Source organism: Pinus tabuliformis, chromosome 2_2 (genome assembly GCF_031772625.1).
Source record: "Pinus tabuliformis cultivar Carrire ecotype Pingquan chromosome 2_2, CPIR1, whole genome shotgun sequence".
NCBI lineage: Eukaryota > Viridiplantae > Streptophyta > Pinopsida > Pinales > Pinaceae > Pinus > Pinus tabuliformis.
In genome coordinates this window covers 800854876-800925983 of record NC_142300.1, presented here as the reverse complement: position 1 = coordinate 800925983, position 71108 = coordinate 800854876, and the positions used below count along the sequence as shown (strand labels likewise).

The following is a 71108-nucleotide window of genomic DNA, read 5'->3' as shown; positions in this document are numbered from 1 at the left end:
ACAAATCTACGAAAAAGTTCAACTTGGAGTCTTCTTAAGTTTTTCAGACTCTCTAAAATTGAAAAACGCCGAGTTTCTCCTATACTGGGCTCGTTAAACATTTCACAGTAAAGGACCTGTTCAATTACAAACAGGAACGAACCACTCCTTCCTAGGGTTCGAATCAAAACTAGGTTGGACTCATCCGAAGGATGAGCTTATAATCAAGCATATGTTATCCTCCTCAAGCTTGTTAAAAAATAAAGAGGTACTTGCCAGAAATGGTGGGGGAAAAGAGAGAAGAATGAGCCTATTTGTTACCTTTTATCTCAGAAGAAAATTTATTACCACTCTTGAACACGACACTTTTCATTCACCTGGGTTGGGAAATCCTTTACCTCACAGTTGATCAAACCACTTTGAAAGTCTTCAGCCGGGTTCCAGGGATTAACTTTGAGTTATTCAGCACCAATCCATCTGTCGTGTCGTTATGTGTTCAAGAGGTCTGCAAGCAAAACTTTCATCTGCAAAATACTTGTCATACATTTGACCATCCCTGAGTCAGTCTTTACAGCAACATTTCTTCAACTTGAACAATGATTTCGTGTTGCGGGCTTGCCTGCAACGGGTCGCTTTCTATCGACATCAGCACATTATCTAGAGAGATGACTTAGAAATCGTCAGTACCTTGAAGTCTGCATGCATCAATGGTAGGTTTCTCGCCTTTGACGTCAGTTTACATCATTGACTCTCGATCGAAGGATTCCGTGAAATGTTCGACATCAACTCATTCATTCACATCTCATGGATTGTACTGGGTACTTTGAGAACCATTGACATTACTGGTGGTCTCTCTCACGCTTGTTAACAGTTTACGTCATCGACTGGTAATCAAGTGGTTTCTACCATGTTCGACATCAACTCATTTATTCGCATGGCTAGAATCGTACCAATTCGAGAAGTAGAAATGAAGACCCTGGATCTAGTTTCCACCATCCAGGCTGCGAGGAGTTTTGTATTCATTATCTAAGTAGACTAATCATAAACAGATGGTTGCGCCCATACTGTGTCTACAAAAGTCTATGATTATGATGTACTGCAAGATCATTCATGTATCAGAGTAGTTAGTCTGTTAGTTAAAGTTTTAATCTGAGTATGGGAATGCCTACCTCAGTGATGATATAATCTTATACATGTATTTTGTGTTGAAAATTGCAGGTTCTGACCAGGCTCTCCACGAGATAATCCTTGAAATGATAAAGCGCTTCACCCTTCCTAGATAATACAAAACCCTAATCTATTTCAGGCTTCGCACTTTAGGGGGCAATCTGTTACACTAAAAAATGTCACCATGACTATTTACAGTTAGGATGACTCTATCAACAGGCATGCTACCCTCTTAGGCAAGTCTTATGCCTCTGCTCTCCATGTCAAACTCCAAAAAAGAGAGAAAGTCTTTCTAAATGTATTTATCTCTGGGGACGCAGGTTCTCTCAAACTTACCTGTGGGGACGCACCCAATGTTCACAAAAGCTGCGTCTTTAGACGCTCTGTATGTAAAGGTGCAGGTGTGTCCCCCTGAAAAGGTTAAAATGCGCGAGTTTCATCTTTAAAAAGTCACTTGTGGTCATTTCTAGAGCATTCTAGAAGGTTGTTCGACGTGTATTGAGCGCCTCCAGATGGTTCATGCACTCCTACCAAAGAGGAACTTATCCCATCAATAAGGGAGCTATCCCATCCAAAGAGGGGATTATCCCATTGATGGTGGACCTGATTAACTTCCTCTTGTGATAAGAATGTCTCATATATAAAAAACGGAAACTTTTAGAGTTTTTCCCCACATCCTTTCTTTATGCAAGTTAGGAAATGGCCAATCCTACAAGTTTAAAGGGTTAGAGGACCTACAAATTTAAAAAATAAATAGTCGCTCTTCGCTTGCATGCCAAAAGGTTTGCATGCCCCCAGGTATAAAATAGAGTTTCAAGGTTACCTCTTCTTCTTTCCATTAAAACATTTGTTTTACCGGGAGAGGCCTACCTCTTACAGGTCACCCAAAGATTTTTCTATTCACAGTGTGAACAAAACACTTCTTCGGCGATGTCTACCGAAATAGACAGAGGTGAGTGAAGGAGGCTACTCCACTCATGTAACTTTGACAAGAGAATCTTGTTCCAGAATAACCCCCTCTTCCAATCACGGACGAGAGTACAGACTAGTCATATTCTCTCGCGGAAACCTAACCTATACCTGAAGTTTTCTTGCCGAAGCAAACCAGGGTGCATTCCCCCTAGGTTTCAGTCATGTCCCCCGAATCACTCGCGCTCATCAGGCGAGCGGACTGGAGATTGAGACATTTCTTACGTGAAAAGACCATTCAGGGATGGTATATGACTATTTGCTATGCGTGATCCAGGGAATGAAAGTTGGCCCCACGAGCTTGACCACTCTTCCTTCGTGCGGAAAACACATTACTCTAAAGAGTGAGGAGACAATGGCTCCCATGCAATAAATATAGTCTCATCCAAGGAGTAGATTATAATCCAGGGGTCCTTGAACTACCATTACATTCATTTGAATGGTTTTCCCCCTCAATGTTATGGGCACATTGGAAAGGATCCCTAACGGTCGACTGGTTCCTTTATTAAAGCCTGTTAGATTTATCATCTCAGGCAAAAGCGATGGCGAACCAAGCGCTTTCCAAGCAGTTGAGGAAAGGATACTCACAGAAGCCCCTTCATCTATGATGGTACCAACCATAACCATTCTATATATTTGAACAATGATTCAGAATGGTATACTAGCTGGTAAATGGGGTCTGCCTAGTTGATTCCAGTCGAAGGAGACAACTAGGTTGCTTGGAGGTGGGACCGAATAGATGGCTGGGTATGACTCTGATGAACTTCCTTCCTACAGTAAAGGAACGGGTAAATTGCCCCCATGTTCATTGGAGTCTATGCTTATGAAAAGAATTTGGACAGTGTCATCCTTGTTCTCTTCGGTGACTTATCATCTGAAGATGGAACCTCTGAAGGAAAGAACGGGTCAACTGCCGCCTCGACATTTTGAATTTCGTCTGGTATGGGTTCAGATGGTTTGTCTTCAATGATAGATGCTTCAGCCGACCGCCTGAGCGGGCCAACTAGATTTTCAACTAGTGACGGACTCGGCAAGAGTTTTTAATATCCAGGAGGAAGTCGTAACGGTGAAATCGACGATCGTCCAAAACTCTTTTAGCCTCATCTAAGAAGGGACAACGGTGGACGGCATGATCGCCTTCACACAGTTTACAAGGAAATCTATATTTTCCTTTTTGTCTTGGGGCTTCACTTTCACTAGTCGACGGTGTGTTTTCAACATGATCATCAGAGGTTGACGACACTGGGTTGTGAAAACGAGGAGACTAGTCCCTTAAGATCCGAGGGATGCAAGGACAATCTCTATGATAGTGTTCTCCTTTACAAATGACACATGGCGATTTAGGCCTGGTCGGTGCAGTGTGCGGATTTTTTGCTAGACGATACTCGTTTTCCCCCATTCGCTTTTGGCTCCTTCTTCTTCTTCTCTTTCTTCTTCTTTTCCTTCTTCTTCTCAGGTACTTGAATTTTGGCTTTACCAGCCCCGTCAAGTGAAGAGGAAGGAGGAGAGGAAGAATTAGAGGAAGTAGAAGGTTGGTGGGTAACTATGGACTCGTCTAGTTGCTGATTCGATTGTTCAGGAATTGCGGTGTTCTAAACGAAAGAGGTTGAGAAGAGCCATACAGGCAAGCCGATTGTCAGTCCTGGAAGCGAAAATGTGGCCATATGGGGTGCACCAACATCTCCCCAAGAGGATAAGGGACTAGGATTTCCTCCAAGGGGAATTCCTTGGTTGGTGGATTCCATTTTATCAACCCAAGATCAGTGTAGGAAAGGGTAATGAATATTCTATTTAAAATAAATTTTAGACGCTTTGACACAACTTGTTTTTTCAATTTTTAAGATTCGATAAAAGACAAAAGATGACTCTAGTCTCCTTCGATTTTTAATGAGCCTGAAGTGACAAGTGCTCAGATGGACCTTTTTTGTTAAAGACTCTGAAAAGGAACAAAAGGGACTGCTCTGGAAATCTAGGTAGAGGGATTACCAAACCAATCGCAAAACTGCAGAATACTTTTTATGGTCTGGCAGTCAATCTTCTCGAATGCTGTGTTCAGTGCATTGCGATCGATAGGGCGGCAGACACGGCTTCCTATGGATAAAGGATTAAGCCTATTGGGGTCTCCCAAAATATACTCGACGGTACGTGGGAGCACAAGTCCGTATTGTCACTTATCGTCTCAAAGTGGAGGAATCACCCAACCATCAGTGAGAACAACAGTTACCAAGATTTACGACGCCAGAATACGTCTCTAGCCTAGACTTCTAAATGTTGTGCGTTAAGTTCCAAAGCGTTGTTAGATTCATTGAATTTATTTTATAGTTGATCTTTTTTATGAAGTTTTCCTTTTAGGTTCACCGTGAGATGTAGATGTAATTCCTAAAATAAACAATCTTTTTCTCTTCTTTGAGCAATGAAAATCCTAGCTACTAAGGAAAGAAAGACATAATCTTTTCACAAAGAGCAAAGAGCACACTCTAAATGCACTTTCCTAAATCAAACCAATCAAAATGTCTATATGCAAATGCACATGCATGTATTTGTTTTCGACTTTCTTAGTATATGAATGCTAAAAACAAATTTGATGCACAAATCTGAATTTCTTTTCAAGCGACAAATATCAACAAGTTTCTTTTCGAAATAAAAAATGGAGACGATCACAACACCTTACGATTTTGAAATGAATACTTGTTCTTGACACTAGAAAATTACAAATTCAGACCAACAACAATAGTAACAAGGTAATCGACCATCAACAACAATCAAACTCTTTCCTACGATTGAAATTGACACTTGCGACAGTTTCAAATCAAAGGACGACAGTACGATTACGCTACTTTTGCAAAGGAGAACTGAAAATGACTCAAAAAACACACAAAAACATTTACAATTCTTTTGTACAAAGGAGGCGGAATAACAGCAAGGAAAAGGGGTTTCAAACAGACATATATTGATCACAGGCAGCAAAATTCAGGAATAGAACTGGAAAGAATGAATCATAGAAACCAAAACTGCACAAAGCCTAGTCTGATCAATGCACCTGTAACACAGAGAATTTGAAATGCAGCGCACCTTTTCCACTAGGGAAGTGCGATGAAGTTCAGATTCTCTGAACAATACCTACGCTGGGCTAGAAACGAGACTCTTTTTGGGTTTCGGGTCATAGTTTGCAGTTCAGTTCATGGGTTTTGGCCGAGCAAAAGGTAATCAGTAATGCAACAATCAGGAGTAGATCTAAGGAGGATCTAAGAGCTATCACAAGGGCAATCAGATAGTTTGTGAATTAGTTGTTTAAATCATAAATAGGTCCCATAGATGGACTGAAGTAGCATTTATCTACTTTGCATTTGCTATGGAAAATGCAGTTCGAATGCTACCTGTAAGTTTATGAAATAGACAACAAGAAAGATAAACAAACAAACTAATTCTTCCCTCGCGGAGTCGCCATTTTGTTACAGGGAAAATTGTCTATATATAACTGCTCTATCCCACTAAGGTGTGACAACTGACTTAGAAACAAACAGAGTAAAGCTACTTTCGTTTTTCCTTTATGAATTATAGATAGAGAGGAACAGAAAGACCAACCTCTGTCTTGCGCTAATCTCCTGGTTTGATTCCTCTCTTCCTTGATATTCTTTCGCTACTTGTTCCCTTGCACGCCCAGCTTCACAAAGTACTTGTAAGATCACAATAGCATATAACTATGCAAAGACATGGATCTATAATCATAAACAATCTAGGATCAGATGTAAATTGACCATACAAATGCAGCAAATATCAATGATACAAGAGCATGGAGGAAAAATTGAATAGCTTTTATTGATAAACAAGAAAGAGCCAAGAGGAGTTACAACCAGTTGTTCTGACCCAGCATCAACCTCTTAGCAAGGAAGCCCCTCTTCACCTCATACAAAGCTTAGATGACCCAACAATCTGATGTTTGTCTCAAGAAACCAACAGTAATTCCTTACAATATGCAAAATTCCAGCCTCTGGATCTCTGGGATGAGGGATCCATATATAGATATTTGTAATGGAGATGAGTCAGCTTATGATTTTATTAGTGTCTTCCCTCTAATAGTTCTTGCTTACACTTGGAGATTGATGATCTCTTACTCATCCTTGGTCAAATTCAGAGAGGCAAGTGTCACAAGAGAAGTTTCTGGAAGCTTCCATTGCCTCTCCACCTCGTGGAATGACACTTCCATTTGTCATTTCTCACCCATCACATCCCATAGAAGGACTTTTTGAAATGAAACACACCCACAAAGTGTATTTACGTGAGATGCAACGCACTTGGCCAGTGGAGCAGCTGAAATGATCCAGTTTTGACCAATTCTGAGCAGTTTTTCATGGAGAACTTCTGGGAGAAGCTGTAATTTGTTGAGCTTGTTCCTTTAGGGGTTAGAACAACACTTTTAGGGACTTTAGGAGCCCTTGGTTTATGGACATTTCATGCTTGGGGTTGTAGGGCCCAAAATTTTCTATAACAGTCAGGTCATGCCGTGCCACGCGTGGGTGCTCAGGAACATGTGGCCGTGCAAAAAAAGTTAGGGCGTGACCACTCGTGTGCCTCCTGCACGTTCGCGCGACCCGTTTTCCCAACGCTCTGTCGTGCCTTCATTTGGGTGGGTTGGGTCGTGCCGTGTGTGGGTGCTCGGGCACACATGGCAGTGCCAAAAATACTAAGTCATGACCCCCCATGTGCCTTCTATACGTTTGTGCGGCCCGTTCGCCCGCCGCTGCCTTGTGCCTTCATTCGGGTCACACACCCATGGAAACCCCAAATTTCATTTGGGTTGTGCATACAAGGAAACCCCAAATTTTGTTCGGGTCGGGTCATGTCATGTCGTGTGTGGGTGCCCATTCAAACGCGTTCGGGCGGGTCGGGTCGGCTCGCATAAGGCCGGTCGGGCCATGTCGTGCCGTGTGTGGGTGCGCGGGCACACGTGGGCATGCCAAAAATGCTAAGTCGTGACCGCCCGTGTGTCTTCTACACGTTCGTGTGGCCCATTTTCCTGATGCTCCCTCGTGCCTTCGTTCAGGTCGTGCGCCCACGAAAACCCCGAAATTTCGTTCGGGTCGTGCACCCATGGAAACCCCAAATTTCGTTTGGGCAGGTTGGGACGTGTCGTGTGTGGGTGCCCGTGCAAACGGGTCGGGTCGTGTCATGTCGTGTCGTGTGACGGTGCCCAGGGCACACGTGGCCATATAAAAAATGCTAAGTTGTGAAGGGGGGTGGGCCTTGTGCACGATCGTGCTGCCTGTTTGCCCGAATCACCCTTGTGACTTCATTTTGGTCGTGTGTCGGAGCCCATGTAAACTCGTTCGAGCGGGTCATTTGCCATGTAAAAACTCGTCTAGGCGGGTTGTTTGCCATGTAAACTCATTCAGGCGGGTCGTTTGAGGGCGTCCGTGTAAACTCGTTCGGGCGGGTCAGGCGAGGTCGTCCGTGCAAAAATGTTCAGGCGGGTCGGGCAAGGGCGTCCGTGCAAACCCGTTCGGGAGGGTTGTTCGGGTGATGACATCCGTGCGAACCCATTCGGGTGGGTTAGGCGAGGGTGTTCGTGAAAACCCGTTCAGGCGGGTCGGGCGAGGGTGTCCGTGCAAACTCGTTCGGGCGGGTCATTTGAGGGCACCCGTGTGAACTCGTTCGGGTGGGTCGTTCAGGCGAGGGCACGCTCGGGCGAACGAGCCCGTATCAAAAATGCTAAGTTGTGACCCGAGGTTGGCTTTCTGCACGTTCGTGCAACTCGTTTTCCCGACTCTTCCTTGTCGCTTCGTTTCGGTCATTCGGGCGGGTCGTTTGAGGGCGTGTGTGTGAACTCGTCCGGGTGGGTCGTTTGAGGGCGTCCGTGTGAACTCGTTCGGGCGGGTTATTTGAGGGCATCCATGCGAACTCATTCAGGCGGGACGTTCGGGTGAGGGCGCGCCTGTGCGAATGAGCCCGTATCAAAAAATGCTAAGTTGTGACCCAAGTTTGGCTTTACACACGTTTGTGCAGCTCGTTTGCCTGGATCTCCCTTGTCGCTTCGTTTCAATCATTCAGGCGCACATGCAAAATCGTTCGAGCGGTTCGTTTGCGCGCCCGAGCGAACGAGCCCATATCAAAAATGCTAAGTTGTGACCCGAGGTTGGCTTTGTGCACGTTCGTGCAGCTCGTTTTCCCGGCTCTCCCTTGTCGCTTCATTTCGGTTGTTCGGGCGGGTTGTTTGAGGGCATCCGTGTGAACTCGTTCGGGCGAGGGCGCGCCCAGGTGAACGAGCCTGTATCAAAAAAGCCTAAGTTGTGACCCGAGGTTGGCTTTGTGCATGTTCGCACAGCTCGTTTGCCCGAATCTCCCTTGTTGCTTTGTTCCGATCATTCGGGCACCCATGCAAAATCGTTCGGGCGGGTCGTTTGAGGGTGCCCGTGTGAACTCGTTCGGGTGGGTCGTTCGGGCGGGTAGTTTGAGGGCGCCCGTGTGAACTTGTTCTGGCGGGTCGTTTGAGGGCACCCGTGTGAACTTGTTTGGGCAGGTTGTTCGGCTGAGGGTGCGCCCGGGAAAACGAGCCCGTATCAAAAATGCTAAATTGTGACCCGAGGTTGGCTTGTGCACATTCGTGCAGCTCGTTTTCCCGGCTCTCCCTTGTCGCTTCATTTCGGTCGTTCGGGCGGGTCGTTTGAGGGCACCCGTGTGAACTCGTTCGAGCGGGTCATTCGAGCGAGGGCGCGCCCGGGCGAACGAGACCGTATAAAAAATGCTAAGTTGTGACCCGAGGTTGGCTTTGTGCACGTTTTTACAGCTCGTTTGCTCAGCTCTCCCTTGTTAGTTCATTTCGGTTGTTCGAGCGCTGATGCAAAATCGTTCGGGCGGGTCGTTTGAGGGCGCCCGTGTGAACTCGTTTGGGCGGGTCGTTCGGGCGAAGGCGCGCCCGGGTGAACAAGCCCGTATCAAAAATTCTAAGTTGTGACCCAAGGTTGGCTTTGTGCATGTTGGTGCAGCTCGTTTGCCCGGCTCTCCCTTGTCGGTTCATTTCGGTCGTTCAGGCGCCCATGCAAAATCGTTCGGGCTGGTCGTTTGAGGGCGCCCATGTGAACTCATTCGAGCGAAACCCGGATGCTAAACCCGTCCGGCAACGGTTGCATCAGATTCACCCTCGAAAAGCGGCTGCGATTAAAGCAGAAGTCGAAAAGCTGTTGAAAGCAGGTTTCATTTATCCGATCCCGTTAACTGATTGGGTGTCGAATATTGTTCCGGTCAACAAGAAACAAGGAACAATAAGAATCTGTATCGACTATAGGGATATCAATCGAGCTTGTCCAAAAGACAACTATCCTACGCCTTATATCGATCAAATTATTGATGATTGTGCCGGAAGTGAAATGTTTTCCTTCATGGATGGTTTTTCGGGCTATAATCAAATCAATATTCTACCTGCCGACCAACCAAAAATGGCATTCATTTGTCCATGGGGGACGTTTGCTTATTGCAAATTACCTTTTGGGCTTAAGAATGCCGGGGCCACTTTTCAACGGGCAATGTCTTACGCATTTCATGACATCAAGCATATTGTGCAACCGTATCTCGATGATTTGCCTGCTCATTCATTACATCGAGCTGATCACCTTGTCCACTTACGCGCAATCTTTATGAGGTGTAGGCATTATCGAATTCGGTTGAATCCCCACAAATGTGTTTTTTGTATAGAAACAGGTCGATTGCTAGGATTTGTTGTTTCAAAAGCTGGCATCTGCGTCGATCCCTCGAAAGTCGAAGCTATCATCAAATTGCCTCCTCCTTCGAGTTTGCGCCAACTCCAAAGTTTGCAAGGGAAAGCGAACTTTTTACGCCGATTCATCCCAAACTACGCCGAGGTCACTAAAGGTTTTACACAGTTGTTGAAACAGAACGTTCAATTCTTTTGGGACGAGATTGCCCAACAATCTTTTGATGCACTTAAACACGCGTTGACCCATGCACCGTTGTTGCATCCTCCAAACTACAACCAAGACTACTTCTTATACCTCGCAGCTTCGCATTCCACCATTGGAATGGTGTTAGTTCAAGAAGATGAATTCGAAGCAGAACATGTGATATATTATCTCAGTAGGACCTTAAATCCCACTGAGCTAAAATATTCGCATGTGGAGAAATTGGCCCTGGCAGCCGTTCAAGCTGTCCAGCGTTTTCGTCACTACATTCTTCTCCGTAAAACTACAGTTATTTCGGATTGCAACCCTATGCTTTACATTTTGACAAAACAACTGCTAGGGGGCAAGTACTCTAAATGGATCGTTATCCTGCAAGAGTTCGACTTGGAATTCGAGAAGTCCAAGTCTAAGAAATCCTTAGTTTTTGCGGAATTGATGTGTGATTTCCCGTGTGCTGACACAGAGACTGTGGCAGAGGAGTCCATTGCGGACGAATCTTTGTTTCTTATTAGTACTTTAGATCCGTGGTACGGGGATATAATCTTCTATCTCCAAACCCAAACCTTTCGGCCTGAAGCTTCAAAGGCGGAATGTCAAAAAATTTGGTTTCAATCCCAGCAATACAAAATTATTGGAGATACACTTTATCGCCGGGGGGCAGACTTAGTTTTTCGACGTTGTTTAACTCACGAAGAGGCTGAGAGGGTTTTGAATGATTGTCACTCTGGAGCATGTGGCGGTCATATGTCTGGGTATGCCATAGCTCAGAAGGTGTTGCACGCTGGTTACTTCTAGCCATCTATGTTTAAAGATTGTATCATTGCAGTCCGAAAGTGCCACAACTACCAAGTGTTTGATCGAAAGATGCGCGCACCACCTGCTCCTCTCCACCCTATAATTGCCGTTGGTCCATTCGCCAAATGGGGTATCGACTTTATTACTTGTAACCCTCACTCGGCCGGGGGGCATGCGTATATCATCCTCGCGGTTGATTATTTCACTAAATGGGCCGAGGCGATGCCTACATTCGACGCAAGCGGCAAAACAGCTGCAATTTTCGTATTCAATCATATTATAACTAAGTTTGGTGTCCCACAAGCAATCATTACTGACCATGGGAGCCATTTTCGAAACATCATGATGACTGAGCTTACAAGCCAGTTTGGTTTGCGCCACGATAGCTCTACTCCTTATTATCCGCAAGCCAACGGTTTGGTTGAGTCTATCAACAAAGTTCTGGTTATCATGATCCGACGAACCATTGGTATTCATCGGTCGAATTGGCACAACATGTTATTTTCAGCGCTATGGGCATACCGAACCTCAGTGAAAAATTCAACAGGGTTCACTCCTTTCCAGCTAGTTTATGGCTTGGAAGCTGTGTTACCTATTGAATGCGAAATCCCATCATTTCAAATGGCTGTTGAATTACTCCCAGCTACTTCCGAAGAGGAGAAACGTTTATTGTACTTAGCTAAATTAGATGAGACTCGACGTGACGCTGCATTGGCAATCGAGACTCACGCGAAGTGAATGAAAGCTCAGTATGATAGAAATGTGACCCCTCGAAGTTTTTCGGAGGGAGACCTAGTGCTATTATATGATCAAGCTAACGATAAGCTAGGTGCTGGAAAATTCGTTCCTATGTGGCATGGACCCTATATTGTGAAGCGAAAGCTAGCAAAAGGGGCTTATGAGCTGGTAGATTTTGATGGGGACTCTTTGGGTAAACCCAGAAATGGACTTTACCTAAAGAGGTATTATGCTTAAATGGTGGGTATGGAGAAATTTTAGTTAGGTTAGGTTTTCTTTCTAGCTAGTATGTTTGTTAGTTAGTCAGTGTGCTTAGCTTAGCGAGTGTGTTTTTCGTCGTTATTCTGGCTTATCTTGGTTTTACTCTTGATATTGCAGATGTCGACACCTCTCCAAACATACATTGGATTTGCTGATGGTGCTTGTCGTAGTACACGGAATATCTCTTCCGCAGCTTGGGTTATCTATTCACCCTCTGACGAGTTAGTTTCTATGCATGGGGTAAGCCTCGGTCAAACAATGAACAACATTGCAGAATACAGTGCAGTGGTTGAATTATTATCCGAATCTATTTCATTTGGAATTCGACGTTTGATAGTGAGGTTAGATTCTGAACTTGTTGTATTACAGCTTAATAAAGTTTATGCCATTAGAAATCCTGTGTTATTAAGGTTGTTTTTGAGAGTGCGTCTCTTGGAACGTGAATTTGATTACATTGAATATCAGCATATTCCAAGGTCTTTAAATACATTAGCAGATGCAATTGCTTCTCGAGTGTTGGACAGACATTTACGATAAATCATGCAAGTAAATTTAAAAACATTACATCACATATGTTAAACACCATAAGCCGGTAATAGTGATATATATATAGATAGGAGTGTGTCAAAAAATATACATCGTCTTCGATCATAGGTTGAAAAACACCTTATGATCGGCAAAAGTGATAAAGTACAAAAAGTCAAAAATGTCACAGGTGTCTACAAAGTGACTAGCCAATCACTGGTGGTGCTCCCTATACGACACCACTGCACGGGCTACCTTACGCAAAAATCTCCTAAATGGTCCAGGGACTGCGACTACATAGCGCTGAAGCCTGATAGGAATATCATCCATAGTAGTCTCAGGCATATCCGCCGTCAGACGCTCTAGATCATGCTCCAACTCAGCTAGTACCTCTGCAGCCGCGTCCTGTGGGGCCAATACCGGTGCAACTGGATGTCTCCTCTCAAAAGGCCGGAGGTTGGCTGGGTGCTGTGGACCAACATCTGCATTTTGAAAATTTTTACTATCAGTTTTGAGACGATATATATAAAAAACAAAAAAATACATAATTTAAAAAACTTGTGAAAAATAAAGTACCTCTGCCGTCCCATTGTTCTCCCTGTGGAAGAACCATGTCTGGATCACCTCGAAAATCTACTCCGGCATACGGAAAGTCCTGGATCGAGAAAACCTGGTCCTCTAACCAGTGAAAATAACTATCAGAGAATCGAACAACCGTCGTGCCCTCGTCAGGATGTCGGGCCATCACCGCAACCCATCGTACCAGCTTTGGCTCCCGAGGACCCAAGATATCAACAGTGAGTTGCTGAGGGATCAGCATCGGAACTCTCTCTAAGGCAAAGCTCACGACTAAAGGCCCATATCCAAAAGTTTTCAGTCGTCTGTTCTTTGCCTTAGTCAGTTGGCTCTTCATATTAGCCGACACAGCATCACACCAGTTGAAAATGGTGCCTTGGTAACAGTCAATTGCCATCCGCATTTGGGACCCGTAAGCAATGTGTAAAGCGGCTGCGCCGCAAATTATGGTAACCGTGAAAGCTATAAATTTCAGTTCACGCAGAGAGATGTGTTTAATTTCCACGCCTTTCGCATGGTGTGCATTGGGTGTGCACCAATCTTCCCGGAGACTAATAAGGGATTGGCCACCCGGCCTAGTCCCGACTAGATTGAGTTGCTCACCTCTATTTGGCAAGCTAGTGAGAAAGTATACATCGGAGGGCTCTATCTCGAGCTGGTGCCCTCCTATGTAAAAGCATTGCTCTTGAACGTTCCATCTCTCAACCAGCCATTCTAAGAATCTCACCTGAGCCCTCATGCCAGGTATGGCCCAGTATTTATATAGCCCGCATGATTTTAGGGCATCAATGGAAGGTTGATGTTCAATTGCAGCTAAATCAACGTCCTCGTGCTCTCTTTCTCTCCAATCCAACATGGTGAGTGCCCTACACACCAAGAAACAACGATTAGAATTAATTTGGGGAAATTTGAATGGTTCTTTGTGAGGATTGGGGTTTCAAATTCCGCATTCCACGGAGGACGCACCCCGCATTTACAACACAGGGCGTCCGGACGCAGCTGGCCTGAAGGTGGGCTGCGTCCCCCGACCATTTTCCTGTATAGGAAAAAGTCGGGGGACGCAGGTCACCCGAAGGGCACCTGCGTCCACCGAGGGGCGCATTTTGAAACCTAAACCCCCCCAAAAAACAAAACTAAAACCTAAAATACAATTTTAATCGGATGAAATTGAAGAGTAGGATGTTGTAAAATACCTGGAAGAGACGGCGTTCGATTCTGACGGTCGGATTTTCCGCAGCGACCACGGGAAGTTTCTTGCCAAAAGCTCTTTTTTCAACCTCAACAGTCAAATGGTAAAAATGACATTGTAAAAAATCTTTTTATAGGTTTTTTGGATGAATTTGTTCATTTTTCACCATGAAAGGATGTTTTTCGATGTATTTTTGCCTATCTTAAACATGTATGCGTAATGTGTTGTTTTTGTGCAGGACAAAGGGACTTAGAGGGAAAATTGTCATTTTTCACGAACCAAAATATCAGAGTCATCTTTTAAGCCCTTTTCTGACTCCTAAAAAATGAAAAGATTGCCGAGCGTTTCTTTTACACTCGTTAAAACGGAATTAAAAGACGGTCCCCTTATAGCTCTTTTCTGACCGTAGAATCAGGAAAAGATTGCCGGGTTTTTGTCGTTTCAAACTCGATACGGAAATAAAACGACGTGTCCTTGATCGCTTTTTACTTTTCAGGTCAGTGGCACTAACTATGAAAGTACTCCTTGGTCGCAAGATCAAGCGGTTCCCCCAGGTATTATTTTATACTTTTTCGGGCTTGAGGGACACAAATCTATGAAAAAGTTCAACTTGGAGTCTTCTTAAGTTTTTCAGACTCTCTAAAATTGAAAAACGCCGAGTTTCTCCTATACTGGGCTCGTTAAACATTTCACAGTAAAGGACCTATTCAATTACAAACAGGAACGAACCACTCCTTCCTAGGGTTCGAATCAAAACTAGGTTGGACTCATCCGAAGGATGAGCTTATAATCAAGCATATGTTATCCTCCTCAAGCTTGTTAAAAAATAAAGAGGTACTTGCCAGAAATGGTGGGGGAAAAGAGAGAAGAATGAGCCTATTTGTTACCTTTTATCTCAGAAGAAACTTTATTACCACTCTTGAACACGACACTTTTCATTCACCTAGGTTGGGAAATCCTTTACCTCACAGTTGATCAAACCACTTTGAAAGTCTTCAGCCGGGTTCCAGGGATTAACTTTGAGTTATTCAGCACCAAGCCATCTGTCGTGTCGTTATGTGTTCAAGAGGTCTGCAAGCAAAACTTTCATCTGCAAAATACTTGTCATACATTTGACCATCCCTGAGTCAGTCTTTACAGCAACATTTCTTCAACTTGAACAATGATTTCGTGTTGTGGGCTTGCCTGCAACGGGTCGCTTTCTATCGACATCAGCACATTATCTAGAGAGATGACTTAGAAATCGTCAGTACCTTGAAGTCTGCATGCATCAATGGTAGGTTTCTCGCCTTTGACGTCAGTTTACATCATTGACTCTCGATCGAAGGATTCCGTGAAATGTTCGACATCAACTCATTCATTCACATCTCATGGATTGTACTGGGTACTTTGAGAACCATTGACATTACTGGTGGTCTCTCTCACGCTTGTTAACAGTTTACGTCATCGACTGGTAATCAAGTGGTTTCTACCATGTTCGACATCAACTCATTTATTCGCATGGCTAGAATCGTACCAATTCGAGAAGTAGAAATGAAGACCCTGGATCTAGTTTCCACCATCCAGGCTGCGAGGAGTTTTGTATTCATTATCTAAGTAGACTAATCATAAACAGATGGTTGCGCCCATACTGTGTCTACAAAAGTCTATGATTATGATGTACTGCAAGATCATTCATGTATCAGAGTAGTTAGTCTGTTAGTTAAAGTTTTAATCTGAGTATGGGAATGCCTACCTCAGTGATGATATAATCTTATACATGTATTTTGTGTTGAAAATTGCAGGTTCTGACCAGGCTCTCCACGAGATAATCCTTGAAATGATAAAGCGCTTCACCCTTCCTAGATAATACAAAACCCTAATCTATTTCAGGCTTCGCACTTTAGGGGGCAATCTGTTACACTAAAAAATGTCACCATGACTATTTACAGTTAGGATGACTCTATCAATAGGCATGCTACCCTCTTAGGCAAGTCTTATGCCTCTACTCTCCATGTCAAACTCCAAAAAAGAGAGAAAGTCTTTCTAAATGTATTTATCTCTGGGGACGCAGGTTCTCTCAAACTTACCTGTGGGGACGCACCCAATGTTCACAAAAGCTGCGTCTTTAGACGCTCTGTATGTAAAGGTGCAGGTGTGTCCCCCTGAAAAGGTTAAAATGCACGAGTTTCATCTTTAAAAATTCACTTGTGGTCATTTCTAGAGCATTCTAGAAGGTTGTTCGACGTGTATTGAGCGCCTCCAGATGGTTCATGCACTCCTACCAAAGAGGAACTTATCCCATCAATAAGGGAGCTATCCCATCCAAAGAGGGGATTATCCCATTGATGGTGGACCTGATTAACTTCCTCTTGTGATAAGAATGTCTCATATATAAAAAACGGAAACTTTTAGAGTTTTTCCCCACATCCTTTCTTTATGCAAGTTAGGAAATGGCCAATCCTACAAGTTTAAAGGGTTAGAGGACCTACAAATTTAAAAAATAAATAGTCGCTCTTCGCTTGCATGCCAAAAGGTTTGCATGCCCCCAGGTATAAAATAGAGTTTCAAGGTTACCTCTTCTTCTTTCCATTAAAACATTTGTTTTACCGGGAGAGGCCTACCTCTTACAGGTCACCCAAAGATTTTTCTATTCACAGTGTGAACAAAACACTTCTTCGGCGATGTCTACCGAAATAGACAGAGGTGAGTGAAGGAGGCTACTCCACTCACGTAACTTTGACAAGAGAATCTTGTTCCAGAATAACCCCCTCTTCCAATCACGGACGAGAGTACAGACTAGTCATATTCTCTCACGGAAACTTAACCTATACCTGAAGTTTTCTTGCCGAAGCAAACCAGGGTGCATTCCCCCTAGGTTTCAGTCATGTCCCCCGAATCACTCGCGCTCATCAGGCGGGTGGACTGGAGATTGAGACATTTCTTACGTGAAAAGACCATTCAGGGATGGTATATGACTATTTGCTATGCGTGATCCAGGGAATGAAAGTTGGCCCCACGAGCTTGACCACTCTTCCTTCGTGCGGAAAACACATTACTCTAAAGAGTGAGGAGACAATGGCTCCCATGCAATAAATATAGTCTCATCCAAGGAGTAGATTATAATCCAGGGGTCCTTGAACTACCATTACATTCATTTGAATGGTTTTCCCCCTCAATGTTATGGGCACATTGGAAAGGATCCCTAACGGTCGACTGGTTCCTTTATTAAAGCCTGTTAGATTTATCATCTCAGGCAAAAGCGATGGCGAACCAAGCGCTTTCCAAGCAGTTGAGGAAAGGATACTCACAGAAGCCCCTTCATCTATGATGGTACCAACCATAACCATTCTATATATTTGAACAATGATTCAGAATGGTATACTAGCTGGTAAATGGGGTTTGCCTAGTTGATTCCAGTCGAAGGAGACAACTAAGTTGCTTGGAGGTGGGACCGAATAGATGGTCGGGTATGACTCTGATGAACTTCCTTCCTACAGTAAAGGAACGGGTAAATTGCCCCCATGTTCATTGGAGTCTATGCTTATGAAAAGAATTTGGACAGTGTCATCCTTGTTCTCTTCGGTGACTTATCATCTGAAGATGGAACCTCTAAAGGAAAGAACGGGTCAACTGCCGCCTCGACATTTTGAATTTCATCTGGTATGGGTTCAGATGGTTTGTCTTCAATGATAGATGCTTCAGCCGACCGCCTGAGCGGGCCAACTAGATTTTCAACTAGTGACGGACTCGGCAAGAGTTTTTAATATCCAGGAGGAAGTCGTAACGGTGAAATCGACGATCGTCCAAAACTCTTTTAGCCTCATCTAAGAAGGGACAACGGTGGACGGCATGATCGCCTTCGCACAGTTTACAAGGAAATCTATATTTTCCTTTTTGTCTTGGGGCTTCACTTTCACTAGTCGACGGTGTGTTTTCAACATGATCATCAGAGGTTGACGACACCGGGTTGTGAAAACGAGGAGACTAGTCCCTTAAGATCCGAGGGATGCAAGGACAATCTCTATGATAGTGTTCTCCTTTACAAATGACACATGGCGATTTAGGCCTGGTCGGTGTAGTGTGCGGATTTTTTGCTAGACGATACTCGTTTTCCCCCATTCGCTTTTGGCTCCTTCTTCTTCTTCTCTTTCTTCTTCTTTTCCTTCTTCTTCTCAGGTACTTGAATTTTGGCTTTACCAGCCCCGTCAAGTGAAGAGGAAGGAGGAGAGGAAGAATTAGAGGAAGTAGAAGGTTGGTGGGTAACTATGGACTCGTCTAGTTGCTGATTCGATTGTTCAGGAATTGCGGTGTTCTGAATGAAAGAGATTGAGAAGAGCCATACAGGCAAGCCGATTGTCAGTCCTGGAAGCGACAATGTGGCCATATGGGGTGCACCAACATCTCCCCAAGAGGATAAGGGACTAGGATTTCCTCCAAGGGGAATTCCTTGGTTGGTGGATTCCATTTTATCAACCCAAGATCAATGTAGGAAAGGGTAATGAATATTCTGTTTAAAATAAATTTTAGACGCTTTGACACAACTTGTTTTTTCAATTTTTAAGATTCGATAAAAGACAAAAGATGACTCTAGTCTCCTTCGATTTTTAATGAGCCTGAAGTGACAAGTGCTCAGATGGACCTTTTTTGTTAAAGACTCTGAAAAGGAACAAAAGGGACTGCTCTGGAAATCTAGGTAGAGGGATTACCAAACCAATCGCAAAACTGCAGAATACTTTTTACGGTCTGGCAGTCAATCTTCTCGAATGCTGTGTTCAGTGCATTGCGATCGATAGGGCGGCAGACACGGCTTCCTATGGATAAAGGATTAAGCCTATTGGGGTCTCCCAAAATATACTTGATGGTACGTGGGAGCACAAGTTCGTATTGTCACTTATCATCTCAAAGTGGAGGAATCACCCAAGCATCAGTGAGAACAACAGTTACCAAGATTTACGACGCCAGAATACGTCTCTAGCCTAGACTTCTAAATGTTGTGCGTTAAGTTCCAAAGCGTTGTTAGATTCATTGAATTTATTTTATAGTTGATCTTTTTTATGAAGTTTTCCTTTTAGGTTCACCGTGAGATGTAGATGTAATTCCTAAAATAAACAATCTTTTTCTCTTCTTTGAGCAATGAAAATCCTAGCTACTAAGGAAAGAAAGACATAATCTTTTCACAAAGAGCAAAGAGCACACTCTAAATGCACTTTCCTAAATCAAACCAATCAAAATGTCTATATGCAAATGCACATGCATGTATTTGTTTTCGACTTTCTTAGTATATGAATGCTAAAAACAAATTTGATGCACAAATCTGAATTTCTTTTCAAGCGACAAATATCAACAAGTTTCTTTTCGAAATAAAAAATGGAGACGATCACAACACCTTACGATTTTGAAATGAATACTTGTTCTTGACACTAGAAAATTACAAATTCAGACCAACAACAATAGTAACAAGGTAATCGACCATCAACAACAATCAAACTCTTTCCTACGATTGAAATTGACACTTGCGACAGTTTCAAATCAAAGGACGACAGTACAATTACGCTACTTTTGCAAAGGAGAACTGAAAATGACTCAAAAAACACACAAAAACATTTACAATTCTTTTGTACAAAGGAGGCGGAATAACAGCAAGGAAAAGGGGTTTCAAACAGACATATATTGATCACAGGCAGCAAAATTCAGGAATAGAACTGGAAAGAATGAATCATAGAAACCAAAACTGCACAAAGCCTAGTCTGATCAATGCACCTGTAACACAGAGAATTTGAAATGCAGCGCACCTTTTCCACTAGGGAAGTGCGATGAAGTTCAGATTCTCTGAACAATACCTACGCTGGGCTAGAAACGAGACTCTTTTTGGGTTTCGGGTCATAGTTTGCAGTTCAGTTCATGGGTTTTGGCCGAGCAAAAGGTAATCAGTAATGCAACAATCAGGAGTAGATCTAAGGAGGATCTAAGAGCTATCACAAGGGCAATCAGATAGTTTGTGAATTAGTTGTTTAAATCATAAATAGGTCCCATAGATGGACTGAAGTAGCATTTATCTACTTTGCATTTGCTATGGAAAATGCAGTTCGAATGCTACTTGTAAGTTTATGAAATAGACAACAAGAAAGATAAACAAACAAACTAATTCTTCCCCCGCGGAGTCGCCATTTTGTTACAGGGAAAATTGTCTATATATAACTGCTCTATCCCACTAAGGTGTGACAACTGACTTAGAAACAAACAGAGTAAAGCTACTTTCGTTTTTCCTTTATGAATTATAGATAGAGAGGAACAGAAAGACCAACCTCTGTCTTGCGCTAATCTCCTGGTTTGATTCCTCTCTTCCTTGATATTCTTTCGCTACTTGTTCCCTTGCACGCCCAGCTTCACAAAGTACTTGTAAGATCACAATAGCATATAACTATGCAAAGACATGGATCTATAATCATAAACAATCTAGAATCAGATGTAAATTGACCATACAAATGCAGCAAATATCAATGATACAAGAGCATGGAGGAAAAATTGAATAGCTTTTATTGATAAACAAGAAAGAGCCAAGAGGAGTTACAACCAGTTGTTCTGACCCAGCATCAACCTCTTAGCAAGGAAGCCCCTCTTCACCTCATACAAAGCTTAGATGACCCAACAATCTGATGTTTGTCTCAAGAAACCAACAGTAATTCCTTACAATATGCAAAATTCCAGCCTCTGGATCTCTGGGATGAGGGATCCATATATAGATATTTGTAATGGAGATGAGTCAGCTTATGATTTTATTAGTGTCTTCCCTCTAATAGTTCTTGCTTACACTTGGAGATTGATGATCTCTTACTCATCCTTGGTCAAATTCAGAGAGGCAAGTGTCACAAGAGAAGTTTCTGGAAGCTTCCATTGCCTCTCCACCTCGTGGAATGACACTTCCATTTGTCATTTCTCACCCATCACATCCCATAGAAGGACTTTTTGAAATGAAACACACCCACAAAGTGTATTTACGTGAGATGCAACGCACTTGGCCAGTGGAGCAGCTGAAATGATCCAGTTTTGACCAATTCTGAGCAGTTTTTCATGGAGAACTTCTGGGAGAAGCTGTAATTTGTTGAGCTTGTTCCTTTAGGGGTTAGAACAACACTTTTAGGGACTTTAGGAGCCCTTGGTTTATGGACATTTCATGCTTGGGGTTGTAGGGCCCAAAATTTTCTATAACAGTCAGGTCATGCCATGCCACGCGTGGGTGCTCAGGAACATGTGGCCGTGCAAAAAAAGTTAGGGCGTGACCACTCGTGTGCCTCCTGCACGTTCGCGCGACCCATTTTCCCAACGCTCTGTCGTGCCTTCATTTGGGCGGGTTGGGTCGTGCCGTGTGTGGGTGCTCGGGCACACATGGCAGTGCCAAAAATACTAAGTCATGACCCCCCATGTGCCTTCTATACGTTCGTGCGGCCCGTTCGCCCGCCGCTGCCTTGTGCCTTCATTCGGGTCGCACACCCATGGAAACCCCAAATTTCATTTGGGTTGTGCATACAAGGAAACCCCAAATTTTGTTCGGGTCGGGTCGTGTCATGTCGTGTGTGGGTGCCCGTTCAAACGCGTTCGGGTGGGTCGGGTCGGCTCGCATAAGGCCGGTCGGGCCATGTCGTGCCGTGTGTGGGTGCGCGGGCACACGTGGGCATGCCAAAAATGCTAAGTCGTGACCGCCCGTGTGTCTTCTACACGTTCGTGTGGCCCATTTTCCTGATGCTCCCTCGTGCCTTCGTTCGGGTCGTGCGCCCACGAAAACCCCGAAATTTCGTTCGGGTCGTGCACCCATGGAAACCCCAAATTTCGTTCGGGCAGGTTGGGACGTGTCGTGTGTGGGTGCCCGTGCAAACGGGTCGGGTCGTGTCATGTCGTGTCGTGTGACGGTGCCCAGGGCACACGTGGCCGTATAAAAAATGCTAAGTTGTGAAGGGGGGTGGGCCTTGTGCACGATCGTGCTGCCTGTTTGCCCGAATCACCCTTGTGACTTCATTTTGGTCGTGTGTCGAAGCCCATGTAAACTCGTTCGAGCGGGTCATTTGCCATGTAAAAACTCATCTAGGCGGGCCGTTTGCCATGTAAACTCATTCAGGCGGGTCATTTGAGGGCGCCCGTGTAAACTCGTTCGGGCGGGTCAGGCGAGGTCGTCCGTGCAAAAATGTTCAGGCGGGTCGGGCAAGGGCGTCCGTGCAAACCCGTTCGGGAGGGTTGTTCGGGTGATGACATCCGTGCGAACCCATTTGGGTGGGTTAGGCGAGGGCGTTCGTGAAAACCCGTTCAGGCGGGTCGGGCGAGGGTGTCCGTGCAAACTTGTTCGGGCGGGTCATTTGAGGGCACCCGTGTGAACTCGTTCGGGTGGGTCGTTCAGGTGAGGGCACGCTCGGGCGAACGAGCCCGTATCAAAAATGCTAAGTTGTGACCCGAGGTTGGCTTTCTGCATGTTCGTGCAACTCGTTTTCCCGACTCTTCCTTGTCGCTTCGTTTCGGTCATTCGGGCGGGTTGTTTGAGGGCGTGTGTGTGAACTCGTCCGGGTGGGTCGTTTGAGGGCGTCCGTGTGAACTCGTTCGGGCGGGTTGTTTGAGGGCATCCATGCGAACTCATTCAGGCGGGACGTTCGGGTGAGGGCGCGCCTGTGCGAATGAGCCCGTATCAAAAAATGCTAAGTTGTGACCCAAGTTTGGCTTTACACACGTTTGTGCAGCTCGTTTGCCTGGCTCTCCCTTGTCGCTTCGTTTCAATCATTCAGGCGCACATGCAAAATCGTTCGAGCGGTTCGTTTGCGCGCCTGAGCGAACGAGCCCATATCAAAAATGCTAAGTTGTGACCCGAGGTTGGCTTTGTGCACGTTCGTGCAGCTCGTTTTCCCGGCTCTCCCTTGTCACTTCGTTTCGGTTGTTCGGGCGGGTTGTTTGAGGGCATCCGTGTGAACTCGTTCGGGCGAGGGCGCGCCCAGGTGAACGAGCCTGTATCAAAAAAGGCTAAGTTGTGACCCGAGGTTGGCTTTGTGCATGTTCGCACAGCTCGTTTGCCCGAATCTCCCTTGTTGCTTTGTTCCGATCATTCGGGCACCCATGCAAAATCGTTCGGGCGGGTCGTTTGAGGGTGCCCGTGTGAACTCGTTTGGGTGGGTCGTTTGGGCGGGTAGTTTGAGGGCACCCGTGTGAACTTGTTCTGGCGGGTCGTTTGAGGGCACCCGTGTGAACTTGTTTGGGCAGGTTGTTCGGCTGAGGGTGCGCCCGGGAAAACGAGCCCGTATCAAAAATGCTAAATTGTGACCCGAGGTTGGCTTGTGCACATTCGTGCAGCTCGTTTTCCCGGCTCTCCCTTGTCGCTTCATTTCGGTCGTTCGGGCGGGTCGTTTGAGGGCACCCGTGTGAACTCGTTCGGGCGGGTCATTCGAGCGAGGGCGCGCCCGGGCGAACGAGACCGTATAAAAAATGCTAAGTTGTGACCCGAGGTTGGCTTTGTGCACGTTTTTACAGCTCGTTTGCTCGGCTCTCCCTTGTTGGTTCATTTCGGTTGTTCGAGCGCTGATGCAAAATCGTTCGGGCGGGTCATTTGAGGGCGCCCGTGTGAACTCGTTTGGGCGGGTCGTTCGGGCGAAGGCGCGCCCGGGTGAACAAGCCCGTATCAAAAATTCTAAGTTGTGACCCAAGGTTGGCTTTGTGCATGTTGGTGCAGCTCGTTTGCCCGGCTCTCCCTTGTCGGTTCATTTCGGTCGTTCAGGCGCCCATGCAAAATCGTTCGGGCGGGTCGTTTGAGGGTGCCCATGTGAACTCATTCGAGCGAGTCGTTTGGGCGAGGGCACACCCGGGCTAATGAGCCCGTATCAAAAATGCTAAGTTGTGACTCGAGGTTGGCTTTGTGCACGTTTGTGTAGCTCGTTTTCCCAGCTCTCCCTTGTCGATTCATTTCGGTCGTTCGGGCGCCCATGCAAAATCGTTCAGGCGGGTCGTTTGAGGGCGCCCATTTGAACTCATTCGGGCGGGTTGTTCTGGCGAGGGCGCGCCCCGGCAAACGAGCCCGTATTAAAAATGCTAAGTTGTGACCCGAGGTTGGCTTTGTGCACGTTCGTGCAGCTCGTTTGCGCGGCTCTCCCTTGTCGCTTCGTTTCGGTCGTTCGGCCGCCCATGCAAAATCGTTCGGGCGGGTCGTTTGAGGGCGCCCATGTGAACTCGTTCGGGCGGGTCGTTTAGGCGAGGGCACGCCCAGGCAAACGAGCCCGTATCAAAAATGCTAAGTTGTGACCCGATGTTGGCTTTTTTCACGTTCGTGCAGCTCGTTTGCCTGACTCTCCCTTGTCGCTTCATTTCAGTCGTTCAGGCGCACATGCAAAATCATTCGGGCGGGTTGTTTGAGGGTGTCCATGAGAACTCATTCGGGCAGGTCGTTCAAGCGAGGGCGTGCCCAGGCGAATGAGCCCGTATAAAAAATGCTAAGTTGTGACCCAAGGTTGGCTTTTTAAATGTTCGTGCAACTTGTTTGCTCGGCTCTCCCTTGTCACTTTGTTTCGGTTGTTCGGGCGGGTCGTTTGAGGGCGTCTATGTGAACTCGTTCAGGCAGGTCGTTCGGGCGAGGGCCCGCTTAGGTGAACGAGCCCATATCAAAAAATGCTAAGTTGTGACCCGAGGTTGGCTTTCTACACGTTCCTGCACCTTGTTTGCCCGGCTCTCCCTTGTCGCTTCATTTCGGTCGTTCGGGCGAACGAGCCTGTATCGAAAAATGCTAAGTTGTGACCCGAGGTTGGCTTTGTGGACCTTCGTGCAACTCGTTTGCCTGGCGCCCCCTTGTCGGTTCGTTTCGGTCGTTCGAGCGGCCATCCAAAATCGTGCAAGTGGGTCATTTGGGGGCATTCGTGTGAACTCGTTCGGGCGGGTCTTTCAGGCGAGCACACACCTGGGCGAACGAGCCCCTATCAGAAATGCTATGTTGTGACCTGAGGTTGGCTTTGTTCACCTTCGTGCAGCTCGTTTGCCCGGCTCTCCCTTGTCGCTTTGTTTCGGTCATTCCGACACCCATGCTAAATCGTTTGGGCAGGTCGTTTGAGGGCGCCCGTGTGAACTCGTTCGGGCGGGTTGTTCGGGCGAGGGTGCGCCACAGCGAACGAGCCTGTATTAAAAATGCTAAGTTGTGACACAAAGTTGGCTTTGTGCACATTCGTGCAGCTCGTTTGCCCGGCTCTCCCTTGTCGCTTCGTTTCGGTCGTTCGGGCGAGTCATTTGAGGGTGTCCGTGTGAACTTGTTCGAGCGGGTCGTTCGGGCGAGGGCGTGCCTGGGTGAACGAGCCCGTATTAAAAATGCTAAGTTGTGACCCAAGGTTGGCTTTGTGCATGTTCGTGTAGCTCGTTGGCCCGATGCTCCCTTGTCGCTTCGTTTCGGTCGTTCGGGTGCCCACGGGTCGTTTGAAGACGCCCGTGTGAACTCGTTCGGGCGGGTCGTTCGGGCAAGGGCGCGCCCGGGCGAATGAGCCCGTATAAAAAATGCTAAGTTGTGACCTGAGGTTGGCTTTGTGCACGTTCGTGCAGCTCGTTTGCCCAGCTCTCCCTTGTCGCTTTGTTTTGGTCGTTCGGGCGGGTCGTTTGAGGGCGTCGGTGGGAACTCGTTTGGGCGGGTCGTTTGGGTGAGGGCGCGCCCGGGTGAACGAGCCCATATCAAAAAATGCTAATTTGTGACCAGAGGTTAGCCTTGTGCATGTTCGTGCAGCTCGTTTTCCTGGCTCTCCCTTGTCGCTTCATTTCAGTTGTGCGGGTACCCATGCAAATTCGTTCGGGCGAGGGCGCACACGGGTCAACGAGCCCGTATCAAAAATGCTAAGTTGTGACCCGAGGTTGGCTTTGTGCATGTTCATGCTGCTCGTTTGCCCGGCTTTCCCTTGTCACTTCGTTTTGGTCGCGCGAGGGCCCATGCAAATTCCAGATGATTCGAGCGACAAGTTTTATTTCTGTGTGAAAGGTGGGTTGGTAATTAAGTTGTGTTTTCAAGTTTCCTGGTCCCCTCATGCCTCTCCAGATGATACCAACAACAGGTTTCTTTCCGTGTGAATGGTGGTTTGGTAATCGAGTTGTGTTTTCACGTTTTCCTGAACGATGGCCTTGGGTCGTTTGTGGGGTTGCCGATTTTCATCTTCTCTCCATCCCCACTCAGTAGCGCATGAGCGGTAATGTTAGCCACTCTCGTCTTGGGAGGCATATGTGAACAATTCCCCTTCTTCTCTCCAAGTTCTTGGAGCTGTATGGGCTGTTGTGGTGTGGCTCCCTGGCTCGTCCTGGTCCCCGCGTGACCCTCCAGATGATACCAGTGACAGGTTTTCTTTCCGTGTGAAAGGTGGGTTGGTAATCAAGTTGTGTTTTCGGGTTTTCCTGAACGATGGCCTTGGGTCGTTTGTAGGGCCGCCGATTTTCATCTTCTCTCCATCCCCACTCAGTAGCGCATGAGTGGTAATGTTGGCCATGCTCATCCTGGGAGGCATATGTGAACAATTCCCCTTCCGCTCTCCAAGTTCTTGGAGTTGTATGGGCTGTTGTGGTGTGGATCCCTGGCTCGTCTTGGTCCCCTCGTGCCTCTCCAGTTGATACCAGCGGCAGGTTTTCTTTCGTGTGAAAGGTCGGTTGGTAATCTAGTTGTGTTTTCGCGTTTGCCTGAACGATGGCCTTGGGTCATCTGTGGGGCGGCCGATTTTCATCTTCTCTCCATCCCCACTCGGTAGGCATGAGCGGTAATGTTGGCCATGCTCGTCTTGGGAGGCATATGTGAACAATTCACTTTCGGCTGTCCAAGTTCTTGGAGCTGTATGGGCTGTTGTGGTCTGGCTCCTTGGCTTGTCCTAGTCCCGGTGTGCCCCTCCAGATGACACTAGCGACAGGTTTTCTTTCCATGTGAAAGGTGGGTTGGTAATCAAGTTGTGTTTTTGGGTTTGCCTGAACGATGGCCTTGGGTCATCTGTGGGGCGGCCGATTTTCATCTTCAATCCATCCCAACTCAGTAGCGCATGAGTGGTAATGTTGGCTAGGCTACGTGGAGGTTCCCCTTCGCGGCCATATTCTTAGAGGGACTATGGCTATTTACGCCATGGAAGTTTGAGGCAATAATAGGTCTGTGATGCCCTTGGATGTTCTGGGCCGCACGCGAGCTACACTGATGCAGCCAATGAGTTTTTATTCCTGGTTCAAGAGGATTGGGAAATCTTCTCAAATTGCATTGTGATGGGGATAGACCATTGCAATTATTGGTCTTCAAAGAGGAATTCCTAGTAAGCACGTGTCATCAAGTCGTGTTGACTACGTCCCTGCCCTTTGTACACACCGCTTGTCGCTCCTACCGATTGAATGATCCGGTGAATTGTTCAGATTGCGTCGACGATGGTGGTTCACTACCGTCGACGTCGTGAGAAGTTCATTGAACCTTATCATTTAGAGGAAGGAGAAGTTGTAACAAGGTTATCGTAGGTGAACCTGCTGTAGGATCATTGATAGCAGGGGTTTTCTTTTTTGGTTCGGGTTGGTTGGGTTTCGATTGCAATGTGGGACTTTGTGGTGCGTCTCTAGGGGGGCGGGTTTGGTGTTTGGCGGGAACATTGTTGGTTGCTTGTCTCGAGGTAACTACGCTTTTTTTTTCATGTGTGCTTGCAAGCCATGCTTGTGCTTGTCCCACACATCCTTTGTTTTTCTTCCCCCCAATCTGTTTCTGCAGGGGGTCCGGAAGCTTGTTTCTTGGGAGCCCTTCCGACGATCTGTTCGACCGGGCATGGTTGCTGCAGAGTTGAGGTGCTCAGAAAATACGATGGATAAATTCAGACTCATTCATAGCGGTGGTGCTTGGTCTTTTGTTTGTTGGAAGGCATGGGCCAAGGGTGCGGGGTTCCATAGTTGTTTCTCTCGAAAAGGCAGCGGCGGTTGATGTGTTGCTTGGGTGAGCTTTTTCGCTGGTGGTTGGGTCGAGGGAGTGGTTGCGCGCGTGCCTGGTAGCTCAAACCTTCCGTGAGGCGAGATTGTCGGGGTGTGGTCAGTATGGGATGGATGAAGAGTGGTTGAACCCATTGGGCTGGCCACCCTAGTCCCTCCCAACCATTCCTCGACATGCCCTCGAGGAAGGGTTCGGTATCGAGGTAATGAAAAACCCATCCCTCGGTCTGAGCTCCATCGAGATCGCAATTTTCCCCGTCGACAGGCATGAGGGTGGCAATCTTATCTCGTGCCTTTGCCGTTGAGGGAATTCCTCGTCCTCTCATGAACCACTCCCCTTCTGAAGGAAAAAGAAGTAGCGGGTTTTGTCTTTGTTCCTCCCTTTGGATTGTGGGTTTTTTGTGGGACTTGCGTCATTTCTTTGTTTCATGGTGTGCACTTTGCGAACATCCCTCTCTCTAGTGGCCTTGCACCATCGATGTATTTGTGGCCCACAACTTTCTCTAGCGTTGAGTGTCGGCCCGTGACAACTCCTCTTTGGAGTTTGATTATTTGACCCCCGTTGACTCTCTCGCTGGAAAGGTTGTTGGGTGTTTTGTACACGGAGGGGTGCAAGAGCGGGGTGGGTTTGTGTTATTGGTAGCAGTATATTTGTCATTTGAAGCCTTGTGTCACTGGGTTGGGGGGCTATGTGCCTCTCAGTGACGTGCTCCAAACACTGGTCTCATCGTGGTCCTTGTCTTTTCTATTGGTCAATTTTAGGTTGTGATTTATTTGCTTGGTTGTTTTCTATGTTGTAAAGCTGGAAAGGGTGTTGTGCTGAATGCATGTGGGAGGGTGTGAAGAGGTGGGATGCTTTTTTGATTGGGTGCCTTGTTTGATTTCGTTTTGGTTAGCGGACGTCTACTCGGCATGCTGTTGAGCTTCTCTCTTTTCTTGGGATCTTTGTTTCTTTGGTGTTGTTTTCTTCCCTTCTTCCTTTTTCCCCTAGCTTTACGAAGGAGAGGTGGGATTATTGTGGATTGGTGTTCAGGAAGGACGAAAAGTAGTTCGAGTTCCCAGGGTGGCCACCCTAGTCCTTCTCGATCACCGTCCCCTGCAGTTCCCCCCTTTTTCCGAAGGTGCGGGGTTTGGGAAGCTTGATCTTTTTTTGAGCCTCCCCTTGTGAGCTGGTAGCCACGTTTAATATCTCTTGCTTTCCTGTTTTTTTCTTCCCTTCTTGATTTTGGCCCCTTAGCTTTACAGAGAAAAGGTGGGATTGTTGTGGATTGGTGTTCAGGAAGAAAGAAAAGCAGTGTGAGTTCCGAGGGTGGAAACCCTAGTCCTTCTCGATCGTTGTCCCCTGCATTTCCCCCCCTTTTTGCGAAGGCATGGGGGTGGGGAAGCTTGTTCTCTATTTGAGCCTCCCCCTGTGAGCCGGTGGATGCATTTGATATCTCTCTTTCTTTCATGTTGTTTTCTTCCCTTCTTCCTTTCGACCCCTAGCTTTACGAAGAAAATGTGGGATTGTTGTGGATTGGTGTTCGGGAAGGACGAAACGTAGTGCGAGTTCCCAGGGTGGCCACCTTAGTCCTTCTTGATCGTTGTCCCCTACAGTTCCCCCCATTTTGCGAAGGCATGGGGTTGGGGAAGCTTGTTCTCTGTTTGAAGCCTCCCCTTGTGAGCCGGTAGCCACGGTTGATATATCCCTTTCTCTCTTGTTGTTTTCTTCCCTTCTTCCTCGTGGCCCCTAGCGTTACGGAGAAAAGGTTGGATTGTTGTGGATTAGTGTTCTAGAATGATGAAATGCAGTGCAAGCTCCTAGGGTGGCCACCCTAGTCCTTCTTGATCATCGTCCCCTTCAATTCCCCCCTTTTGCCAAAGGTACGGGGCTTTGGGAGGCTTGTGCCTTGTTTTTGCTTTGTTTTCTACCCTTTTCTTCCTTTCGGTCCCTAGCTCTACGGAGTAAAGGGGGAATTTTTGTGGGCTGGTGTCGGGGAAGGGTCAAAAGTAGTGCGAGCTCCCTGGGTGGCCACCCTAGTCCTTCTCGATCGTTGTTCCATGCATTTCCCCCCTTTTTGTGAGGGCGTGGGGCTGGGGGAGATTGTCCTCTGTTCGAGCCCTCTCCCTGTGAGGGGGTTAGACACCTTTGTTTCTCTTTCTCTCATGCGCTTTTCCTCCTTTTGCCCCTTGGCCTTACATTTGTTGTGGGGGGTGACCCTATTCCATTTTGTGGCCGATTTTTCGGTAATACATGTGGAAACGAAACGACTCTCGGCAACGAATATCTCGGCTCTTGTTACGATGAACAACGTAGCAAAATGCGATACTTAGTGTGAATTGCAGAATCCCATGAATCATCGAGTTTTTGAACGCAATTTGCGCTCGAGGCCTCGGTCGAGGGCACATCTGTCTGGGTGTCGCATCCCATTCAAACGCGCTCCCTGCAATATGCTAGGGAGCAGCGGAGCTATTCGTCCCGGCCCCATGTGGTGCGGTCGGCTGAAATACCTCAAGTGATGTTTCGTGGTGTGCGTCAGCGAGCGGTGATCTTGTCCCCTTGGATGGGCAGTCGGCGTTAGCCGATGCGGGCTTTGTGTGGCATCACTCGAACTTGATTTTCTCTCTCTTGTCCTCCCATGGGGTAGGGCAGATTTAGCTCCAACTTTGCAACCCCAGCTCAAGCGAGAACACCCGCTGAGTTTAAGCATATAATTAAGCGGAGGAAAAGAAACTTACAAGGATTCCCCTAGTAGCGGCGAGCGAACCAGGAAGAGCCAACATGAAAATCGGGTGGCGGCGCTACCTGAATTGTAGTCTGTAGAAATGTCCTTAGTGGTGGACCTGAGCCAAGTCCCTTGGAAGGGGGCGCCTGAGAGGGTGACAGCCCCGTCGGCCCGGGACCCTGCCGCATCACGAGGCATTGTCGGCGAGTCGGTTTGTTTGGGAATGCAGCCCTAATTGGGTGGTAACTTCTGTCCAAGGCTAAATACAGGCGAGAGACCGATAGCGAACAAGTACCGTGAGGGAAAGATGAAAAGGACTTTGAAAAGAGAGTTAAAGAGTGCTTGAAATTTCCGGGAGGGAAGCGGATGGAGGCTGTTGATGCGTCTTGGTCGGATGCGAACGACTTAGGCTGGTCCGCTACTCAACTTGAGGTGCAAACCAACACGGGCTGCTACATCGTCGCAAGCGCGGGTGGATTACTTCCTGTTGGTTTGCTGTTGCGGTGGTCGAGGAATGAAGCGTGCGCCCTTGTGGCGAGCCGTGTGCACCTGCGGGCTCGTGGTGTTGATTGGCGGGCTTTTGATTTGACTTGTCTTGAAATGCGAACCAAGGAGTCTAACATGTGTGCGAGTCGACGGGTTTGAAACCCTGCGAGGCGCAAGGAAGTTGACGGGCGAGATCCCCTCTCTGGGGGGGTGCATCGTCGACCAACCTTGAGCTTATGCGAAGGGTTCGAATGCGAGCACACCTGTTGGGACCCGAAAGATGGTGAACTATGCCTGAACAGGGCGAAGCCAGAGGAAACTTTGGTGGAGGCTCATAGTGATACTGACAAGCAAATCGTTTATCTGACTTGGGTATAGGGGCAAAAGACTAATCGAACCATCTAGTAGCTGGTTTCCTCCGAAGTTTCCCTCAGGATAGTTGGAGCTCACGCGCGAGTTTTATCAGGTAAAGCAAATGATTAGAGGCATCGGGGGCGTAATGCCCTTGACCTATTCTCAAACTTTAAATAGGTAAGAGGGTGTGGCTGCTCCATTGAGTCGCACCGTGGAATCGAGAGCTCCAAGTGGGCCATTTTTGGTAAGTAGAACTGGCGATGTGGGATGAATCGAATGTCGAGTTACGGTGCCGAATTGCACGCTAACCTAGATCCCACAAAGGGTGTTGGTTGATTAAGACAGCAGGACGGTGGTCATGGAAGTCGAAATCTGCTAAGGAGTGTGTAACAACTCACCTGCTGAATCAACTAGCCCCGAAAATGGATGGCACTGAAGCGCGCAACCTATACTCGACCGTCAAAGCAATTGCCTGGCTTCGATGAGTAGGAGGACGCGGCAGTCGTTGAGAAACCTCGGGCGTGAGCTTGGGTGGATTGGCCCCCGGTGCAGATCTTGGTGGTAGTAGCAAATATTCAAATGAGAACTTTGAATACTTAAGTGGGGAAAGGTTCCATGTGAACAGCACTTGGACATGGGTTAGTCGATCCTAAGATATGGGGAAGCCTTGTATCAAGGGTGCACTCTGCACGAGCATCGAAAGGGAATTGGGTTAATATTTCCGAAACGAGACATGGCGGTGGGCAGCAATGTTAGGAAATCTGGAGACGTCATCGGGGGCCCGAGAAGAGTTATCTTTTATTTTTAACAGCTTGCCCACCTTGGAATCGGTTCACCAGGAGATAGGGTCCAGTAGCTGGAAGAGCACCGCACGCCTTGCGGTGTCCGGTGCGCCCTCAGCGGCCCTTGAAAATCTAGAGGATCGAGTACCATTCATGCCCGGTCGTACTCATATCCGCATCAGGTCTCCAAGGTGAACAACCTCTAGTCAATAGAACAATGTAGGTAAGGGAAGTCGGCAAAACGGATTCGTAACTTTAGGAAAAGGATTGGCTCTGAGGGCTGGGCCTAGGGGTCTACGCCCTCAACTCGTGGGCTGTCGGCAGTCTACCCGAGCTGCTCTCGCGGTGAGGGTGTGCAGTCGCGTGTCGATTGGGCTACTGGCGTAGAATGCCCCCTACCGGGGGCTTTTCCCTAGGCGTCGAACAATCAACTTAGAACTGGTACGGACAAGGGGAATCCGACTGTTTAATTAAAACAAAGCATTGTGATGGTCCCTGCGGATGCTGACGCAATGTGATTTCTGCCCAGTGCTCTAAATGTCAAAGTGAATAAATTCAACCAAGCATGGGTAAACAGCGGGAGTAACTATGACTCTCTTAAGGTAGCCAAATGCCTCATCATCTAATTAGTGACGCGCATGAATGGATTAACGAGATTCCCACTATCCCTATCTACTATCTAGTGAAACCACAGCCAAGGGAATGGGCTTGGCAGAATCAACGGGGAAAGAAGACCCTGTTGATCTTGACTCTAGTCCGACTTTGTGAAATGACTTGAGAGTTGTAGAATAAGTGGGAGTCGTTTTCGGAGCAAGTGAAATACCACTACTTTTAACGTTATTTTACTTATTCCGTGGGGTGGAGACAGGGCACTACCCCTGTTTTTGGCCTTAAGGCACGTTTCGGCGGGTCGATCCGGGTGGAAGACATTGTTAGGTGGGGAGTTTGGCTGGGGCAGCACATCTGTTAAAAGATAACGCAGCAGTCCTAAGATGAGCTTAACGAGAATAGAAATCTCGTGTGGAACAAAAGGGTAAAAGCTCATTTAATTTTGATTTTCAGTACGAATACAAACCGTGAAAGCGTGGCCTATCGATCCTTTAGAATTTCAGAATTTGAAGCTAGAGGTGTCAGAAAAGTTACCACAGGGATAACTGGCTTGTGGTAGCCAAGCGTTCATAGCGACGTTGCTTTTTGTTCCTTCGATGTCGGCTCTTCCTATCACTGTGAAGTAGAATTCACCAAGTGTTGGATTGTTCACCCACCAATAGGGAATGTAAGCTGGGTTTAGACCATCATGAGACAGGTTAGTTTTACCCTACTGATGAACTGCATCGCAATAGTAATTCAACTTAGTACGAGAGGAACCGTTGATTCACACAATTGGTCATCGCGCTTGGTTGAAAAGCCAATGGCGCGAAGCTACCGTGTGTCGGATTATGACTGAACGCCTCTAAGTCAGAATCCATGTTAGAAGCGGTGCATGTCACTCTTCGACTGTATCTCGACCCGCAGTAGGGGCGTCGCTTAGTCGCCCCCAGGGGCCCGTGTCATTTGAAAACCGTGTCCGTGAAGCATCTCGGTCGGGGCAGCTTTGAAGTTCAATTCCAAACGGTCGTTGAGAAGAATCCTTTGCAGACGACTTAAATATGCGACGGGGTATTGTAAGTGGCAGAGTGGCCTTGCTGCCACGATCCACTGAGATTCAGCCCTTGGTCGCCTCGATTCAGAGCTTCACTCTTTTCATAAACAAAATCAAGGCAACCCTCTCACGTCTCTGCCTCTTCCTCCAGACGATAATTTTTCATTGCTTGGTGGCAGGAAATTTGGCGTTTCCACGCCGCAACGGAAAGGGCACCGAAGCCCAGGAAAACTGGGGTTTCCATGCCGTGCCCCGGCGCCGAAAATTTGGGGTTTCCACCGGGCTCCTAAAATTCGGGGCTTCCATGTCATGCCAAAAATTTGGGGTTTCCACCCAGCACCTAATATTTGGGGTTTCCACTGGGCTCCTAAAATTCGGGGCTTCCATGTCGCGCCAAAAATTTGGGGTTTCCACCCGGTGCCTAAAATTTTGGGTTTGTACCGAGCTCCTAAAATTTGGGGCTTCCATGTCATGCCAAGAATTTGGGGTTTCCACCCGACGCATAAAATTTGGGGTTTCCACCGGGCTCCTAAAATTCAGGGCTTCCATGTCGCGCCAAAAATTTTGGGTTTCCACCAAACCCGGTGCCTAAAATTTGGGGGTTCCGCTCGGCGTAGAAAAAAAATTGGGGTTTCCGCCCAGCGCAAATTTTTTTGGGGTTTACAAGTTGCGCCCAAGCCTGGGGAAACTTGGGGTTTCCATGTCGCGCCCCAGCACCCAAGCCGGGGGAAACTTGGGGTTTCCATGTCGCGCCTAGGCGCCCAAGCCGGGAGAAACTTGGGGTTTCCATGTCGCGCCCCGACCGAAACCAGCGGCGCCCAAGCCTGGGGAAACTTGGGGTTTCTGAGTTGTGCCCCGATGCCCAAGTCTGGGGAAACTTGGGGTTTCCGAGTCGCGGCACGACGGAAACCAGCGGTGCCCAAGCCTGCGGAAACTGGGGGTTTCGAAGTCACGCCCCAGCGCCCAAGCCTGCAGAATTTGGGGGTTTCCAATTCACGCCTCGGTGCCCAGGCCTGGGGAAACTTGTGCTTTCCATGTCATGCCATGACCGAAGTCGGCGGCACCCAAAGCCTATGGAGGCTTGGGGTTTTCCATGTCGTGCCCTGGCGCCCAAGCCTGGGAAGCTTGGGGTTTCCATGTCCCACCCTTGATGGAACCACGGATTTCCGCATTTTACGGCACGAGGGAAATGCAGGGAACTTGGGGTTTTCATGACGATGCAAACCAGCTCAGCAAGTCTTGGGAACTTGGGGTGTTTCGAAACCGCTGCCCAAGTCTGGGGAACTCACTGTTTCCATGTTGCGGCACACCCTGAATCGCCCGAGAGTCTGTGGAACTTCAGATTTCCATTTCATGGTGCCATGAAGAGCCGCCGAAGTTTGGGGAACTCGGGGTGTCCATTTCACGGCACGATGAAAACTGCTACCCAATTCAGCGGACACACGCAGGGTTTCCATTTCGCATCACAACAAAAATTTCTACCCAAGTCTGGGAAACGCGCTGTAAGGACCTACGGTTCAGTTTCTCCTCGTCGGTGCGAAGTGCGAACTGTACGACCGAAATGTGCGAAGGGAAATAAGTATAATGCGCATTAGAGGTGGAGCGATGGTTCGTTTATAGTGTGGGAGCATTTGGCATAACCCACGGGCCAACTCACATGTTGGGGCGACTTGAACGAAGGATTGTTTGCCGACCAGCAATCGGATGGCAAGTTTGCGACGTGTAAGGGAGTTTTGGCACGCGAAGGTCGAGTCGTCCTGGGCAACGACTCACCCAACTGCTTGTATAAATATGGAAGGGCGTTGGAGCATTTGGCATTCATTCAAAGATGGACATTCGAACATGAGCATTCGGTTATCAAGAAAAAAATCCGAAGTAGTGGAGCAGGTCGCAAAAGAGGAGCGGGCATATATGCGCCCGCTCTTGGGCAAGCACACACGATATGCACAGGTTTCGATTATCAGGTTAGGGCACGGTTAAGGAAGGCACCCGCCATTCGATGTGATACGGGGTGTCTCAGGTAGGTCGCCTGCCCGTCGTGGAAGAAGAAATGCGGAGGTGTCTCGGGTGACTTGGGTAAGTCGCCCGCCCCTCGTGCAAAAGGAAACGCAGGGTGACTCGGGTGAGATCACCCGCCCTCGTGCAGTGGTAAACGAGGTTCGGTCGAGGAGTACGGTTGGCAGCTTGTGTGAGGGCGTGCCCGCCCAGCTCGGGCAAGGAACTCGGTTGGCACATGGAGGTTTTGCCTATTTGTAAAATTGGCTAAGTATGAAACTTGGTGTTTCCCATGTATACTTGTAAAGCCTCGTAAACATTGTAGAGTTGAATAATATATTGTATTCGGGCAGACTCATTGTTCAGGGAGTTGCCCCTCCATTTAAACTATGCAATTGTGTTCTTCATGTATAATTGTTGATGATAATTAATGTGTATGGGTGTTCATTGGTATAAAGGAAACATAATAATACTTGGTTGTGAAAAATAAACTAAGTAGACTAATGGTTGGGCGTAGTCCATGAACATAAGTATTGGTGAAAAGAAAGTGTTCGGTGGCGCCGCACCTCGCCAAGTACAACTGAAAGACTATTGTAGGCCTGGGGGCGTGACATGCGGGGTTCCCATGTCGCTCGCGCTGTGTTGGGTGTGGCACATGCCCCTTGATACCTTCACGATGGGCGAGCCACTACCGGAAGGCACGCGGGCGACCCTTGTTGTGTGCCCAGATGAAAGAGATGACCATGTGCGATGAGTTAGGATGCGGGCAGTTGTGCGACGTGCGGCGACGGGTGTAAACGGCGAGGTGTTGGAGCCGACCCATGGGTGCGACGGTGCACACGAAGGGACACGACGGTTCGTTGGAATGGGGCGTTTCGAGGTTATGTGGCAGGTTAGCCAGGCATGCATGTTGATGGAGCTGACCCTTGTTATCCTCGAGAGACACGACCCTTGGGCGAAAGGATGTGTATAAGTAAGGAGGATTGCGTTCGACGAAGGGACATCGAACTCAAACTTCCACATCACAGAACAAGTGTGAAGGAAGGAGTTGGGTGAAAACGGAAGGAAGAGAAGGACGTGGGTAAGAGGCCGCACTGGCGAGTGGATTACAGAGGGCGGGTTAGGCTTGGTAGCGCGGACAGGCAAATCAGGGTGGGTTACCGTCTAGGCAGGCAGGCTGCACTGCATGCGGGCCATGCGCCCTCACTATGGACCACACCGACGGGCAGAGTTTGGGCACCGCGGAAGGGAAAGTCGGGCGGACAGGTTCGTATTTCAGGTGTGGAGTTGTGTCGTGCAGGCCGCGGGCCAGTGCAGCACGACCACACGACATGACAGGTTGAAAGAATAATTGAAGAAGATAAATTTATGGTAAGTTATTTTCGCTGCATTTTTAAGAACACTTATTGGAAAATTGACCGAGTGTTGAAGTAGGCGCAGACCGTGTACTCTAAGTATTGGTAAAAGGAAAAAGTACGGCGGTGCCGCACCGGCGTATGCGTGGTTGAAATACTACCACTAAGATAGGAGCGTGACATGGGGTCTCCCAGTCCCTCCTCGACAAAGGTTGCCAAATTGCGGGGAACCCGAGGATTCCATGTCCCGGCTTGTCGAAAGCATCCCAAGTGCGGGAAATTTGGGGTTTCCATGTCTCATCGTGATGGAAATCGCCCCAGGTGCAATGAACTTGGTGTACATCGAGCCTGCAAGCTCACATCAAGAAAAAGGCTTGGTTGGTCAAGAGAATGAAGGTTTCTTCATTGGTAAAGAATCTCGATAAGGGTCAAAGTTTGGAGTCTCTTCTAGAGCTAGTCCACCATGGACTATCAAAAGTTGAAAGAAGGACAGAGTGTCGGGGAGCAAAGCGCCGAAGAAACAATGTGCACATAGGAGGAAGGACTCGACTTGTGCTTGGGGATATTATTGTCAAGGGTCTAGGGCTTCGCAATGACCAATAAGAAGCTTCAATGAGAGAAATTTAGGAAATGGTTTTCCTCTCTGAGAGAGAGAGAGAGAGGTTTTTCCCTGGTAGAGATCCAACATCTTGTGTTCTTGTTCTTATGTTTTTGGCACCAGTTTGATGAAAGTAAACACACATGCATTAATAAGAAGAGAAGAAGATTAAGATAACACAATAAATTGCAAAAGAGCTTCACAAATTGTTATCAAGTCTAGAAGAATCTGGCTATACCACATTGCCCCAGATTCTTCAACGTGGTATTGGAGCTAAGGTGACACACCAAGGAAAGGGAATCTCAAGAACATCCACAAGGTTGAAGCGTCAAGCTAAGAAGTCTCAATCACATCAAGGACAAGAAGGTCTACCATCTATCATTCATCATGGAAGACTACAAAGCAAGAAGAAATGCCTTGTATAAAGGCACCTACAAGAAGAACAAATCAAAGAGGGACCTACATCAAGCTACACCATCTTGAAGAATGAAAGGCACTACGAGTCAAGTCATCAATCAAGTCCATTTGAAGAAAGCAACTTGAACAACATCAAGATCTAAGGAAGGCAAGCCATCACTTCTTCAAGAAGAAAGCAATTTCACTACATCTCAAACTCTATCAAGTAAGTATATGTCCCCTTCTGAGTATACCTCAGTGTCTTTTTGCAAGGAAAGTAACAAATTGGTTGGGACCACTACATGTCCAAAGTCCAATGGTTTGGATGCCAAGAGTATGGATGCTACAAAAGGGACTGTCCTAAACTTAAGAAGGACAACAACAACAAGAGAAAAAGGGAAGAAGCTCACGTAACTCAAGAAGTGAAAGAAGATGACAAGAAGCAAAAGAAGGAAGATCCTCCTATAACTAAGTCAACCTCTTTGCTTAAAGTCTTCTTTAAAAGGGGTAGAGGTCTCATTGGGCATCCCATTTATGGGATTCAAGAGAGGATGATATACAGGCAAGAGTAGATGAAGCAATAAAGGTTACACCAATCGATGAGAACTATCAAATAAAGCCGCGATGATAAAATCATAATCAAGATGAGGTATGTATGCATCAAAGTTTAAGTCATGTCACCATATATATTGATTGGGTCATGGGAAAAGTTCTAGAATCATGATCAAGAATAAAAGGATCTCTTTTGCCAATGACATGCTCGGAGGCATGTGCTACAGTGGAGTAAAGGTCAACATGAAAAAGTGCTCTCATAAGGAGTATAAGGTGGTTGACCAATCAATCCAATAAAAAGCGAATGAAGAACATCGCGGTCACAAAGAATAACTATTTAACAATATTCCTCGACATCTCTCGAAAGAAGGCACGACAACTCTGAAAAAGGAAGAAAAAGATAAAGGACCCTTGACACCTACGAAGGCCTTGGAGATAGTAAGGTGCAGATAACCGATTCAACTCTACAAATATGTCATGATGAAGAGCAATATCATGATGAAGTCATGAAGGGCACCAAATCAAAGTACGGGAACAAGCGAGTACAACTAAGCATCCATGTGATAAGTGTTATGAAGGATAGACAAGGTGACAAAAGGAGCAGCTAGATGACAAAAAGGACCTAATATATATCAAGAAGGCCACCTTCCATGAAGGGAGCAATGACATGACAAACCAGGGGGGAAAGTGATTGATGGCCGGTACCCTGCCAAGAAGAAGTTCAAACAAAGACTTCACGAAATCAAATGAAAGAAGGAGATCAAGCGGCTGAAGGACCCATGAATAAGACGTTATTGATGAATGGACAAGTCCCTAGCTAAGAGGGAGTTCTAACAAGTTCCCAACTACAAGGGAGCTTGGGCAAGTTCCTTGTCAGAGGAAACTTGGGCATGTCTTCCCCAGTCAAGGGGAAGAGATAGATACAACATTCTTCGCTTCACTTGGCAAGATATAATGGGAGGATTGGGCAATCATTTGGCATATAATTCTCTTTGAGGATGTGTAGGGCACCCAAGACAAGAATAGGCAAGAGGAGCGATATTCTCTGAGGGCTGGGAACCCAAGACAAGAATTGTCCTAGAAGGTCATACTCAGGGAACACCTGGGTGGGTATGTACCTTTAGAGACAATGAACAAGGTGTTTATAAGCCATTGGCCTCGCCAACATTATGCTATGATCTTATGAGAGATAAAGCTATTAGTCAAGGCCTTGCTATGAACAATGTTGGCTAATATGATGCTATAACAGATGGGTTGCCAATCCGGTTTCTCTTATGTGAATTATTCAAGATTGAAAAATAGCCAAACACCTTGTAATGATTTATGAATACCTCCCTAGTTAAGAGGGGGTGTTGAAGAAAGTGTAACTGGGTTCGGTCTTCGTAAATGTACTTTTGATATTTGTATTTATTCAAGAAAATATATATATATATATATATATATATATATATATATATATATATATATATCATTGAGTTTCTTGCTCATTGAAATAGGCCTAGCACATATTAAAGTGTTATAAAGAGTCAAAGGAAAATGTTGAAGACCTTAAGGGCATGTTACCCCAGGTATATTTATGTATTAGAGTCAAAGATATTCGTACCGTCGTGCCTTCCTTCGGGTCGTGCGCTCGTTCAAACCCCAAATTTCCTTCAGGCAGGCTGGGTCATCCCGTGTCGTGCTGTGTGTGGGGGTGCGTGGGCATGCCGAAAATGCTAAGTCATGACCGCCCATGTGCCTTCTTTGTTCGGGTCATACACCCATGGAAACCCCAAATTTCATTCGGGCGATTCGGGTCGGCTCGCCCAGGGTGGGTTGGGTCGTGCCGTGCCATGTGTGGGTGCCCCGGCACACGTGGCCGTGCCAAAAATTCTAAGTTGTCACTGCTCGTGTGTCTTCTGCACATTCATGCGGCCCGTTTGCCCGATGCTCCCTCAGGCCTTAGTTCGGGTCGTGCACCCATGGAAACCCCAAATTTCGTTCGGGCCGTGCACACATGGAAACCCCAAATTCCGTTCAGACGGGTCGGGTTTTGTCGTGTGTGGGTGCCCGTGCAAACGCGTTCGGGCGAGTCGAGTTGGGTTGGGTCATGTCGTGCTGTGCATGGGTGCTCAGGAACATGTGGCCGTGCAAAAAATGTTAGGGAGTGACCACCCGTGTGCCTCCTGCACGTTCGCGCAACCTGTTTGCCCGACACTCCATCGTGCCTCTGTTCGGGCGGGTCGGGTCGTGTCGTGCGTGGGTGCTCGGGCACACGTGGCAGTTCCAAAAATGCTAAGTCATGACCCCCCGTGTGCCTCCTACATGTTCGTGCGGCCCGTTTTCCCAACGCTGCCTTGTGCCTTCATTCGAGTCGCGCACCCATGGAAACCCCAAATTTCGTTCGGGTTGTGCATACAAGAAACCCCAAATTTTGTTTGGGTCGGGTCATGTCGTGTCGTGTGTGGGTGCCCATGCAAACGCGTTCGGGCGGGTCGGGTCGGCTCGCATAAGGCCGGTCGGGCCGTGTCGTGCCATGTGTGGGTGACGGGGCACACGTGGCCATGCCAAAAATTCTAAGTCGTGACCGCCCGTGTGTCTTCTACACGTTCGTGTGGCTCGTTTCCCTGATGCTCCCTCATGTCTTCGTTCGGGTCGTGCGCCCACAAAAACCCCAAAATTTAGTTCGGGTCGTGCGCTGATGGAAACCCCAAATTTCGTTCAGGCGGGTCGGGACGTGTCATGTGTGGGTGCCCATGAAAACGGGTCGGGTCGGGTCGGGTTGTGTCATGTCATGTCGTGTGACGGCGCCCAGGGTACACGTGGCCGTATAAAAAATTCTACGTTGTGACCGGGGGTGGGCTTTGTGCACGATCGTGCTGCCTATTTGCCCGAATCTCCCTTGTGACTTCATTTTGGTCGTGTGTCGGAGCCCATGTAAACTCGTTCGAGCGGGTCGTTTTCCATGTAAACACTCGTTTGGGTGGGTCATTTTCCATGTAAACTCATTCGGGTGGGTCGTTTGAGGGCGCCCGTGTAAAATCGTTCGGGCAGGTCGGGTGAAGTCGTTCGTGCAAAAATGTTCGGGTGGGTCGGGCAAGGGCGTCCGTGCAAACCCGTTCAGCCGGGTCAAGCGAGGGCGTCCGTGCAAACCCGTTCAGGCGGGTCGGGTGAGGGCGTCCGTGCAAACTCGTTCGGGCGGGTCGGGCGAGGGCGTCCGTGTAAACCCGTTCGGGCGGGTCGGGGGAGGGCGTCTGTGCAAACTCATTCGGGCGGGTCGGGCGAGGGTGTTCGTGCAAACTCATTCCGATGGGTCGGGCGAGGGTGTCCATGTCAACTCGTTCGGGTCGGTCATTTTAGGGCATCCATGTGAACTCGTTTGGGTGGGTCGTTCCGGCGAGGGCGTGCCTGGGTGAGGGCATGCCGGGCGAACGAGCCCGTGTCAAAAATGCTAAGTTGTGACCCGAGGTTGGCTTTGTGCACGTTCGTACAGCTCGTTTCCTCGGCTCTCCCTTATCGCTTCGTTTCAGTCATGCAGGTGCCCATGCAAATTCGTTCGGGCGGGTCATTTAAGGGCGTCCATGTGAACTCGTTCGGGCGGGCCATTCATGCGAGGGCGCACCCAGGCGAAGAAGCCCGTATCAAAAAATGCTAAGTTGTGACCCGAGGTTGGCTTTGTGCACATTCATGCAACTCGTTTTCCCGGCTCTCCCTTGTCGCTTCGTTTCGGACGTTCGGGCACCCAGGCAAAATCGTTCGGGCGGGTCATTTGATGGCGTCCGTGTGAACTTGTTCGGGCGGGTTGTTCGGGCAAGGGCGCGCCTGAGCGAACGAGCCCATATCAAAAAATGCTAAGTTGTGACCCGAGGTTGGCTTTGTGCACGTTTGTGCAGCTCATTTCCCCGGCTCTCCCTTGTCGCTTCGTTTCTGTCGTTCGGGCGGGTCGTTTGAGGGTGTCCGTGTGAACTCATTCGGGCGGGTCGTTCGGGTGAGGGCGCAACCAGTCGAATGAGCCTGTATCAAAAAATGCTAAGTTGTGACCCAAGGTTGGCTTTGTGCACGTTCGTGCAGCTCGTTTGCCCGGCTCTCCCTTGTCGCTTTGTTTCGGTCGTTCGGGCACCCATGCAAAATTGTTCGGGCGGGTCGTTTGAGGGCGACCGTGTGAACTCATTCGGGCGGGTTGTTTGAGGGTGACCGTGTGAACTCGTTCGGGCGGGTCGTTTGAGGGCGACCGTGTGAACTCGTTCGGGCGGGTCGTTTGAGGGTGACCGTGTGAACTCGTTCGGGCGGGTCGTTTGAGGGCGACCGTGTGAACTCGTTCGGGTGGGTCATTCGGGCGAGGGCGTGCCCGGGAAAACGAGCCCATATCAAAAATGCTAAGTTGTGACCTGAGGTTGGCTTTGTGCACGTTCATGCAGCTTGTTTTCCCAGCTCTCCCTTGTCGCTTCGTTTCGGTCTTTTAGGCGGGTCGTTTGAGGGCATCCGTGTGAACTCGTTCGAGCGGGTCGTTCGGGTGAGGGCACGCCCAGGTGAATGAGCCTGTATCAAAAAATTCTAAGTTGTGACCCGAGGTTGTCTTTGTGCACGCTCATGCAGCACGTTTTCCCGGCTCTCCCTTGTCACTTCGTTTCGGTCGTTCGGGCGCCCATGCAAAAACGCTCAGGCGGGTCGTTTGAGGGCATCCATGTGAACTCATTCGGGCGGGTCTTTCAGGTGAGGGCGCACCTAGGCAAACGAGACCGTGTCAAAAATGTTGAGTTGTGACCTGAGGTTGGCTTTGTGCACATTCGTGTAGCTCGTTTGCCCGGCTCTCCCTTGTCACTTTGTTTCGGTCGTGCGGGCGCCCATGCAAATTCATTCCGGCGGGTCGTTTGAGTGCGTCTGTGTGAACTCGTTCGGGCGAGGGTGCGCCCGAGAGAACGAGCCCATATCAAAATATGCTAAGTTGTGACCCGAGGTTGGCTTTGTTCATGTTCGTGCAGCTCGTTTTCCCGGCTCTCCCTTGTCACTTACTTTCGGTCGTTCGTGCGGGTCGTTTGAGGGCGTCCGTGTGAACTCGTTCAGGCAAGTCGTTCAGGCGAGCGCGCGCCCGAGCGAATGAGCCCATATCAAAAAATGCTAAGTTGTGACTTGATGTTGGCTTTGTGCATGTTCGTGCAGCTCGTTTTCCCGGCTCTCCCTTGTCGCTTCGTTTTGGTCGTTCGGGCACCCATGCAAAATCGTTCAGGCGGGTCATTTGAGGGCATCCGTGTGAACTCGTTCGGGTGGGTCGTTCGGGTGAGGGAACACCCAGGCGAACGAGCCCATGTGAAAAATGCTAAGTTGTGACCTGAGGTTGGCTTTGTGCACGTTCATGCAGCTCGTTTGCTCGGCTCTCCCTTGTTGCTTCGTTTTGGTCGTCCGGGCGCCCATGCAAATTCGTTCGGGTGGGTCATTTGAGGGCATCTGTGTGAACTCGTTCGGGCGGGTTGTTCGGGCGAGGGCGTGCCCGGGCGAACAAGCCCGTATCAAAAAATGCTAAGTTGTGACCCGAGGTTGGCTTTGTGCACATTCGTGCAGCTCGTTTGCCCGACTCTCCCTTGTCGGATCGTTTCGGTCATTCGGGCGCGCAGGCAAAATCGTTCGGGTGGGTCGTTTGAGGGCGTCCGTGTGAACTCATTCGGGCGGGATGTTCAGGCGAGGGCACGCCCGAGCGAACGAGACCATATCAAAAGATGCTGAGTTGTGACTTGAGGTTGTCTTTGTGCACGTTTTTGCAGCTCGTTTGCCCGGCTCTCCCTTGTCGCTTCGTTTCGGTCATTCAGGTGGGTCGTTTGAGGGCGTCCGTGTGAACTCATTCGGGTAGGTCGTTTGGGCAAGGGCGTGCCTGGGCGAACGAGCCCGTATCAAAAAATGCTAAGTTGTGACCCGAGGTTGGCTTTGTGCACGTTCATGCAGCTTTTTTGCCCGGTTCTCCCTTGTCGCTTCGTTTCAGTCGTTCAGGCGCCCATGCAAAATCGTTCGGGCGGGTCGTTTGAGGGCGTCCGTGTGAACTCGTTCAAGCGGGTCATTCGGGCGAGGGCGCGCCCGGGCGAATGAGCCCATATCAAAAAATGCTAAGTTGTGACCTGAGGTTGGCTTGTGCACGTTCGTGCAGGTCGTTTTCCTTGCTCTCCCTTGTCGCCGACTCTCCCTTGTCACTTCGTTTCGGTCATGCAGGCGCCCATGCAAATTCGTTCGGGCGAGTCATTTGAGGGCGTCTGTGTCAACTCGTTCGAGAGGGTCGTTCGGGCGAGGGCGCGCACGGTCCAACGAGCCCGTATAAATAATGCTAAGTTGTTACCCGAGGTTGGCTTGGTGCACGTTCCTACTGCTCTTTTGCCCGACTCTCCCTTGTCACTTCGTTTCGGCCGTGCGGCGCCCGTGCAAATTCCTGATGATACCAGCGACAAGTTTTCTTTGCGTGTGAAAGGTGGGTTGGTAATTGAGTTGTGTTTTTGCGTTTGCTTGAATGATGGCCTTGGGTCGTTTGAAGGGTGGCCGATTTTTATCTTCTCTACATCCCCACTCGGTAGTGTGGCCATGCTCGTCCTGGGAGGCATATGTGAACAATTCCCCTTTCACTCTCCAAGTCCTTGGAGCTGTATGGGATGTTGTGGTGTGGCTCCTTGGCTCATCCTGGTCCCCTCGTTCCCCTCCAGATGATACCAGTGACAGGGTTTCTTTCCGTGTGAAAGGTGGGTTGGTAATCGAGTTGTGTTTTCGCGCTTCCTTGAATAATGGCCTTGGGTTGTTTGTAGGGTGGCCAATCTTCATGTTCTCTCCATCCCCACTCGGTAGCGCATGAGCGGTAATGTTGGCCATGCTCGTCCTGGGAGGCATATGTGAACAATTCCACTTCCGTTCTCCAAGTTCTTGGAGCTGTATGGGCGGGTCGGGCGAGGGCATTTGTGCAAACCCGTTCGAGACAGTCGTTCGGGCAGGTCGGGCGAGGGCGTCCGTGAAAAACCATTCGGACGGGTCGAGCGAGGGCGTCCGTGCAAACCCATTCGGACAGGTCAGGCGAGGTCGTCCGTGCAAAAATGTTCCAGCGGGTCGGGTGAGGGCGTCCATGCAAACCCGTTCGGGTGGGTTGGGCGAGGGTGTCCGTACAAACCCATTCGGGCGGGTTGGGCGAGGGCATCCGTGCAAACCTGTTCGGGCGGGTCGGGCGAGGGCGTTCGTGCAAACTCGTTCAGGCGGGTCGAGCGAGGGCATTCGTGCAAACCCATTTGGGTGGGTCGTTCGGGCAGGTCGGGCGAGGGCGTCATTGCAAACTCGTTCGGGCGGGTCAGGCGAGGGCGTCCATGCAAACTCGTTCGGGCGGGTCGGGCGAGGGCGTCCGTGTCAACTCGTTCGGGCGGGTCGTTTGAGGGCGTCCATGTGAACTCGTTCGGGCGGGTCGTTCGGGCGAGGGCACGCCTGGACGAACGAGTCCGTGTCAAAACTGCTAAGTTGTGACCCAAGGTTGGCTTTGTGCACATTTGTGCAGTGCGTTTCCCCGACTCTCCCTTGTCGCTTCGTTTCGGTCGTGCGAGCGGCCATGCAAATTCGTTCGGGTGGGTCATTTGAGGGCGTCTGTGTGAACTTGTTCGGGCGGGTTGTTCGGGCGAAGGCGTCCGTGCAAACCCGTTCGGGCGGGTCAGGCGTGGTCGTCCGTGCAAAAATGTTTGGGCGGGTCGGGCGAGGGCATCCATGCAAACCCGTTCAGGTGGGTCGTTTGGGCGGGTCGGGCGAGGGCGTCCGTGCAAACCCGTTCAGGCGGGTCGGGCCAGGGCGTCCATGCAAACTCATTCAGGCGGGTCGGGCGAGGGCTTCTGTGCAAACCCGTTCGGGCGGGTCAATTGGGCGGGTCGGGTGAGGGCGTCCGTGCAAACTCGTTCGGGCGGGTCAGGTGAGGGCGTCCGTGCAAACTCGTTCGGGCGGGTCGGGCGAGGGCGTCCGTGCAAACTCGTTCAGGTGGGTCGGGCGAGGGCGTTCGTGCAAACTCGTTCGGGCGGGTCCGGCGAGGGCGTCCGTGCAAACTCATTCAGGTGGGTCGAGCGAGGGCGTCTGTGCAAACTCGTTCGGGCGGATCAGGCGAGGTCATCCGTGCAAAAATGTTCGAGCGGGTCGGGCGAGGGTGTCCGTGCAAACCCGTTCAGGCGAGTCATTTGGGCGAGGGCGTCCGTGCAAACCCGTTTGGGCAGGTCGGGCGAGGTCATCCGTGCAAAAATTTTCGGGCTGGTCTGGTGAGGGCGTCCGTGCAAACCCTTTCGGGCAGGTCGGGCGAGGTCATCCGTGCAAAATCGTTCGATCGGGTCGGGCAAGGGCGTCCATGTCAACTCGTTCAGGTGAGGGCGTCTGTGCAAACCTGTTTGGGTGGGTCGGGTGAGGTCATCCGTGCAAAAATGTTCGGACAGGTTGGGCAAGGGTGTCCGTGCAAACTCGTTTGAGTGGGTCATTTGGGCGGGTCGAGCGAGGGCGTCTATGCAAACTCATTCAGGCGTGTCACGCCCCCAATTATTTTTTCCTTAAATTGGCCGAGTGTGGCACCACCTAAGTTAACAACTCTTTCCATAGTTAAATTAAATTTATGAACTACGCCTTCAACAATTCATAATAATCATGAATTAACATTATTAACGTGCAGAATCCATTAATAATAAAAGAACAATAATAATAACCCAATAATGTATAAGAAGTAATATTTTTATTATATTTGAGAAGATTACAATGATCGGGAGCAAACGCTCCACCAGCGTTTATAAACAAGGTTGGGCGTTGCTCGTGCAAGAGCGCACGGCACACACCGCAACCTCCAACCAAACAATATACAACACACAAATGTTTGCCAAATGAGCGGGTGCACCCGTGCACGACCCGCACCTATTCACAACCCAACAGTGTACCAAGCGGGCGGACGAGTGCCCAACGCACCCTCCACCCGCACTTCGACCACACACCCAATCGCCTTACCAACGTGTCTTGCCTTGCCCGACTCGGCGAGCGCATCCACATATGCGAGCTGTGGTTCAAGTGCGACCTTCGCACTTCTTCTTGTGCACACCTCTATCTTGTGCGAAGTTCGTTGATGAGAAATGAGCATCCAACCGCATGTGTTTATACCCTTTCTACCATGGGAAAACTCCATTTGGCTGACCTCCAAAATCGCCATCGTCTATGTTAACCGACGCCCCTACAATGAGTCGGCATGCCCACTGCTCATGTGCGCCCTTGGCTAGGTATAAACAATGCTCACTCGCTGTCTTAGTTCATTTATGAGATGGGAGGAGCACGCGCACCCGTGCACGCAACCGCAGGGCGTTACATCCTCCCCCACTGGAAATCATTGTCGCCCTTGAAAATCCCGATCGTCTCAACAACTTCCTGTTGTACTTCTTGATCTTATCCTTCCATCTCCAAAGTGATTCCTCCAATTCCCAACTTTCTTCCTCTGGTGCATTCTTCCATCTGACAAGAAATTCCCTTCTCATGTGGCAACCAATCCCTGTAGTTCTGACACTCAAAATATTCTCCAAGCCTAATCCTGGCTTTTCCACAATCCTGGCTGGTCCTCTTGGCGGTTCAGCTCTCTCTGGATGGTCTGAATCAAGTCTACATCTCTTCAACTGACTTACATGAAAAACTGGATGCTTCATGTGCATATGGTGTAGAAGCTCCAGCTCATAAGCAACTTCCCCCACTCTCTTCTTCACTCGGAATGGTCCCTCATACTTCCGTGTCAGTTTGCTTGCAGTCCCCTTGGCTGGCTGAAATTGCTCCCCGGTAATCCTGAGAAACACCATATCTCCCACACTGAAGTGTGCCTCCCGTATTCCGCGATCAGCATACTTTTTCATCCTCCTTGCAGCATCGTGCAATTGCAACCGTGCTAACTCCAAGGTCTCCTCCCAAGCATTCATGAACTTATTCGCATGAGGACTCCTCAAGAAGCCTCCCATCACTACGATATGTGGTGCAACTGACATCTGCCCATTCACCAACTCAAATGGACTATACCCCGTTGCAGAACTCTTTTGAATATTGTAGCTAAACTGAGCAATATCCAAGAGTTCAGGCCAATTCTTCTGATCAGCCGTCACATAATGTCACATGTAGTCCTCCAGCAATGCGTTTATCCTCTTGATCTACCCATCTGTCTGCGGATGGTAACTCGAAATCATCAACAACTCTATCTCAACTAACTTGAACAATGTGGTCCAAAATCTGCCTGTAAAATGTGGATCTCTATCCGACACAATGCTCAATGGCATCCCCCAATACTTCACTATGTTCTTAAAGAAAAACTCCGTAGTCCACTCGGCTCCACAAGGTATCTTTGTAGGAACAAAAACAACATACTTGGAAACCCGATCAACCATGACCATAATCCCATTATACCCCTAAACCTGTGGCAACTGAGTGATGAAGTCCATCGAGACACTCATCCATGGTCTCTCAGGAATCGATAAAGGCTACAACAGTCCTCCTTTCCTCTGAGTATCCGATTTGTCTTGTTGACAAATGATGCATGTATGTACATACTCCTCTACATCCTCTCGCATCTTCTCCCAAAAGAATCCTCTCTCCAATAATGCCAAAGAATGACGCATCCCTAGGTGGCCAGCCCATGGTGAGTCGTGGCACTCCTTCAAAAGGTGCCTCCTGAGTCCAAATGACTTTGGAACATAGAGTCGGTTTCCAAAGAACAATAACACATCCTGTAGAAAGAAATTTCATGTCTTCCCCTCCTTTATTTGCTTCACTATATTCTGTGCCAAAGTATCGGTTTCAACACTTTCCTTGACCTTATTCTGCATCTCTTCTGACATTTGAACTCGACTCCTACTCCTAGCTGCCCGGTCTTCTCCTTCCAATGCTACAAGTTATCCCTTTCTGCTAAGGGCATCTGCTACCGCATTGTGCCTTCCCGGTCTATACTCAATAGTCATGTCAAATTCTGCCAAGAACATCTTCCAACGAGCTTGCTTCATAGAAAGCTTCGGTTGTGATGCAAAATAACTTGTTGCAACGTTGTCAGTCTTGACAAAAAATGGCTTCCCAATCAGGTAATGCCTCCACACATGAAGACAATGGATGATGGCAGTCATCTCCTTTTCATGAACCGGATACCTCCGTTCTCTATCCTGCAACTTCCGACTCTCGTACACCACCGGATGCCCATCCTGCATAAGAACCCCTCCTATGGAAAAATCTGAAGCATCCATGTGCACCTCAAATGGTCTCTCGAAGTCAGGCAACTTCAGTATCGGTGCTGTAACCATCCTCTTCTTCAAGTCATCAAATGCCTCTTGACATTTGTCCGTCCAACTCCACCTCTTATCTTTCTTCAATAGGTCTGTTAGTGCCGATGTTACCTTGGAGTACCCCTCTACAAACTTCTGTTGGTAGTTGGTCATGCCCAAGAACACCCTCATCTCATGGACATTCTTCGGTTTAACCCAGTCCTCAATCGCCTTCACCCTGCTCGGCTCCATCCGTATGTACCCTTGACCAACAATATGCCCAAGGAACGAAATCTTGGTCTGAGCGAACACACACTTAGACTTCTTCAAGAACAACTGATTTGCCCTCAGTGCCTCGAACACCATCCCCAATTGCTTCTTATGATCCTCCATGTTGTCACTGAACACCACTATATCATCCAAGTACACTACTATGAACAAATCCAAGTGTGGTCGTAGGACATCATTCATCAAAGTGAAAAACATAGCAGGAGCATTACACAACCCGAATGGCATAACAAGGAACTCAAAGCTACCATACCTTGTTACTATCGCGGTCTTCTTCTCGTCTCCCTCAGCTATCTGCACCTGATAATACCCATGCCTCAAGTCCAGCTTGGAAAACACTCGGGTTTTCGCAAGCTTGTCAAAACAATCAACAACCAATGGCAAAGATACCTATTCCTTACCGTCTACTTGTTCAATGCACGGTAATCACAGCACATCTGTAGCTCATTCGAATCCTTCTTCCGCTGGAAAAATACCGGAGCTCCACAAGGGGAACTTGAAGGTCTAATGAAACCTGCATCAACTAACTCCTTTAGCTGTCATTTCAATTCCTCCAACTCAGGCCCTGACAATCGATAAGGTGCTTTAGCCGGGGGTTGATTTCCTGGCTCAAGCTCAATGCTATGGTCCACGGCATGCCTTGGTGGAAGTTTCTTCGGAAGCTCATCAGGCATCAAATCCACATATTCAGTCAGCACCTTGGAAATCTCGACTGGAACAGGCGTCCCCACTCCATCACCTTCGACATCCTTGAACATCACCGCATATGTCTCCATATCTGATTCCTTCATAGCCTTCTCCAAACTCAGTGCCGAAACATGCTGCACCTTGACTTCCCTCCTTTGCCTATGAGTGGGCAAAGTCCAAGTTTGTGTCTGTCCAACTAGCACCACCTCATCATAGAAGGGGACAACAATAGCCTTGTTTCCCTTCAAGAAATCTTGTCTGAGTATCATATCAAAGTCGTTCATCTCCATCACTGTGAAGTCCAACTGACCCTTCCAGTCTTTTATCTGCACAGGTACTTCGTGTACCAAACCCGCCACTTTAGCTCTAGAGTTCACTGCCTTGACTTCCACATTCGATGGGAAGATCATTAGTCGAACATTTTTTGCCAACCATGTCGTCATGAAGTTATGAGTGGCCCCCGTGTCCACTAGATCTTGAATGGTCTTGCCATGAACCATCAAGTCCACGAAACCCAGACTGTTCACCCATGATTTCCCCATAACTTTTCCCTGCATTCATATATGTTCTTTGCGTTCATAATCAAGCAATGGCTTCACTCCCTGTGAACCTGCTCTGATACCACCTGTCACAAAGTGCAGGTGTGTATCATCTTCATCATACACCAGCTTCACTCGTCGTGAACCTGCTATGATACCACCTGTCACGCCCCCAATTCTTTTTTCCTTAAATTGGTCGAGTGTGGCACCACCTAAGTTAACAACTCTTTCCATAATTAAATTAACTTTACGAACTACGCCTTCAACAATTCATAATAATCATGAATTAACATTATTAACGTGCGGAATCCATTAATAATATAAGAACAATAATAATAACCCAATAATGTATAAGAAGTAATCTTTTTATTATATTTGAGAAGATTACAATGACCGGGAGCGAACGCTCCACCGATGTTTATAAACAAGGTTGGGCTCTGCCCATGCAAGAGTGCACGACACGCTCACTACAACCTCCAACCAAACAATATACAACACACAAATGTTTGCCAAATGGGCAGGCGCGCCCGTGCACGACCCGCACCCGTTCACAACCCAACCGTGTACCAAGTGGGCGGGCGGGTGCCCAACGCACCCTCCACCCGCACTTCGACCACACACCCAACCACCTTACCAACGCGTCTTGCCTTGCCCGACTCGGTGGGCGCATCCACATATGCGAGCTGTGGTTCAAGTGCGACCTTCACACTTCTTCTTGTGCGCACCTCTATCTTGTGCAACCAACTTGTGCGAAGTTCGTTGATGAGAAATGAGCATCCAACCGCATGTGTTTATACCCTTTCTACCGTGGGCAAACTCCATTTGGTCGACCTCCAAAATTGTCATCGTCTATGTTAACCGATGCCCCTACAATGAGTCGGCCTGCCCACCGCTCATGTGCGCCCTTGGCTAGCTATAAACGATGGTCGCTCGCTGCCTTAGTTCATTTCTGCGACGGGAGGAACGCGCATGCCCGTGCATGCAATCGCAGGGCATTACAGGGTGGGTCGGGCAAGGTCGTCCGTGCAAACTCATTCGGGTGGGTTGGGCGAGGGTGTCTGTGTAAACCCGTTCGGGTGGGTAGGGCGAGGGCATCCGTGCAAACTCGTTCGGGCAGGTCAAGCGAGGGCATCCGTGAAAACTCGCTTGGGCGGGTCGGGGGAGGGCGTCCATGCCAACTCGTTCAGGTTGGTCATTTGAGGGCATCCATGTGAACTCATTTGGGTGGGTCATTCGGGCGACGACACGCCCGGGCGAACGAGCCCGTATCAAAAAATGTTAACTTGTGACCCGAGGTTGGCTTTGTGCACGTTCGTGCAGCTCGTTTTCCTGGCTCTCCCTTGTCACTTCGTTTCAGTCGTTCGGGTGCCCAAGAAAAATTGTTCGGGCGGGTTGTTTGAGGGCGTTTGTGTGAACTCGTTCGGGTGGGTCGTTCCGGCAAGGGCGCGCTTGGGCGAACGAGACCGTATCAAAAAATGCTAAGTTTTGACCCGAGGTTGGCTTTGTGTACATTCGTGCAGCTCGTTTGCCCGACTCTCCCTTGTCGCTTCGTTTCGATCATTCATGCGGGTCGTTTGAGGGCGTCCGTGTGAACTCATTTGGGCGGGTCGTTCGGGTGAGGGCGCACCCGGGCGAATGAGCCCGTATCAAAAAATGCTAAGTTGTGACTCGAGGTTGGCTTTGTGCACATTCGTGCAGCTCATTTTCTCGGCTCTACCTTGTTGCTTCATTTCAGTCGTTCGGGCGCCCATGCAAAATCATTCAGGCGGGTCATTTGAGGGCGTCCGTGTGAACTCGTTCAGGCAAGGGCGCGCCCGGGCGAATGAGCCCGTATCAAAAAATGCTAAGTTGTGACCCGGGGTTGGCTTTGTGCACGTTGGTGCAACTCGTTTGCTCGGCTCTCCCTTGTCGCTTTGTTTCGGTCTTTCGGGCGGGTCATTTGAGGGCTTCCGTGTGAACTCGTTCAGGCGGGTCATTCAGGCGAGGGCACGCCCAGGTGAATGAGCTCGTCTAAAAAATGCTAAGTTGTGACCCGAGGTTGGCTTTGTGCATGTTCATGTAGCTCGTTTGCCCGGCTCTCCCTTGTCGCTTTGTTTCATCGTTCGGGTAGGTCGTTTGAGGGCGCTCATGTGAACTCGTTCGGGCGGGTCGTTTGGGTGAGGGTGCCCCCGAGCGAATGAGCCCGTATCAAAAAATGCTAAGTTGTGACCCGAGGTTGGCTTTGTGCACGTTCGTGCAACTCGTTTTCCCGGCTCTCCATTGTCGCTTTATTTTGGTCGTTCGGGTGCCCATGCAAAATCGTTCGGGCGGGTCATTTGAGGGCGCCCGTGTGAACTCATTCATGCGGGTCGTTTGGGCAAGGGTGCGCTCAGGCGAACAAGCCCGTATCAAAAAATGCTAAGTTTTGACCCGAGGTTGGCTTTGTTCACATTCGTGTAGCTCGTTTGTCGGCTCTCCCTCGTTGCTTCGTTTCGGTGGTTCGGGCGGGTCGTTTGAGGGCGTCCGTGTGAACTCGTTTGGTTGGGTCGTTTGGGCGAGGGTGCACCTGGGTGAATGAGCCCATATAAAAAATGCTAAGTTGTGACCTGAGGTTGGTTTTGTGCATGTTCGTGCAACTCGTTTTCTCGGATCTCCCTTGTCGCTTCCTTTCGATTGTGCGGGAACCCATGCAAAATCGTTCGGGTGGGTCATTTAGAGTGTCCGTGTGAACTCGTTCAGGCAAGGGCGCGCCCAGGCGAATGAGCCCGTATCAAAAATCCTAAGTTTTGACCCGAGGTTGGCTTTGTGCACATTCGTGCAGCTCGTTTTCCCGACTCTCCCTTTTCTCTTCGTTTTGGTAGTGCGGGCGCCCATGCGAATTTGTTCGAGTGGGTCGTTTGAGGGCATCCATGTGAACTCATTCAGGTGGGTCGTTTAGGCGAGGGCGCGGCCGGGCGAACGAGCCCGTATCAAAAATGCTATGTTGTGACCCGAGGTTGGCTTTGTGCATGTTCGTGCAGCTCGTTTGCCTTTCTCTCCCTTGTCGCTTCGTTTCGGTCATGCGGGTGCCCATGCAAATTCGTTCGGGCGGGTCGTTTGAGGGTGTCTATGTCAACTCATTCGGGAGGGTCGTTTGGGCAAGGGCGCGCATGGGCCAATGAGCCCGTATCAAAAATGCTAAGTTGTGACCTGAGGTTGGCTTTATGCATGTTCCTGCTGCTCTTTTGCTCAGCTCTCCCTTGTCACTTCGTTTTGGTCGTGCGGGCGCCCATGCAAATTCTAGATGATACCAGCAACAAGTTTTATTTCCATGTGAAAGGTGGGTTGGTAATCGAGTTGTGTTTTCACATTTGCCTAAACGATGGCCTTGGGTCGTTTTTAGGGTGGCCGATTTTCATCTTCTCTCCATCCCCACTCAATAGCGCATGAGCGATAATGTTGGCCACGCTCGTCCTGGGAGGCATATGTGAAGAATTCCCCGTCCACTCTCCAAGTTCTTGGAGCTGTATGGGCTGTTGTGGTGTGGCTCCCTGGCTCTTCCTGGTCCCCCTCGTGCCCCTCCAGATGATACCAGTGACATGTTTTCTTTCCGTGTGAAAGGTGGGTTGGTAATTGAGTTGTGTTTTTGCATTTGCCTGAACGATGGCCTTGGGTTGTTTGTAGGGTGGCCGATTTTCATCTTCTCTCCATCCCCACTCGGTAGCACATGAGCGGTAATGTTGCCCATGCTCGTCCCGGGAGGCATATGTGGACAATTTATCTCTATGTACTTGGAGCTGTAGGGGCTTTTGTGGCTTGGCTCCCTGGCTCGTCTTGGTCCCCTCGTGCCCCTCCAGATGATACCAGCGACAAGTTTTCTTTCTGTGTGAAAGGTTTGTTGGTAATTGAGTTGTGTTTTCACATTTCCCTGAATGATGGCCTTGGGTCATTTGTAGGGTGTTCGATTTTCATCATCTCTCCATCCCCACTCGGTAGCGCATGAGCGGTAATGTTGGCCATGCTCGTCCCTCTTTCCCATCCCATGATAAGAATGTTGAAAGTTTTCTCAGCGCTCCTTTGAGCCTTTGTTGTTGCGGTCCCAGATGGAAGCCCCAAAACTTCGTCGTGCCTATGTCGCTATCGTGCCCCTCGGTTGTTTCCAATAGAGAATATTGATTGGTTCGGGCAGCCATTTGTGGCTTTGTTGAAATTGTCTCCTCGTTATATTGTTCACCTCCTCCCAATTTTGTGCGGAGGGTTTTGCTTTTCGTGTGAAAGGTGGGTTGGTAATTGAGTTGGTTTTTCGGGTTTGCCTCAAGAATGGCCTTGGGTAATTTGTAGGGTGTCTAATTTTCATCTTCTCTCCATACCCACTCGGTAGCACATGAGCGGTAATGTTGGCCATGCTTGTCCCAGGAGGCATATGTGAACAATTCCCCTTCTGCTCCAAGTTTTGGGAGTTGTATGGGTTGTTGTGGTGTGGCTCCTTGTGATGGCTAGCCTCTTCATTGTTCGGCTGTTTATGGTGTCAGTGTCTTGTGCTTGTACTCTTTCCATGTTGGCATTGTCAGTTGAGATGCATACATTTAAGAGGGACGTGGAAGGGTTTTGGTTGTAAACCACCTACCCTCCCTCTTGCTTGCTTTTTCTGTCGAGCGATGTGAGGCACTGTTCTCCTTATTGTAAAGTCAAGGGTTGGCATTCCTTTCAAAGTGCACATCGTTCGTGGTTGCGTTGGCTTTGAGGTTTTGATAGATGTGTTGGCCCATATGTTTGATCGAGGGGTCGGCTTTTCCCTTGCATCTTACGTGCATGGTAGGCTTTTGCGATTGGAAATGTTAAGTCACAACGTTTATGGGCATTTTTTGTTTCAATTGTGTATGCACTCCTGGTCCAATGGGGAGGAGGCTTGCTATGTCAATGGTGGGGGTTATCTGGAAGAAGGATTTTGAGGTGGAACGCTTCGACCTCCCTCCTTTGCATGGAGGTGGCCGTAGGGGAAAAGTATTCATCTTACAGTCGGTAAAGCTGTGGGAAATCTCCTAGGTTGCCTGTTGATGAGCCCCAAAAATGTACAATTATTTGGGTTCATTCAACCTCCTAAAGCTGGCTTAGTCCACCATTCTCATTTGTTTATTTCATGTTTTGATTATTTTTATGTTAATAGAGTGAATTTGGTTAGTCATTATGCCAACAAGTCTAATGGGTGCTTTGTGTAGCCTTTTTGGTCAACTTGGAGACAAAATTGAAGGTCTTAATGAGCACTTGGCAGCCAAATTCGTGGGAGAACAAGCTAGAGGATTTGTAGGAAGGTGTCCCCCTCATTTATGGACCCTTACCTCGAATTCTCCACCATTAGCTCGGAGTTCAAGGGCCACCGAATCAATCATCTCAAGGGCAGCCAAGCAAGTCAAGTTGCACTGCTATTAACTACAAGTCTTGGGCAGCCAAGTCCCTAACTTTTAGGAGGACTGTTGGGTCCTCAAAATGGTATAAATAAGAAGGCTTGGGGCCTCATTTTGGTTAGCCAGTTAGTCATTTTGTTTTAGCCATTAGTTAGCTAGTTTTTCGTTCGATTTTTTTTGCAGTAGATTAGCTTTGCTTTCAGCTCATGCTCAAGTTCTTCTTGTGGACAGTTTTGATGTAACTTTTCATTTCTTGATTAATAAAGATGGATCCAGCTTTGCACCAGCTCTAAATCGCTCTTGGGAGGCTGTAGTTCTTGGGGTTGGGCCCATCTCAAGCGCCCAGTACCTCCCTTGTTTATATTTATGTGTTTGTTGCGTTCTTGAAATAAAATCTGCTCTTTAGATCTTGCTTTGTTATTGTAGTTGGTTTTGATGGGTAACGTAGCTTTTTATGGTTAGAATCAATTGGTAGGAGTTTGTATGCATTTAGATCTTTTGGCATGTTCTTGCTCACGTGATGTATATGGTTCTCTTTTCAAACAAGGCTGTTGTTTATTAATTCATTAACAGTTGGATTGAGTTAGCTAGGACTTGGTTTGTTTGCAAGAATTCATTAATTTGTTCGAATAAGCATTGTGCAGGGCATCTCTATCACCTTCATCACCTCCTTGTTCATCTGAGCCTCGTTCAGGTCAGCTCCTCCATCACCAAGTCTGTTTCTTCATCTCCCATCTGCTCTTTTGCCACGTAACCCTACCTTCTTGCTTTTCCATTGCCTCAACCTTCGTTGATGCAAGTCAGCCTTCCACATCATCTCACCACTCCATCCATCAGTTCCTAGGTCACTTCAGACCCCCATCCTACCTTCATAACCATCCATGCATCTTCCATCAACCATCCATCCTCAAAAATCCAATTCGTAAACATCCTGTAGAAGAATTACAGAACATCCTGTAGAAACTTCCTGTAGAAGCCCCTGCAGACTTCCTGTAGAAGTTCATGAACACGGTTGCATGTCATCCAGACTTCGTGAAACTCTCAGAAAGAACACTGGGGATCCCTTAGACCCTCTCTGTACCATCCCAACCTTTCCCAAAGCATTTCATCCCGTGATCCATCCCTGCACAGTGGAAAACTAGTTAGAAGCACATGCATGATAATTTCAACAACTTAATCAAAAATACAAAAAGATGTTTTCTTCAGATAGTGATAACTTAGACACATGCATTTTACCTTCCTAGAAGTAATGGCATCTATTTTCGTTGTTTGCATTCTTTCCTTTGCATCAGTAGGACTAGCTGGTAGAATTAGGGTTTGCTAGGGTTTTCTAGGGTTTGTGTTTCCTTTTGGCTTTCAGTTTCTTTTCGCAAGTAGATTAACTTCCTTTGAGTTAGCTTTCATCCATCAGTTAAAAAGCTTCTTCTGAGAGCATATAGAAGTTGGCTTGAGCCCTAGCGGACTTGTGCCAGCTGACCAAGTGACAGCTGCGACAAGAGCTAGTACTTGTGCATACAACACCGTCGCTTCCAAGTTTGTACGAACTACCGGGTTGATAAAATTAGAGATAGGGAGCTCCAGGAGTTGTAGCATTATTGCTACAATACTGTAGCCCACCACCTGTATGTAGGGTGCGGGGGGTGCGAAGCTACCCGATCCCTCCTCCTATTTGGATATGTTCTTGTATTGTGTAGTGAGCCTCTTGATTTTCATTTATTTCCTTCCTTTGCCTTCACATCGTGGTTGCCGCAGGCGGTCAAGTGATCGAGGTCCACTGTTGCTGCTGTCCGGGTGGACTCCTAGGTGGCCTCGGTGCGTGGCGTGGAGGGTCGGGGGGCACATTTCTAAGAGAGGTTGTGGGCTCAGTTGGTCTTGTTGTTTTGTTTCCTTCCGTTTCCTTTGCATTGAGGCTGCCACAGGTGATCATGCGATCGAGGTCCATCATTGCTGCTGTCTGGGTGGACTCCTAGGTGGCCTCTCTAAGGGGAGGGGAGGGTTGGGGGCACTTGTTGTTTCAATTGTGTATGCGCTCATGGTCCAACGGGGAGGAGGCTTGCTACATCGATGGTGGGGACTATCTGGAAGAAGGATTTTGAGGTGGAATGCTTTGACCTCCCTCTTTTGTGTGGAGGTGGCTGTAGGGGAAAATTATTCATCGTCCGATCGGTAAAGCTGTGGGAAATCTCCTAGGTTTCCTGTACGTAGGGTGCGTGGGGTGCGGAGTTGCCCGATCTCTCCTCCTGTTGGGATATTTTCTTGTACTGTGTAGCAAGCCTCTTGATTTTCATTTATTTCCTTCCTTTGTCTTCGCATCGTGGTTGTCGCAGGCAGTCAAGTGATCGAGGTCCACCATTGCTACTGTCTGGGTGGACTCCTAGGTGGCCTCGGTGTGTGGCGTGGAGGGTCCGGTGGTATTTCTAAGAGAGGTTTTGGGCTCCGTTGGTCTTGTTGTTTTGTTTCCTCCTGTTTCCTTTGCATTGAGGTTACCACAGGTGATCATGCGATCGAGGTCCATCGTTTCTGCTATCCGGGTGGACTCCTAGGTGGCCTCTCTGCAGGGAGGGTTTGGGGGCACTTGTTGTTTCAATTGTGCATGCGCTCGTGGTGCAATGGGGAGGAGGCTTGCCACTATAGTAATCGATGGTGGGGGCTATCTGGAAGAAGGATTTTGAGGTGGAACACTTCGACCTCCCTCCTTTGCGTGGAGGTGGCCGTAGGGGAAAATTATTCATCATCCGATCGGTAAAGCTGTGGGAAATCTCCTAGGTTTCCTATACGTAGGGTGCATGGGGTGCGGAGCTTCCCGATCCCTCCTCCTGTTCGAATATGTGTTCTTGTATTGTGTAGCAACCCTCTTGATTTGCATTTATTTCCTTCCTTTGCCTTCGCATCGTGGTTGCCACAGGCAGTCAAGTGATCGAGGTCCACCGTTGTTGTTGTCACGGGTGGACTCCTAGGTGGCCTCGGTGTGTGGAATGGAGGGTCGGGGGGCATTTCTAAGAGAGGTTGTGGCCTCAGTTGGTCTTGTTTTATTTCCTTCCATTTCCTCTCTGCATTGAGGCTGCCGCAGGCGATCATGCGATCGAGGTCCATCGTTGCTGCTGTCCGAGTGGACTCCTAGGTGGCCCTTGTGCGGGGAGGGGAGGGGCAGGTTGGGGGGCATTTCTAAGGGAGGTTGTGGGCTTGGTTTGTCTTGTATGATTTCCTTCCCTTGCCTTTGTGTCGAGGCTGCCGCAGGAAATCATCTGATCGAGGTCCACTATTGCTGCTGTCTGGGTGGACTCCTAGGCAGCATCGGTGTGGGGCGGGGAGGTTTGTATGGCCTCTCTATGATAGGATTTGTGTGGTTGGTCGTCCTCTTTTTATTTCCCTCCTTTTCCTTCGCATCGAGGCTGCCGCAGGTGGTCGGGAGATCGAGGTCCATCGTTGCTACTGTCCGGGTGGATTCCTAGGTGGCCTCGGTGCAGGGGAGGGGAGGGTTGTGGCTCATTTGTAATATAGAGGCTACATGGTTGGTCGTTCTCCATTTGTTTCCTTTGCATCGAGGCTAACGCAGGCGATCTCGTGATCGAGGTCCATCGTTGCTGCTGTCCGGGTGGACTCCTAGGTTCCCTTAGTGCGGGGCGTGGAGGCCTTTGGAGGCATTTCTAAGGGAGTGGGTGAGTGATAGCTCATTTTCTTGTTGGTTGGGCCGTGGCTACAAACTCCAGAGTGGCCTTGGTGCATTGTGGCTTGGCAGGTCTGCCCATTTGTTCACCATGTCCTTGGCATGTTACATGTGCTTCCTTCTTGGGATGCAAGAGGTGCAAGGCATAAAAGTTTTACATGATATTTTGACGTCTATTTGACTTGATGGGTGTTCAGGTTGGCTCTCGGTAAGAGAGTGCCTGTAATGCCCTTTCAAGTGGGAGGGTGCTACCTGGTTGATCCTGCCAGTAGTCGTATGCTTGTCTCAAAGATTAAGCCATGCATGTCTAAGTATGAACTAATGCAGACTGTGAAACTGCGGATGGCTCATTAAATCAGTTATAGTTTTTTTGATGGTACCATACTACTCGGATAACCATAGTAATTCTAGATCTAATACGTGCACCAAGTCCCGACTCTTTGGAAGGGATGTATTTTTTAGATAAAAGGTCGGCCCGGGCTTGCCCGCTTCTTCGATGAATCATGATAACTCAACGGATCGCACAACCCTTGTGCTGGCGATGCTTCATTCAAATTTCTACCCTATCAAATTTCGATGGTAGGACAGAGGCTTACCATGGTGGTGATGGGTGACAGAGAATTAGGGTTCCATTCTGGAGAGGGAGCCTGAGAAACGGCTGCCACATCCAAGGAAGGCAGCAGGCGTGCAAATTACCCAATCCTGACATGGGGAGGTAGTGACAATAAATAATAATATTGGGCTCATCGAGTCTACTAATTGGAATGAGTACAATCTAAATCCTTTAATGAGGATCCATTGGAGGGCAAGTCTGGTGCCAGTAGCCATGGTAATTCCAACTCCAATAGTGTATCTTTAAGTTGTCGCAGTTAAAAAGCTCGTAGTTGGACCTTGGGTCGTAAAGGTCGGTCCGCCTACTTGGTGTGCAATGGTCCTTCCGTCCCTTTTGTCGGCGGCGTGCTCCTAGCCTTAATTGGCTGGGTCGTAGTTCCGGCACTGTTACTTTGAAAAAATTAGAGTGCTCAAAGCAAGCTTATGCTCTGAATACATTATCATGGAATAACGTGATAGGAGTCTGATCCTATTGTGTTGGCCTTCGGGACAAGAGTAATGATTAATAGGGACTGTTAGGGGCATTCGTATTTCATTGTCAGAGGTGAAATTCTTGGATTTATGAAAGACGGACCACTGCGAAAGCATTTGCCAAGGATGTTTTCATTAATCAAGAACGAAAGTTGGGGGCTCGAAGACGATCAGATACCATCCTAGTCTCAACCATAAACGATGCCGACTAGAGATCGGCGGATGTTGCTCTAAGGACAACGCCAACACCTTCTGAGAAATCAGAGTGTTTGGGTTCCGGGGGGAGTATGGTCACAAGGCTAAAACTTAAAGGAATTGAAGGAAGGGCACCACCAAGAGTGGAGCCTGCGGCTTAATTTGACTCAACACGGGGAAACTTACCAGGTCCAGACATAGTAAGGATTGATAGATTGAGAGCTCTTTCTTGATTCTGTGGGTGGTGGTGCATGGTCATTCTTAGTTGGTGGAGCAATTTGTCTAGTTAATTCCGAAAATGAACAAGACCTCAGCCTGCTAACTAGCTACACGGAGTTTCCCCTTCGCGGCCAGCTTCTTAGAGGCACTATGGCCGTTTAGGCGATGGAAGTTTGAGGCAATAACAGGTCTGTGATGCCCTTAGATGTTCTGGGCCGCACACGCGCTACATTGATGCAGCCAACGAGTTTTTATTCCTGGTTCGAGAGGATCGGGAAATCTTCCAAAATTGCATCGTGATGGGGATAGACCATTGCAATTATTGGTCTTCAACGAGGAATTCCTAGTAAGCGCGTGTCATCAACTCATGTTGACTACGTCCCTGCCCTTTGTACACACCTCCCATCGCTCCTACCGATTGAATGATCCGATGAAGTGTTCGAATTGCGTCGATGATGGTGGTTCGCCGCCGTCGACATCGTGAGAAGTTCATTGAACCTTATCATTTAGAGGAAGGAGAAGTCGTAAAAAGGTTACCGTAGGTGAACCTGCAGTAGGATCAATGATAACAGGGGTTTTCTTTTTTGGTTCGGGTTGGTTGGGTTTCGATTACAATGTGGGACTTTGTGGTGTGTCTCTAGGGGAGTGGGTTTGGTGTTTGGCAGGAACATTGTTGGTTGCTTGTCTCAAGGTAACTACACTTGTTTTTTCGTCTATGCTTGCAAGCCATGCTTGTGCTTGTCCCACCCATCCTTTGTTTTTCTTCCCCCCAATGTGTTTCTACAGGGGGTCCAGAAACTTGTTTCTTGGGAGCCCTTCCGACGATCTGTTCGGCCGGGCATGGTTGCTGCAGAGTTGAGGTGCTCGGTAAATATGATGGATAAATTTGGACTCATTCATAGCGGCGGTGCTCGGTCTTTTGTTCGTTGGAAGGCATGGGCCAAGGGTGCGGGCTTCCATAGTTGGTTCTCTCGAAAAGGTGGGGGTGGTTGATGTGTTTCTTGGGTGAGCGTTTTCGCTGGTGGTTGGGTCGAGGGAGTGGTTGCGCGTGCGCCTGGTAGCTCAAACCTTCCGTGAGGGGATATTTTCGGGGTGTGGTCAGTATGGGATGGATGAAGAGCGGTTCAACCTGTTGGGCTGGCCACCCTAGTCCCTCTCGACCGTTCCTCGACATGTCCTTGCGGAAGGGTTCGGTGTCGAGGTAATGAAAAACCCATCCCTCGGTCTGAGCTCCATCGAGATCGCAATTTTCCCCGCCGATAGGCGTGAGGGGGGAAATCTTATCTCGTGCCTTTGTCGTCAAGGGCCACCCTAGTCCTTCTCAATTGCCATCCCTTGCAGTTCCCCCCTTTTTGCAAAGGCACGAGGTTGGGGAAGCGTGTTCTCTATTTGAAGCCTCCCCTTGTGAGCCAGTATCCACGGTTGATATATCCCTTTCTCTCTTGTTGTTTTCTTCCCTTCTTACTCGTGGCCCCTAGCGTTATGGAGAAAAGGTGGGATTGTTGTGGATTGGTGTTCCGAAGGACGAAATGCAATGCGAGCTCCCAGATCGTCGTCCCCTTCAATTCCCCCCTTTTGTCGAAGGCACAGGGCTTTGGGAGGCTTGTGCTTTGTTTGTGGTTTGTTTTCTACCCTTTTCTTCCTTTCAGTCCCTAGCTCTACGGAGAAAAGGGGGAATTGTTGTCAGCTGGTGTCGGGGAAGGGCTAAAAGCGGTGCAAGCTCCCGGGGTGGCCACCCTAGTCCTTCTTGATCATTGTTCCACGCATTTTCCCCCTTTTTGCGAGGGCGTGGGGCTGGGGGAGCTTGTCCTCTATTCGAGCCTCCCCCTGTGAGGGGGTTAGACACCTCTATTTCTCTTTCTCTCATGCATTTTCCCTCATTTTGCCCCTTGGCCTTACATTTGTTGTGGGGGGTGCCCCTATTCAGTTTTGTGGCCGATTTTTTGGTAATACGTGGAAACGACTCTCGACAACGGATATCTTGGCTCTTGTAATGATGAAGAACGTAGCGAAATGTGATACTTAATGTGAATTGCAGAATCCCATGAATCATCGAGTTTTTGAACGCAATTTGCGCCCGAGGCCTCGGTCGAGGGCACGTCTGTCTGGGCGTCGTATCTCATTCAAACGCACTCCCTACAATATGCTAGGGAGCAACAGAGCTGGTCATCTGTGCTCCATGTGGTGTGGTCGGCTGAAATACCTCAAGCAATGTTTCGTAGCGTGCATCGGTGAGCGGTGATCTTGTCCCCTTGGATGGGCAGTCGGCGTTAGCCGATGCGGGCTTTATGTGGCATCGCTTGAACTTGCTTTACTATCTCTTGTCCTCCCATGGGTAGGGTGGATTTAGCTCCAACTTTGCGACCTCAGCTTAGGCGAGAACACCCACTGAGTTTAAGCATATAATTAAGCAGAGGAAAAGAAACTTACAAGGATTCCCCTAGTAGCGGCGAGCGAACCGGGAAGAGCCCAGCATGAAAATCGGGCGGCGGCGCCACCTGAATTGTAGTCTATAGAAGTGTCCTCAATGACGGACCTAGGCCAAGTCCCTTGCAAAGGGGCGCCTGAGAGGGTGACAGCCCCGTCGGCCCGGGACCCTGCCGCATCACGAGGTGTTGTCGGTGAGTCGGGTTGTTTGGGAATGCAGTCCTAATTGGGTGGTAAATTTCGTCCAAGGCTAAATACGGGCAAGAGATCGATAGCAAACAAGTACTGCGAGGGAAAGATGAAAAGGAATTTGAAAAGAGAGTTAAAGAGTGCTTGAAATTGCCGGGAGGGAAGTGGATGGAGGCTGTCGATATGTCACGGTCGGACGTGGAACGGCTTAGGCTGGTCCGCCGCTCGACTTGAGGTGCAAACCAACACGGGCTGCTACATCGTCACAAGCGCGGGTGGATTACTGCCTATCGGTTTGCCACTGCAGTGGTCGAGGAACGAAGCGTGCACCCTTGTGGCGGGCTGTGTGCACCTTCGCGCTCGTGGTGTTGGTTAGCAAGCTTTCCATTTGACCCGTCTTGAAACACGGACCAAGGAGTCTAACATGTGTGCGAGTCGGCGGGTTTGAAAACCTGCGAGGCGCAAGGAAGCTGACGGGTGAGATCCCGTCTCTGGGGGGGGTGCATCGTCGACCGACCTTGAGCTTATGCAAAGGTTTCGAGTGTGAGCACACCTGTTGGGACCCGAAAGATGGTGAACTATGCCTGAGCAGGGTGAAGCCAGAGGAAACTCTGGTGGAGGCTCGTAGCGATACTGACGTGCAAATCATTCATCTGACTTGGGTATAGGGGCAAAAGACTAATCGTACCATCTAGTAGTAGGTTTCCTCTAAAGTTTCACTCAGGATAGCTGGAGCTCACGCCTGAGTTTTATCGGGTAAAGCAAATGATTAGAGGCATCAGGGGCGTAACGCCCTCGACCTATTCTCAAACTTTAAATAGGTAAGAGGGTGTGGCTGCTCCATTGAGTCGCGCCTTGGAATCGAGAGCTCCTAGTGGGCCATTTTTGGTAAGCAGAATTGGCGATGTGGGATGAAACGAAAGTCAAGTTATGGTGTTGAATTGCATGCTAACCTAGATCCCACAAAGGGTGTTGGTTGATTAAGATAGCAGGACTGTGGTCATGGAAGTTGAAATCCGCTAAGTAGTGTGTAACAACTCACCTGTCGAATCAACTAGCCCCGAAAATGGATGGCGCTGAAGCACGCAACCTATACATGACCGTCAGAGCAATTGCCTGGATTCGATGAGTAGGACGACGCGGGGGTCGTTGAGAAACCTCGGGCGTGATCCTAGGTGGATCAGCCCCCGGTGCAGATCTTGGTGGTTGTAGCAAATATTCAAATGAGAACTTTGAAGACTGGAGTGGGGAAAGGTTCCATGTGAACAACACTTGGACATGGGTTAGTCATTCCTAAGAGATGGGGAAGCCTTGTATCAAGGGTGCACTTTGCACGAGCATCGAAAAGGAATCGGGTTAATATTCCTGAACCGGGACATGGCGGTGGGCGGCAACGTTAGGAAATCTGGAGATGTCATCGGGGGCCCCAGGAAGAGTTATCTTTTCTTTTTAACAGCTTTCCCACCATAGAATCGGTTCACCCGGAGATAGGGTCCAACAGTTGGAAGAGCACCACACATCTTACTCATACCAGGTCGTACTCATAACCGCATCAGGTCTCCAAGGTGAACAACCTCTGGTCAATAGAATAATGTAGGTAAGGAAAGTCGGCAAAACAGATCCGTAACTTCGGGAAAAGGATTGGCTCTGAGGGGTGGGCCTAGGGGTATACACCCTCAACTTGTGGGCTGTCAGCAATCTGCTTGAGCTACTCTCGTGGTGAGGGTGGGCAGTCGCGTGCCAATTGGGCTACGGGGGTAGAATGCCCCCTGTCGGGGGCTTTTCCCTAGGCGTCGAACAGTCGACTCAGAACTGGTACAAACAAGGGGAATCTGACTGTTTAATTAAAACAAAGCATTGCGATGGTCCCTGCGGATGCTGACGCAATTTTATTTATGTCCAGTGCTATGAACGTCAACATGAAGAAATTCAACCAAGCGCGGGTAAATGGCGGGAGTAACTATGACTCTCTTAAGGTAGCTAAATGCCCCGTCATCTAATTAGTGACACACATGAATGGATTAACGAGGTTCGCACTGTCACTATCTACTATCTAGTGAAACCACAGCCAAGGGAACAGGCTTGGCAGAATCAGCGGGGAAAGAAGACCCTGTTGAGCTTGACTCTAGTCCGACTTTGTGAAATGACTTGAGAGGTGTAGAATAAGTGGGAGCCGTTTTCGGCGCAAGTGAAATACCACTACTTTTAACATTATTTTACTTATTCCGTGGGGCGGTGTTATAGAAGTTTTTGGGCACTACAACCCCAAGCATGAAATTTCGATAAACCAAGGGCTTCTATGTCCCTAAAAGTGTTGTTATAACCCCTAAAGGAACAAGGTCAACTGATTATAGCTTCTCCCAAAAGTTCTCCATGAAAAACTGCTCAAAATTGGTCAAAGCAGGATCATTTCAGCTACTCCATAGGAAAAGTGCGTTGCATCTCACCTAAATACACTGTGTGGGTGCATTGCATTTCAAAAATCCCTTCTATGGGGTGCGATGGGCGAGAAGTGACAAATGGCAGTGTCATTCTGCGAGGTGGAGAGGCATGGAATCTTCCAGAAACTTTTCCTGTGACACTTGTCTCTCTGAATTTGACCAAGGATGAGTAAGAGATCATCAATCTCCAAGTGGAAGTAAGAAATATCAGAGGGAAGACACTAATCAAATCACAAGCTGACTCATCTCCCTTACAGATATCTATATATGGATCCCTCATCCCAGAGATCCAGAGGCTAGAATTTTGCATATTGTAAGGAATTGTTGTTGGTTTCTTGAGACAACATCAGAGTGTTGGGTGATCTAAGCTTTGTATGAGGTGAAGAGGGGCTTACTTGCTGAGAGGATGATGCTGGGTTAGAACAACTAGTTGTGACTCTCTTGGCTTTTTTCTTGTTTATCAATAAAAGCTACTCAAGTTTTCCTCCGTACTCTTGTGTCATTTATGTTTTATGCATTTGTATGGTCAATTTACATCTGATCCTAGATTGTTTATGATTATAGATCCATGTTCTTGTATAGTGTTATGCTACTGTGATCCTACAGGTACTCTATGAAGCCGAGCGTACAAGGGAGCAAGTGGCGAAAGACTATCAAGAGAGAGAGGAATCGAACTAGGAGATTAGCACAAGACTGAGGTTGGTCTTCTTTGTTCTTCTCTCATCTATATTTCATAAAGGAAAAATGAAAGTAGCTTTACTTTGTTTGTTTCTAAGGTAGCTATCACACCTTAGTGGGATAAGCAGTTCTGTGTAGACACTTTTCCCTGTAACAAAATGGCGACTCCGCTGGGGACGAATTAGTTTGTTTGTTTATCTTCCTTGTTGTTTATTTTATAAACTTACAGACGGAGCCTGAAGTCAAGCCAGGTAGCTTTCAAACTGCATTTGCTATGCAAATGCAAAGTAGATAAATGCCGCTTCAGTCAATCTTCAAGATTTGTTTATGACTTAAACAACTGATTCACAAACTCTCTGATTGCCCTCGTGGTAGCTCTTAGAACCTCCTTAGATCTACCCTTGATTTTTTCATTACTGATTACCATTTGCTCAGCCAAAACCCATGAACTGAACTGCAAACTGTGACCTGGAACCCAAGCAAAGTCTCGTCTCTAGCCCAGCGCAGGTATTGTTCTGTGAATCTGAAATTCAGCGCACTTTCTGAGTGTAGTAGGTGCACTGCATTTCAAATTCCCTGTGTTACAGGTGTGCTGATCAAACTAGGCATTGTTCAGTTTTGGTTTCTGTGATTCATTCTTTCCAGTTCTATTCATGAATTTTGCTGCCTGTAATTAGTATATCTCTGTTTGAAACCCCTTTTCCTTGTTGTTATTCCGCCTCCTTGGTGCAAAAGAACTGTAAATGTTTTTGTGTATTTGTTGAGTCATTTTTAGTTCTCCTTTGCAAAAAGTAACGTAATCGTACTGTCGTCCTTTGACTTGAAAGTGTCGCAAGTGTCGTTTTCAGTCATAGGAAAGAGTTTGGTTGCTATAGATAGTCGATTATCCTGTTACTATTGTATTTGGTCTGAATTTGTAATTTTTCTAGTGTCAAAAGCAAGTATTCATTTCCAAATCGTAAAGTGTTGTGATTGTCTCCATTTTTTATTTCGAAAAGAAACTTGTTAGTAATTGTCGCTTGAAAAGTAATTCAGATTTTTGCATTAGCTTTCTTTTTACCATTCACATACTAAGAAAGCCGAAAACAAATACATGCATGTGCATTTGCATTTAGATTGTTTGATTGGTTTGATTTAGGAGGGTGCATTTAAAGTGTGCTCTTTGCTCTTTGTGAAAGAATATTGTCTCTCTTTCCTTAGTAGCTAGGATTTTCATTGCACAAAGAAGATAGAAAACTGTTTATCATCTTAGATTGCATTTTAGGAATTATACATCTACATCTCACGGTGAACCTGAAAGGCAAATTTCTTAAGCAAGATCAACTATAAAATAGATTCAATGAATCTAACAACGCTTTGGAACCTAACGCACAACATTTATAAGTATAGGCTAGAGACGTATTCCAGCATCGTAAAGCCTGGTAACTGTTGTTCTCACTGATGGTTGGGTGATTCCTCCACTTTGAGACGATAAGTGCCAGTAAGGACTTGTGCTCCCATGTACCGTCGAGTATATTTTGGGAGACCACAATAGGTCCGCTTAATCCTTTATCCATAGGAAGCCGTGTCTGCCGCCCTATCGATCGTAATGCACTGAACACAGCATTCGGGAAGATTGACTGTCGTACCGTAAAAAGTATTCTGCAGTTTTGCGATTGGTTTGGTAATCCCTCTACCTAGATTTTCAGAGCAGTCCCTTTCGTTCCTTTTCAAACTCCTTAACGGAAAAGGTCCATCTAAGCACTTGTCACTTCAGGCTCATTAAAAATCGAAGGCGACTAGAGTCATCTTTTGTTTTTTCTCGACTCTTAAAAATTGAAAAAAAAAGTTGTGTCAAAGCGTCTAAAATTTATTTTAAATGGAATAACCATCACCCTTTCCTATGTTGATCTTAGGTTGAGAAAATGGAACCCACCAACCAAGGAATTCCCCTTGGAGGAAATCCTAGTCCCTTCTCCTCTTGGGGAGATGTTGGTGCACCCCATATGGCCACATTGTCGCTTCTAGGATTGACAATCAGCTTGCCCATATGGCTCTTCTCAACCTCTGTCTTTCAAAACACCGCAATTCCTGAACAATCGAGTCAGCAACTAGACGAATCCAGAGTTACCCACCAACCTTCTACTTCCTCCAATTCTTCCTCTCCTCCTTCTTCTTCGCTTGATGGGGTTGGTAAAGCCAAAAATCAAGTACCTGAGAAGAATAGGGAAAAGAAGAAGAAAGAGAAGAAGAAGAAGGAGCCAAAAGCAAAAGGGGGCAATCAAGCGTCATCTAGCGAAAATCCACACACTGCACCGACCAGGCCTAAATCACCATGTGTCATTTGCAAAGGAGACCACTATCATAAAGATTGTCCTTGCATCCCTCGGATCTTAAGGGACTTGTCTCCTCATTTGCACAACCTGGTGTCATCAGCCTCTGATGATCATGTTGAAAACACAACGTCGAGTAGTGAAAGTGAAGCCCTAGGAAAAAAAGGAAAATATAGATTTCCTTGTAAACTGTGCGAAGTCGATCATGCCATCCACCATTGTCCCTTCTTAGATGAGGCTAAAAGAGTTTTGGAGGATCGTCCGGTTTCACCGTTGCGACTTCCTCCTAGATATAAAAAAACTCTTGCCGAGTCTGTCAATAGTTGAAAATCCGGCTGATCCGCCCAGGTGGTTGGCTGAAGCATCTATCATTGAAGACAAACCATCTGAACCCATACTAGACAAAAGTCAAAAGGTCAAGGTGGCAGTTGACCCGGTCTTTCCTTCAGAGGTTCCATCTTCAAATGATACAGTCACAGAAGAGAATAAGGATGACACCATCCAAATTCTTTCGTAAGCACAGACTCCGATGAACATGGGGGAGATTTACCCATTCCTTTACTGCAGGAAGGAAGCTCGTCAGAGTCGTACCCGACCGTCTATTCGGTCCCACCTCCAAGCAACCTAGTTGTCTCCTTCGACTGGAATCAACTAGGTAGACCCCGTTTACCGGCTAGTGTACCATTCCGAATTATTGCTCAAATATATAGAATGGTTATGGCTGCTACCATCATAGATGAAGGGGCTTCTGTGAGTATCCTTTCCTCGACTGCTTGGAAAGCGCTTGGTTCGCCATCGCTTTTGCCTAAGATGAGAAATCTAACAGGCTTTGACAAAGGAACCGGTCGACCGTTAGGGATCCTTCCCAATGTGCCCATAACATTGAGAGGGAAAATCGTTCACATGAATGTAA

General features: G+C 48.2%; 4 non-coding genes and 1 pseudogene across 4 annotated transcripts; all 5 read left to right on the top strand.

Moving 5' to 3' along the window:
- The first annotated feature begins 30265 nt into the window (after window positions 1–30265).
- Window positions 30266–30419, top strand: LOC149195190 (5.8S ribosomal RNA). Its single transcript, XR_016255555.1, has one exon. It is a non-coding gene; the product is annotated as a 5.8S ribosomal RNA (ribosomal RNA).
- A 247-nt stretch (window positions 30420–30666) lies between these two features.
- LOC149195189 (25S ribosomal RNA) lies at window positions 30667–34074 on the top strand. The gene has a single exon (XR_016255504.1). It is a non-coding gene; the product is annotated as a 25S ribosomal RNA (ribosomal RNA).
- A 26826-nt stretch (window positions 34075–60900) lies between these two features.
- On the top strand, window positions 60901–62713 carry LOC149195188 (18S ribosomal RNA). Its single transcript, XR_016255432.1, has one exon. It is a non-coding gene; the product is annotated as an 18S ribosomal RNA (ribosomal RNA).
- Window positions 62714–64109: 1396 nt separating this feature from the next.
- LOC149195187 (5.8S ribosomal RNA) lies at window positions 64110–64263 on the top strand. The gene has a single exon (XR_016255380.1). It is a non-coding gene; the product is annotated as a 5.8S ribosomal RNA (ribosomal RNA).
- A 269-nt stretch (window positions 64264–64532) lies between these two features.
- Window positions 64533–66346, top strand: LOC149195186 (25S ribosomal RNA; annotated as a pseudogene).
- Window positions 66347–71108: the final 4762 nt, after the last annotated feature.